This window comes from Mchenga conophoros, linkage group LG20, assembly GCF_057382185.1.
Source record: "Mchenga conophoros isolate Kocher_MC1m ecotype Shallow Benthic linkage group LG20, M_conophoros_male_GT1.1, whole genome shotgun sequence".
In the NCBI taxonomy this organism is placed as follows: domain Eukaryota; kingdom Metazoa; phylum Chordata; class Actinopteri; order Cichliformes; family Cichlidae; genus Mchenga; species Mchenga conophoros.
Window position 1 is genome coordinate 19,493,981 of NC_140545.1, and position 56,566 is coordinate 19,550,546.

At 39.3% G+C, this 56,566-nt stretch overlaps 5 protein-coding genes across 5 annotated transcripts in view; all 5 read right to left on the minus strand.

Moving 5' to 3' along the window:
* Positions 1–3,584: 3,584 nt before the first annotated feature.
* Positions 3,585–8,562, minus strand: LOC146550641 (thyrotropin-releasing hormone receptor). The gene is made up of 3 exons (XM_085258987.1): positions 8,490–8,562; positions 6,601–7,433; positions 3,585–5,738 (listed from the first exon to the last, which is right to left on the minus strand). Exons 2-3 carry the CDS (start codon positions 7,375–7,377, stop codon positions 5,349–5,351), a joined length of 1,167 nt encoding a protein of 388 aa, XP_085115113.1. The 5' UTR covers positions 7,378–7,433; positions 8,490–8,562; the 3' UTR covers positions 3,585–5,348.
* Positions 8,563–9,498: 936 nt separating this feature from the next.
* On the minus strand, positions 9,499–12,960 carry ocstamp (osteoclast stimulatory transmembrane protein). Its single transcript, XM_085259693.1, has 3 exons — positions 12,834–12,960; positions 11,099–12,107; positions 9,499–11,015 (listed from the first exon to the last, which is right to left on the minus strand). Exons 1-3 carry the CDS (start codon positions 12,869–12,871, stop codon positions 10,665–10,667), a joined length of 1,398 nt encoding a protein of 465 aa, XP_085115819.1. The 5' UTR covers positions 12,872–12,960; the 3' UTR covers positions 9,499–10,664.
* A 1,949-nt stretch (positions 12,961–14,909) lies between these two features.
* On the minus strand, positions 14,910–27,137 carry slc13a3 (solute carrier family 13 member 3). Its single transcript, XM_085259564.1, has 13 exons — positions 26,999–27,137; positions 26,129–26,394; positions 25,605–25,783; positions 24,912–24,981; positions 20,972–21,151; positions 20,746–20,871; positions 20,519–20,611; positions 20,310–20,414; positions 20,101–20,198; positions 18,739–18,851; positions 18,206–18,367; positions 16,612–16,749; positions 14,910–16,533 (listed from the first exon to the last, which is right to left on the minus strand). Exons 1-13 carry the CDS (start codon positions 27,104–27,106, stop codon positions 16,351–16,353), a joined length of 1,821 nt encoding a protein of 606 aa, XP_085115690.1. The 5' UTR covers positions 27,107–27,137; the 3' UTR covers positions 14,910–16,350.
* A 12,668-nt stretch (positions 27,138–39,805) lies between these two features.
* Positions 39,806–44,832, minus strand: LOC146550644 (uncharacterized). The gene is made up of 5 exons (XM_085259565.1): positions 44,728–44,832; positions 44,500–44,619; positions 44,195–44,405; positions 43,183–43,355; positions 39,806–40,061 (listed from the first exon to the last, which is right to left on the minus strand). The coding sequence occupies exons 1-5, from the start codon at positions 44,752–44,754 to the stop codon at positions 40,011–40,013; spliced, it is 582 nt and encodes a 193-aa protein (XP_085115691.1). The 5' UTR covers positions 44,755–44,832; the 3' UTR covers positions 39,806–40,010.
* Positions 44,833–55,833: 11,001 nt separating this feature from the next.
* Positions 55,834–56,566, minus strand: part of tcf15 (transcription factor 15) — a 1,378-nt gene continuing 645 nt past the window's right edge. The window contains exons 1-2 of the mRNA XM_085259733.1: positions 56,543–56,566; positions 55,834–56,150 (exon numbers count right to left, since the gene is read on the minus strand). The exon at positions 56,543–56,566 is cut by the window's right edge and continues 645 nt beyond it. Coding sequence (XP_085115859.1) covers positions 56,088–56,150; positions 56,543–56,566 — 87 coding nt within the window. The 3' untranslated portion in view covers positions 55,834–56,087. The remainder of the gene's footprint in view (positions 56,151–56,542) is intronic.

The following is a 56,566-nucleotide window of genomic DNA, read 5'->3' on the forward strand; positions in this document are numbered from 1 at the left end:
CCTGTCACACCTGGAGAAGAGAGACACGTATGTGAGGATGCTGTTTGTAGATTACAGTTCAGCATTCAATACCATCGTTCCCTCGAAGCTGGACAGGAAACTGCAGGATCTAGGACTGAGCAGCTCCCTCTGCAGCTGGATCCTTAGCTTCCTGTCTGACAGACGCCAGGTGGTCAGACTGGGCAGCATCACCTCATCCCCCATCACACTGAACACTGGTGCTCCACAGGGGTGTGTACTGAGCCCTCTCCTGTACTCACTCTACACCTACGACTGCACAGCCACTAACAGCTCCAACATCATTGTGAAGTTTGCGGACGACACTACAGTGGTGGGTCTTATCACCAACGGTGATGAGACGGCTTACAGGGAGGAGGTCAGCGCCCTGACCCACTGGTGTCAAGACAACCATCTCACCCTCAACGTCGCAAAGACAAAGGAGTTGATAGTGGACTTCCGGAGGTGCAGAGAAGTACACACCCCCATCACCATCAACGGCGCTGCTGTGGAGAGAGTGAGCAGCTTCCGGTTCCTTGGCGTACACCTGGCTGAGGATCTTACGTGGTCAGTACACACAAACAAAACAGTGAAGAAGGCCCAGCAGCGCCTCTTCTTTCTCAGGAGACTGAAAAGATTCGGCATGAGCCCCCGCATCCTCAGGACCTTCTATCACTGTACCATTGAGAGCATCCTCACTGGATGCATCACCACCTGGTATGGCAACAGCACCGCCTACAACTGCAAAGCTCTCCAGCGAGTAGTGCGGTGCTCTGAACGGATAATTGGAGGTGAGCTTCCCTCCCTCCAAGACATCTACAGGAAGCGGTGCCTGAGGAAAGCGGGGAGGATCATCAAGGACTCCAGTCACCCCAGCCATAAACTGTTCAGACTGCTTCCATCAGGAAGGAGGTTCTGCAGCATCCGGTCCCGTACCAGCAGACTGAGAGACAGCTTTTTCCATCAGGCCATCAGACTGCTGAACACGTCATAGACACCTCAGCTTCACTACTGGAACTTCAACATTATGCACTCCACACTGTATATAAATGCCACTTGTTTTGCACATATTCAACTCTGTATATTTTATATATTTTATTATTATTATTATTATTATTATTTTATTTTATTTTTTTACTATTTAATTTGTAAAAATGTGTATACACACACACACACACACACACACACACACACACACACACACACACACACACACACACACGTAGGAAAATATTTAGTATACACATCCAGAAATGCATACACTATTATATATTGTACATATATTTATTAGTTTCAGGTTGGCCATTCTTGTATTTTGCTCGTTTGTGTTGTTGTGTTTGCACATCTCTGTTGCTTGTGGGGCTCGCACACAAGAATTTCACTCGCATGTGCTGTGCCAGTGTGCCTGCACATGTGATGTGACAATAAAAAGTGATTTGATTTGATTTGATTTTGATCGAGTATGTTACACATTTTTATGTGTATTTACTCTACAGTTTAAAGAAAGTGTAATTTTCACAGAATTGTACACAGTTTAATGTCTACACCCTTACGTCACCCATACAGTACTCTTGTCTTTGTAAAAACAATTTTGGCAGGTTTCTGGTCTGGTCTGCTACAATTTTCTCAGGAGTGTGATGTCCCAGTAAATTCATGCCAATGTCAGACTGTGAAAGGCTCTGAGAAACAAAACCAAGCACGGCTTGTGTAGAACTGAAAGCCTCTTCTCTTTAAAAACTACATGTCAACAGTTTGCAAAGCTGCACCTAAACAGCCCAGTCACTGGGTGGTTTGTTCAGAGGGCTTTTTGAACAGTATCCTTTGGGCAGACAAGATCAAAATGGACATGTCTGGCCATAATACAGAGCACCATGTTTGGTGGAGACCTATCACAGTATATCCTGTCATGGAACAGGACAAGCTGCTTGCTCTCAAGCCCACCAGCAAATCTGTTTTAGGATGTCTGAAAAAGAAATCATCAAGTTCTTTTAATGACTATGTCAAAGTTCAGATCTCAACCTGATTGAAATGCTGTGGCAGGAACTTAAGAGCCCTGTGTATAAACAAATCCCTGTAAACCTCAATGAACTGAAGCAACGTTGTGAAGAAGAGTGGGTCAGAAGTCCTCCACAACAATGTGAGAGAATTATAAATCATGTGGTATTATTATTATACCTACACACACAGTATTGCTCCTTTTTTCACACCCTAGAGTTCAGTCAACAGCTTCTGCTGCTTCTCTTTGGCTCTGTGCTGTAGGTTTCCGTCCTCATTCTCTTTGTCAGGCTCTTGTGGTGCTTCACTATGAAACTCTGCATATGGAATTAATTCATATTGTGAGCAGATATAGGTTATTAAGAGTGATGAAAACGGACAATAGCTATGTGCTGCTTGAAATATCCTGTAGAACAATAGTAGGGGAAATTGTTATTTGATCCTGTTACAATCAGTAAGCCAGTGAATTACAGATTCTCCAACTCATTATGTGGCTACACAGTCTTGCAGTGCTGCTAGATCCTCCTACTGAAGAAGGCACAGATATGGCCTGTCAAGTTTGCCAATGAACACCTAAATGATTTACAGAAATCGTGGGAGGAAATACTGTGCTCAAACACAAATCAAACTCTCTGGGATCAACTCGATCTGCTGTGTTTGGAGAAAGAGAAATGGTGTTTATGACCCAAAGAACACCACCCCCACAGCCGAGCATGGACGTGTAATCGTTATGCTTTTTGGCTGTTTTCTTCTAAGGGTAGCGAACAACATCAGCTCTCACACTTAGGCCCAATGGATGGTGCCATGTAACATAAAATCTTGGCTGAGACCCTCTTTCTCTCTGCCAGAACACTGAAGGTGGGGCATGGATGTGTCTTTCCAGGATGATAATGACCCAAAACATACCACCAAGGTAACAAAGAAGTGGCTAAAGAAGAAGAAATTCTAAAACCTTTTGAAAATCAGTGGATAGGACTGAAGCTTTGCCATTTAGCAAATGGCAGCCAAGAAACATAAAGGATTTAGAGAGTTTCTGTGAAGAATAGTGGGTCAAAATCCCCCCTGTGATGTGTGAAAACCAGGTGACCGACTACTAGAAGTATCTTTCCGCCGTGCTTGCCAATGCAGGTTTCCCCATCAAGTAGGGTTTTGCTTGGGGATCAAATACTTATTTCACTTTTAGTTCATAAATTTTTTTGTAATGCATTTTTTCTTGATTTTTGGTTGATATTCTGTCTCTCTCCATTAACCCTCTCAGGCTCAAATTGAACTTTTTGTTGCTAATGCACAACCAAGTCCTGCAGTGGTACTTCTGAGTAAAAAAAACCTCATAAAATATGTATGTGGGGTAATCAGGTTGTTAGTTTTTAACTGTTGCAAATCTGCAACGCCTGCCTTGAGAGGGTTAAAATGAAACTACTGAAACTACTGCATTTCTGGGACTGTTCATTTCTTTGTGAGCAAACCAGAACAAATTCAGCAGGGGATCAAATAATTAATTCCCCACTGTACTTGTGAATCAACTTCACAAAAGCAAATCTACATTAAATCCCTATTTTCTAAAAGAAATGCCTGAATAATATGGTAGGGATTTATTTTAATTCAACACACAAAACTGTCATAAAGATAATGAATACATTTAGATGTGTAAAGGGGATTTGTTAATCCCAGTTCACAGGGCAACACAAGCTTGTTTACAAAATTCCATAGTCAAGTACAGAATAGATAACCTGCAATATATGCAAAACATTTGTAAATGTTTAATACATGGGCCTCACACTGGTTCTTTACATACTAAGTGACAAATGGACCTGCATATATTTAGGTGCAAAGACACGCATTGATACAGCTGGCAGCACACCACAACAATAAGAAGATAAGGGAGAGTGCAAACTTGTTGATGCCAATTAGCATCACAATATTTATTTAATACTGTTGCTTGTTGTTAGATCTCCTTTGGCTGTATTTTAATGTTTCGAATCAAAACGGATGTGTTTGCCATCAGGCTTTCTGTGATCATTACCTCTTTCCTGCAGGACTGAAAATGTAATGATACAAACATGTCCTGCATAAAAAAAATCCTTTGTAGTCTGGAATAATTTTGGTGGATGGATGAGGGGATAAGATTTGCTTAGTTTTTAGCATTATACGTTAGTCTAAATTCAGGGAAGAGACGATGAGGGTTAATGGGATATAAAGAAAAAAGAATTTGCTACTATGTACTTGAAACACTGAAAGTTGTCGATATTTGTGCAGGAATTCAAATATTCTCGCTTCATGGACCTCTAGTCATGTTGAAATTAGGATGCAATGGAAGATATACTTGCACAGTCTGAAATGCTCAGTGCCCACAGATAAAGTAAATTTTAAGCTGTTTATATTATCTTGTTTCCATGTAGTAAATGTAGTCCTTTGTGGGGAAAAAAAGAGAAAAATAATGGACTGTGGTGTGTGTGGATCATTGGTGTTGGTAAAAAGTGTGATTTATCGCAAAGTATAGGCCACTTCAGACTGTTCAGCACACTAAGAGCAGAAGTTCAGTTGTTATTAACATTTGTAGAGCCATGTATTGCAGAGGCTTAGCTGTAGAGAACGAGCTCTTGACACAACTAGTTACAAAGGCTGGACAATGTCTTGAGGCAAGCTACGCACACAAAGCATGCATTACATAAAATCCCCAGTGTGTCTTAAAACAAAGCATTTGGAAGAACGAATACATTTTGTTTAGCGCACATTGTAACAAGAGCAGCTGGAGACTTCATAGCTCCACCAAGACTAAAAACTTCCTCCACGTTATGCGTAAAACGAATCACTGAAGGATATGTGGCTGCAAAATGTTTTGTGATATTTTCTTGATAACATCAAGACAGTGTCTCCCATTTTTTTCTTAACTCAATTCGATATGTATTTATGAAGATATGATCCAAAGTGCTGCGATAAAGAATCCTTCCAAAAAGTCCTGGATCTTGAGCATTTCCAAAAGTTAATAACTTCTCATTTGGGCCTTGCCCCCCTCTGGTAAAATGCAAATCCATTTATAACATTTTGAGTAATCATGCAATCAAACAAACTGAATCAATCACATAACCTCCTTTGGCGAGGTAACTGAGATCATGAACGCATGGACTAACAGACTCTACTGATATTTACAACATAGGTGTTACAATACTGTTTCACAAAGTACCACAACTATTAAACCACACGTAAAATGATTTCACAGTAGTTATTTTTTAACAGGTGCAAATAACAGAAAACCTAAACATTGTCATAATTAATTTATCATGCACCCACAGCCAGTAACAATGGACCGATAAAACACGCACAATCACTGAAACGCTTCATTTCTTCAGGAAAATTCATGAAGAAATGCTGAGAGCTTCATCATCTGTCATGTTGGACCTGTGGGTGATGTGATAACTGACTTCTTCTTGCTCTGTGACCGGTTCATTGCACTCATGGGTCGAATTCTTCATCACACTGTAATACATCGGCACATTGTACTCGGCCTCCCTGTGGCCCCAGTGGCACTTGCAGAGCTTTTTAAAAGCAACACGAAACTTCTGCGACATGAGGTTATAAATGATGGGGTTGATGGCACTATTGGTGTAGATGCACATCCGGCAGAAGAGCAGGAACCAGGTGTTGTGGTACGGCGGGTCAATGAAGGAGTTGACCACTACTAGCGTTCGGTAAGGCATCCAGAGCAGAGCGAACAGGATGACCACAACAGCCAGCATCTTTGTTATCTATTGAGACAGCAGAGGAAGGAAATAAGGAATAACAATGAGGAAGAATACAATTATGTGAATTATCTCAGCAGACATACTGCATGCCGTGACTCAGAGTTTACTGTCAAGTGAGTGTTGTAGAGGATGCCCAATATGAATCCATGACGCACATAAATAGCTCTAAGGCTGTACATAAGGACAGGATAGTTTGCAAACATGCTTGCAGTGAGAATAAAAGACCCTGTCAACCACAGTGAGAAAGTCTGCTATCACAGAGAGCCAAATGATAAATAATACGTTGATATGAAGATCATAGCACTCAGTTTAAGTCCTTGAAGACATTCATAGTGCTTACTTTTGCTAGTTAGCCCTGAAGACATTTGTTAATTAGTCTCATCAGTGAAAGCTGACGGGAATTGTTGGTACCTTTTGGCTATGAACAAATAATTTGGACAAATGAAAATTTTGATCAATTGTTTCCTTAGGCTAGATGAAAACATAATTGAAGAACAAAACAATTACAGCCCACCTTGAGGGGGATGTGAGTGGCCAATCCAAATGTCATGGCAAACACTCTAATAGTTTTCTATTAGTTCACTCAAAACTACAAAGGTCAGGTTAGCGGGGATGGCAGAGACTGGTTTCCTCCTCTGGGAATACTCAGCGTGTTTATGAACTATCTTGTCAGGCTGTTGAGTTATTTAGCTGTGGTATAGTCAAACCCATCCACAAAGCCACTTTGAACCCAAACAAGCACCCTATTAGGACTGAACCTAAATCTGTTTATGGATTTTTATTCAGAACCACTCAGAAAAAACCCTTTTATTACTTTTATTTCCTTTTTGCTCTAAGCTTCTTGTCTTTATAACCTTAGCAGTACCTGTTTTCTTGCAGAGACTGCACCCTTGTTGGCCTTGTTGGTGGTACTGGAGTGCCCCTGGTGAACTGACCCGCCTCCGGCTCGGTCGTTAAGATGCGAAGGCAGAGGGCTCATGAACAAAATTCTGGCAATGAGCCCATACAGCACAGTGGCCACAATGAGAGGGATCACGTAAAACAGAGTGAAATCTAGGAAATAAATTGGCATGTAGAGGCTTCTGGAGACACGGTAGCCACAGGTGACGACCACCCCGTTGGTATAGACGGTCTCATCTGTGTCCACTAAAAAGAACCACATCGTGCAGTAGAGCGAGGTAAAAATCCACACTCCAGCTATGATTCTCTTGGCTCGGGAAACAGTGCATATGAACTGTGCCTTTATGGAGTGACAAATAGCAATGTATCGTTCAATAGTGAACGCTGTGATGGAGCAGGATGACACGTTGATGCCCAGGTACTGAAGATAAGTTATACACAAGCATCCCGTGTAGCCATATATCCAGAAGGCTACAACATCAGAGATATTAGGCAGGCCTGCAGCCAGGAGCACAATGAGGTCTGCGACAGCCAAGCTGACAAGGTAACAGTTAGTCGGGGTCACCATGTGTTTAGTGCGCAGAACAACCAGCACCACCATGATATTCCCAGCAATCCCAACTCCACAAATGAGCATGGTCAAAAATATCGTTATGACTTGTTCTTCAAGAGGGTTCAGAGGCATTTCTGTCAGATTTAGAACCCGACTGACATCCTGAAAGGTGGTTGTGTTGTTCTCCATCTTGCTCAAGTCCAGCTGCCAAAATTCAGTTAATCTTCAGGGGCAAAATGGGAATCCTCAAGGCAAAAATGTGGAGAAACAAAATTATTAGACAGCAGTTTTGCTTGCAGGGTGTTCAATATTACAATTCTTTTCGTAAAAGCCTTTAATTCTTGTCTAGATTTTAAAAAAGTGTAATACTCCCTCTCCCAGCTACAGTTTAAAACCAGTGTACGGATGCGCCTTGATTAAAAGGGGCATATCATAAGAATAATTTAAAATTAGTAAATAAATAAGCAAGAAGTCAAATTGAAACAACAGAGACCGCCTGAAGGTTTTCTGGTGTGACAGCCTAAATGCAACAAAATATAATAATACATTATAAGATGAACAAACATGAGCATTGACAAATTGCTTTTGTTAAACAATGACCCACACAATAACCTTAGCCAATTAAGTTCAAGCTAGTTTGGGTTAAATGAGGCATTTTGTTAAGGTTACACTTTTTAAATAAGAATACTGTGTGAAATGTTTAGTCTAGCGCTTTGTTGATCCATTCACTCACTTTAATCTCCTCCCTATATGGACTCCTGTTGCAATTATTCTGGCACAAGGCTTGAAAACATCACTTTGTCACACTTCATGAAATAACTGTAGCAAGCTCTGTAAATGATAATAGATTTTAAGAAATAGTCCTAACAGCCATCAATGCACACATTAATAGCAGCAACTTGATTTAAAAAGGTGCTACAATTATGCTTCTAAAAAGCTAAACTCCCATCTTCATAAATGCTAATGTTGTCTTCATTCAGTTCATTATTAAACACTGGTTTTATTCAATGCTTGGATGTGATAAAAAAAAATGTAACCCTCAAAATTGAAATGATTGTTCTCCTCTGCATTAAAAGCCATCATGCAGACTAAATCTATAATTTCCAGCAATGTAACCATTTAAAATCATCTCACAAGGTAATGCTGCAATATACATTTAGGGTGATCAAAAATGTGAGACTTTCCCAGTTCTCCTACAAATGCCAGACTCTTCGGGAAGGAACAAAAATGCACGTTCGGATTTGATTTAGTTCAGGGAAATAAAATAATGAGATGATAAAGGGAAAAAATTGGCAGCTTACCATCATTTGTGAAAGGCAGTACCCAGGTGCAGTATCCCAGGAAATATAAGTGACTGCTTAATCCTCTTTCAGAGTTGCTCCAGTCGCCCACATCTGTCTCACTCGCTCTCTCCCTCTCTCTCCTTTCCCAATATACTCCTCCCTCCATCTCACACCATTATATCCAAACCCACCTCCTACAGTCACCACGTACAAATCAATTTTATCTTACCATCCAAGCCCTGAACATCATGTCAGCTTCTGTGGCTATAACCCTGTAATTACTGAAAGAACAGCGCAGGCACCATGCAATTCAACACACCATCCACTGGAATGATTGAACATGCAATTAAAATAGCACTAATTGCTGTATTAAGTACAGCCTTTGTGGACACCAGATGTAATTTAGTTAACTCTTCTCCTTGTATAATTTACATTAAATTCTCCAGTTTTCTAAAGTGTGTAGAATTAGAATAATTCTTCTCCCCAGAGGGACAAACAGACACAGACATCCTAAGATTAAGAGTCTTGCTATTCCCATGATGCACATTTGGGAACGCTTTTACAGCTTCTGGCATTATACATGTGAGGGTAGAGCTGATACTGTTAAATAGTTGCGCTCCCCATAGCAGAAAAAATGATAACACTGGTCATCCACAAAATCAGAAGTGATTGAAAACAGATTAAAAAGCTTTTTGACCCTCTGTCTTTGGACAAGGCTGTCACTGAGAATACTAATGCACGCAGATTCTTGGATTTTCAGTCTGCAGACTGCGTGTAATGAATATGTAACAGTGTCAAAGAAGAAAAAAACTTACAGAACAGGTAATTTTCTGATTGAACTGCTTCATGTTATGAAAGCTTAATGAGGATTATAGTTAGTGTGTTTAGAAGGCCACATTATTTGTCAAGTCAAAGGTATCAGTCAGAGTTTATGAAAAATATACATAAAAAGGATGATAAAGTGATTTCTTTTATTTTGTTTTATTTATTATACGGTAACACAGGAGCAATAACTCATAATATCAGACAAAACATGAATAATTTATTATTATCATCTCTACACTGCTGAGACAATTGTGAAGTGGCCAAAAGTCAGGAGTAAAAATAGACAATGAAGAAGTCTATTAATATTCTGGGATGAGGTCTTAAAATAAACCCTCACAGCCTCATGGGAATTTTAAGCAGGAGCATACTGATATGCAAAAGAGAAAGGAAATAGGGGCACTGTGATTAAAATAAGCTGACGAATCATTGAACATGTGGATGAAACAGATTCATTTAATCTATTAAAGGTATTCGGGTCAGTATAGTGTTCCAAAAACTGTAAGATCCGACCTGTTACTGTTCATTTCCTGACAGGAACTACCACCTCTTATTAGTCTTTGTCCCCAGCTGTCCAAAGCACCATGGTGGCATCTAGTGGGGCTGGATGGTAAAACAACAACAAAACAAAAAAAGGCTAACTTGCAGAGAAATAAAAGAAATAAAAGAGAACACGGAAAACATTGCTCTGTGATGATATCATGGGGGGGAAAAGTTACCAGGCGAGTCTCTGTCCAAAACAAGATGCAGATTCAGCAGAAGTGTTGGTGCATCGCTTTGAACCACAGGGTTTGAAGAGGCGTATGTTGAGTGTTGACTCGCTTACAGAGGAAAGGTGTTATAACTGTGACTCATACACAGGATGCACTGTATTCAGTTTACATTTTGCAAAACAGAAACAACGAAGACCACCGAATGAAACAAGAAACATTGTGAGCCCTGTGAGCCAAAAGGTCAGGATTGAGACAGCTCTGTTATTTCTACTCTTGTATGAAGTCGTTGAACAGCCTTAATACGACACAAATACACAGCTCTGTGGGCATGAACCTTTTGTTTGCAAAAAGCCTCAAATAAAAAAAAAACAACTAAAGTTGGCTTTGATGGGTGTGAGTAGGGATAGAGAATAAAGAGAGGGGCTGCACCAAAGCCCAGTATAAGATAACTTTTTGAACTGTGAATCAAGCAAAGCTGTTCTATTAGAGTTCGGAATTAAAAGGCTAACAGGACAGATCATACCAATATACAAAATTACACATCCACACGACTTTGGTTACATCACAAAGTGAAAGTACCACTAGATAAGTTGATCCAAATGGGCTAAACATGCAACCCATTGCCATAGCAGTCTATTCATTAGCTGTTACATGTCATTCAAACTTGCACATGAACAGAAATGTGCCCTTTTCTGTGTTTTTTATTTTGCTTCACATGCATTTTCCTCATCAAGTAAGCTATTCTCTTCTCCTCCTGCTTTCTGAAGAAGGATGCAGAGATTTTTCTGCGTAACCGCCTTGCGTAAACCTCGAGGAAAACCAGAAAGTAGCTCATCAGCCAGAGACATCCCAGCAGGAGTGTGACTCCCAGGTTTGGAGCTGAAGTTGTCACATCACAGAGAGATGGCCCAGGGCTGAAATTCCACTTGTAATCCCTGTGGAAGTTTACCAGCTCCCATTTGATGCAGGATTGTGGGATAATACAAGACGCAGGGGGGAACCACTGAACCTAAAAGGAAAAACAAATTTATAAAAGACTCCAAAAAGCCAAAAAGAAAATAAAAAGATTAAATTGAGCGAGTGCTGTCTTACCTTATAATTGACACTTATAACAGCAGATGTAGGTGGAAAATCCAGCAACCATGGCACAATCATCTGAACTATGTAGTACACAACATGATCCAAAACTACTATTAGGGTTATTGCAATGAAATATAAAGTTACCACAATCAGTGATACGAAACAAGAGGAACATTCCTGACTTATTACTTTACAGTTTTCAAGATTGATTTTATTTTTAGCTGGCCTTTCATTAACTGGCATTTTTTGCAAGAGCTCTTTGGAGATGTACCCATTATCAAAATGAACTGATGTCAGATAAGATTTCAAGTAGCGTGCAGACTCAGCGATCAGCAGTGCAACAAAGACGGCAGCAAGAATCCGGTTTGACAGCAGTTTGTATTCTCTGAGGAGGTTCCTGGCATGTGAGAAGTTGACCTCTATCTTCCCAATTATCTTAGTAAACATGCTTTTGACATCTGACACATCAATATGTGTGTAATGATCCAAAGTCCTTAAGTTGGTAACAATGCTCAAGTCCTCCCACTTTACTTTGATGGCTTCTTCAACAAGGTCTGTCTTGGCTTTGTTCAAAGGTTCAGATGAGTTTAATAAAGTCTTTGCAAAACCCTCAGCAGTGCATTTCAGGATGCGTGCCACTGCTCCCACATTTACTGTGATATTAGGGATGACATTCAGCACCAAAATCATGACAGAGGCCGTGATGAGGAGTTTCCGTCCTTGTTTGGTGCAGACTGTAGGAAGAATCATTGTTAGCACACAGCGCAGGGGATGACACAGGAAGGAGACCAGAAACATGCTCACGCTGTAGATACTGACAGTTTGAACCGACGCTTCGTAATCATATCTCAGACTCTTTGACAGCCAGTGGTGAAGCAAGCCACCAGTAACACAGGCAAGTGTGAAACAGAGAGACAGCAGAGTGAGGATGTCCCTGCCTGCAGGAGAAGGTGCTGAGTAAACTTCCCAGAGGTATGACAGCAGAGACGTTAAGGCCTGTCTGCAAGATCCTGCTCTCTTTCTGAGGAGAAAACAATACAACACTTTATATTTAGAATATTTAAAGATTCAACAGAGAAGTGGCTCTAAGCATTTCTTATTAACACTAAACAGTACAGAAGTATTTGTCCCTTTCTATTTTTTTTTTTTTTTTTTGCATATTTGTCTCATGTTTCAGATCGTCTAACAAATCTGAATATTGGATAAAAACAACACAAACAAATACAAAATACAAGTTTAAATGATAATTTCATTTATTAAAGGAAAAAAGGCTATTCAAACCTGGCTCTATGTAAAAAAAAGTAATTTCCCCCTAAATCACAAATTAACTCTTTTGGAAAGCTTAATTCCTCCCACCAGCCCTGAATTGTTAGTCCAGTTGAATCAAGAAATCACTAAAGTAGAACTTGTCTGACAAAGGAAAGGAAACATCTAAAAAAGCAACACGTTATGCTCAATCTATAGAAACTCAAGATCAGAGGAGAAACAACAACATCTATAAGGCTAAAGTATTGAAACATATGCTAAACTAAAACATTATTTTTTTCTTCCCTCTGCATGTTACAAAAAACCATGCAACTATTTTCTCCCTATCGTGTTATTTTACAAATAATGCATTTTCAATGCCTGGGTTTGTAAAAGACACAGTGGAAAACAAAAGTTTTTTAATAATAATAATAATAATAATAATAATAATAACAGTTAAATATAAATAATTTAAATAACAAAAAAATAGATCAACTCCTACCTGACAAGCAAAACAAAATTTTCTGTGATCATCTTCATCCTCTCTAAGAAATTAGGAGCCTGAGAAAATAAGTGTTGGTGGACTGTAAAGGCTAAAAAGGGGAACTTTGCGCAACAGTCACTGTCATGTTGGTTGCCTACAAGTTCCACGTGGGAAAATAAAAAAGATAGTCCCTCTGCATCTAAACCACACATGACACAAAATCATATGGAGAGCATGACACACTCATAAGCCCTATGTGGCAGGTCACACTAACCAAAGTGCGCTTTCAGAATGATTTGATGATGGTGACACTGACAATACAAGTAACAGAGCACTTTGCTTATAACTCCTCTTCTAAACTGAAAATAGTTTAGATGACATAACACTTTTGTGTGTCATCTTTCCTCTGGTTTGTCATTGTTACGTTCCCCACTGAAATTTACTTTCTGTCTTGTGTCAACTGAGCTTGGGTGCTAAGAATTAAGAATATAATTGAGAATAAGCTATATTAGGCAATTATATCTAGCAACAACATGTTTTTTTTTTTAGCTCTTGAATGGAGGCAAGAAATCCATGAAGGTGGGTTTGTTTTCTCTTTTCTGTCCAATTGAACATCAGAAAACATCAGAATTGCTTCAAGTTTAAACAAATAAAAGCTGACATTCAGTAACCACCTTGTGTTTTACGTTTTGTCCACTGTGTCCTTAGTTACTCGGTTTGGTGGAAGCAATGCCAAAAAAAATCACAAGGTTCCTTGGAGGACCCTAAAACTGCAGACAAGCTAATGTTACATCTTCAATCCGAAAGCCTTGTTTATTTACCTACCAAATGGATTATAATTTTCACACAGGTCTTGAATACGTAGGAAGTTTATTGGCACTGTGTCTTGGGATTGTTAATTTGTTACATAACAGCTTGGACATCCTGGCTTACTTTTGTTACACCAGCTCCAGGAAAGCACACCCTGTTTTAGTTCCCTTTTGGACTCTAATAGGAACTGTGATGTTCACTCTATTATAGTCAATAAGAGTTTAAACTAGTGTTGAGACCACAAACACGTACGGAAATAATTTAATGAGGTCAAACATTCGAAGGAGATCGAAGCTATTTTTCCTTAGACTTCTGTTGGAACCAAGTGAGTCAGGTGAACATCAGAAAGAATTCAGGTTTAAGGGGCTGTCATATTTAAATGGGCAAAGGGACCTAAAATCCAAAAATCCAAAGAAGAATAACAAATCCATGAGACACCACAATAAAGGACACCTGACGCTATTTATACTGAAAGATACACAGGGGTAATCGGCAGAAAACAATTGAGTAGGCAGGAATAAACTAACACAAATGAATTCAATTCTAATCAATAAACCCAAAGGCAGACAGACACCCTAAAAACAATAAAAGTTTAAAAAGATCATAAGAAGTCAAAACTGAGTCAGGACTCAGGACTATGATGGATACTCGGTGCTGGCATATCTGTTTGTAATGAAAGCTGTACCCATGGCTCCTAAAAGCCTTCCTCAAAGCCTACTTTAACTTATTCAAGTAAGCTAACCTGTCGGCTGTGAACACAGTGTGAGTTGTTAGAGAAGATACACAAAATACTTAATTACTTATTGTGGTAAAAAGGTAGGCCTATTTATTTTGAGTCTTAAATACTAATTGGTTTTTGTTTCAAATTTTATGAATAACAAACACACAAAATAAATAAAAGCATCAAGTCACAGTTATGAATCTGCTTTGGGTCAAAGGTTATTTGCCTGTAACCTTTGTATTTGTTGTACAAATTAGTACATTTGGTTACAGTCTGTTAGCTTTGGATAACTTTTCTGATTTCACATTTAAACACTACAGACCTTTTGCTGTGGCAACGCTTACACTGAATAACCAGCACATTACTGCACAAGTTAACAATTGTTGGGGCATGTGAGAACACCAAGAGAACATTATAAGGAATTTTGTGCTTTGTACTGTGTGTCTATGTGTGTGTGCAGGGGCCGCAATGTTCCAGCAAGAGTTTAAAAAACTTTCCTGATACAAACAGGGGAACTCACTTAAAACAAAACAAAACTGTGCATAACAAATACATAAACAACATCAAGTTACAAACTGGCTTTATTTATGACAGCACAATATATGAGTGCAGATCACCATGTAACAAAAGTTACACATTCATTAGTCAAGATTCATAATATAATAAAGAAAATGATTTAAAATGTTGTTTATGTGGTATGGCTTTAGCAGTGTGCCATGTGAAACATAAACAAGTAACAATCTTTTAGTGATTTTAACCATAATATATACTTTAAAAAGTGTTATTCACAGTCTCATTCCTTCTTCCAGCAGAGGTCAGCCTGTAGTAACGATACAAACAGCACACTCCGCAGTCTGACTGATTATTTAAAAAATATAAAACACTCTTCAGTGCTCAAAGCATGTGTTTGAGGTTAGATGTTGCTCTAATTCAGTTTTAAGAAAGCAGAGAGTAAAATACTTCAGCAGTTTTTAAACTTAGCAATACATCAACTCTCATTAACTGAGTTCATGTATTGCTTCATTGTCTTTAAAACTTAACATTTTTGTACCAAATCTGTTCACAGCTTAAAATCTAGACCTTTGAGACCCTAAAAAGGCAGTCAAATATATATATGATAACCTTTTCAAAGCATCATTAACAGCTGGAAAAATGTGTTTTCTGACTGTGACAGTACAGAAACAATTGTAGTGAAGAACTATATACACTCATCATAGGCATGAATGTCATGGTAATTTTGAGCTTTTAATGATTTCTTTGAACTAGACTTTTTAATGGGTGGAATGACTTTTACAGCGTCTTTTATGACTTAAAAAAATATTTAGGTGCACAAGGGACTAATAAAGGTTATCTCATCTTAAGTTTGAATTTACTTTGGATTTTCTCTAATCCACAAGTCAAAAGTATATGTACAGGCTCAAATATATAGACAGACAGATGTACAATCCCCCTCCTCCCCTCCAAATGCCTCCGATGCCCGTCCTTTCTGTTGTATGGTGTGTTCATGTGCTCTCAGTGTTGCTGTGTTTTTTCTGTTCTCAAACTGCCTGTAGGAGCTCAGTCTGGGTGGAGTTCTTTTTTCTCCCTGTCTTCCCAATGTGATGTATGTGAAATATATGTACAGTTGGAAGGGGTCAATTTTCACGGCATATATTGCTTTAAAGTTGCCACCTAGTCACTTGTGGACATTTCAGGTCCTGGTTGCCTAGGTGACCCACTACTTTATTTATGTCAATCAACAGTATTCTTCACTGTCATTGGTAGATGTCTAATGACCAAAAATCCCAAATATTCCAATGAAACATGTATGCTGTGTAATCATCCCACCCATTAAAATCTCGAATTCAAAGAAATCATTAAAGGCCCTAAATTACAGAGACACACATGCCCACGATGAGTACATGTAAACCTCTGATCACAACTGTATCTACTTCAGTTTTTCCTCCCTGCTCACTCTTCTGGTACTTCTTCTATAATAACTTCTTGCTAAAATCTGGTGTGTGATCACAACGTGGCATTAAGCGACTGAGCCACAGATAAGTGCGCATTGGTCACAAGAGCAGACTTGTTAAATGGGAGAGCCCATTCAGGGTAAGTATTCAAATTAAACATGGCAATGCCCCACGTATTCATTGCCAGAGTGACTGACAGGATACCCAGGATGTTCATCACAAAGCCAGTTTTCACCTGAGGAACCAGAAATGGAAAACATAAGCTGTAATTTTGTGTAATATTTTCAACGTCAAGAGCCAATGAGGATCTTACCATGTCTTTCACCATAAGGTGTCCAGATGCAAAGGCAATTGAGTTGGGTGGTGTGGACACTGGCAGCATGAAGGCGTATGAACATCCTACTGTGGCAGGTATCATGAAGTACAGAGGGTTCACTGAGACATTAATAGCCTGTGGAGGGAAAAGATGTTTATGACAGGATGTATAAAAAGGCCCATTATGCTTATTCAGAGTGAAAATCCAGAATCTTAAATTTAAAGTACAGTAAGGGGACAAAGGTGAAAAGAACATTCATTATCATTTGGCAAAGGCAGCAAAATACAGAAGCATAAAAGTTTTATATACTTCATTTTGGAGCAATACATTGCAAAAACAGATAATACAGGAGTTGGGTTTGCATGGCTCTCTGGAGTCCAATTAACATTTAATATACAAAATTAATTTAAAAAAATTAAGAAACTAATTAAGAAACGAATATGGGCTGTAAATGCAATAACGGTCAATCAGTCAATTCTTTTATTGTGTGCTTTAGGACCCTAGCCTACAAATTGTTTAAATCCTAAAGCCTTAATCATCACTGACTACATTTCTGAAAAATCATGTTACAGTACTTATATGAACTAACTATGTACAGAATAGTTATTTTTATTTTTTTTATTAAATGCTAGTGTTAACGTGATCACATGTTCACTCTATATAATTATAGACTGTATACCAAGATGGAGGCAACTTTGCTAGTTACAAAACAATTGTATTGGGATCTGTGTGAAAATGGATGTTTGTCTCCCTCGATCTATAAACTATTTTAACACTTTGTTGATGGGTTTGTGGTCTTAATCACTAGTTTTAAGTCTTATTGTCAGCGCCACCCATTGTTTGTAACTTCCAGTTTCAAAACAAGATGATGATGGCCAAAATACTCAGCTCAAGGATGGGAATTCAGTAACCAGTTAAATAACAAATAATAACACCACTAATGAAGGTACTGCAGAATGGGAGAAAAATAAAAATATAGGAAATGCCATTCACTTGTTAGCTCCAGAAGATAAACTAAATTATTATTTTAGCGCGTGTACAACTTCAAATACAGTAAAAGCAAAATGTGTGTTGTGCCTGTTTGTGTTTGTAATAACAGCTTAGTATCCTAAAGTTTAAACCTAGCCTATATACATGCTATTAAGTGGTTATTCTTCCTGTGTAGCCATTGTCTTGGAGTACTTAAGCTCCAGATAATAATTGTCTAACAACAGTTAATGTCCAACAGTCTACAAACATAAGAACATCTATTGCAAAAGTTTAACAAGACCACTAAACCTCTGAGTGACATAAAGGACAAGGTCGACAGCAAAACGTGTTCACCCTTCACTTTGACTTCTTTATCTTGTAAGACAGTCGTCCAGTTTGTTTCCCTGATGGTCATCTGTGTCAGTTTGATTGCACTGACATGGTGCAATGAGTTTGTACCTCACACAGGTAAACTGATATGTGAAGATATTTTTCTCAGCTAAAATATAACACAGGAATAAAAAAAATAATCTGATGATATACTGTACTTTCACTTTAATTTCGCATACAGTCTAAAACTGTATGCAAAATTTTATATATTTAGGTTGAAGACCAGCCTTACCAGTTCAGCAATGACAGGTAAAAATATGATAATGGTGGCAGTGTTACTGGCAAACTCAGTGAAACAAGCCAGGAAAGCAGTGATCAACATCACAGCTGCAGCAGGAGGGACTTGAGCCAAAGGCTGGAGGTGGCCTCCCATCCAGGACGCGAGTCCAGACTCCTGCAGAATGCCACGTGACAGAGGTGAAAGGTTGAAGATCAAATAACAACATAAGAAACCAAAACAGAGAACTTGAATCAAACAAAGCACTGACAACCGAAGGAGAGCAGAGACACGTTTTAATAAACAGACTTAGTAGACTTTAATTTCCTCCATTTCCACTCTAAACTATAGAGGTTTAAAGAAACATTAGTAAGCAAACTGAAAATAACAGCTTCCTTTGGTATTTTGGGGGAAATGGTCCCAAAATATTTGCTAAAAAGTTGGCTGCCACCATAGGCACCACATAGCAGTTTTAACTTAGCACAGAGACAGGAAACATTGTTGATGTATTATATGTATTACATACATATTATATGTAACATCTTTACCTCACAAGCTTTGGCCATGGCAAAGCCGCCTCCAAGCAGCATAATGATATTCCAAGGAACCGATTCCTGGGCTTTTTTCCAGGAAAGGAGAGGCACATAAGGAGTGTTTAGAGCTGAGGAAAAATGTGAGATAAAACAATTAGAAAATGTTTATCATGTGTAGAAAAATGTAAAGGCTGTTGTGCACCGATACAATGTGAGATTAAAATCCTTAAACTTAATTGTTAACCTTATAATGAGTAGTAAAAGATTCTGCCTCAGTATAACATCTCCATTCCTTACTTTATTTCTATTTTCCTTTTTTAGTTGCTTTGTCTTTATCTTGTAAAAAGTTTGACTTGACCCGGAGAGCTCTGCACAAGAATTCCAGTGTGCATGGACTGTTGGTCCTGTGCTCAAATGGCAAATAAAAATCTTGAATCTTAAAGAGGCGGAAGAAGTATCTCTGGGTTTAGGGTTGTGGTGAAGAACACGTTAACATATGGATGAGTTGAAAATCAAACTACTACCAAACTGCTTAGCAGCAAACCATATAGTCTACCATATAATATATTTGGCATGTTAACATACACATTTTAGTGCTTTCTACCAAATATTCTTTTGTAGTTTTACCATATTTTTGTATTTATTTGCTCTATTTTTAGTTTAATGAGCTAAAAGTCCTACTCTGTTTGACATAGAGTGAACCCACTCTATTCGAATAATGTGACCCTCAGTGACAGATGAACCACATGGCTTGCTTTCTTTTCCAGCATCAAGTTGTTTATTTGACCAGCTGAACATAACATAAGCATTCACTCACACACACGCACACATACACACACGCTTCTCCGTTTTAGTGGATGCTGATTCGCATTTGTATTCACATTTTGGAGTTAACCAAATCAATAAAATGATTTCCATAAGACATTTTTTTTGTCCACCAAGACAAAAAGATTCACCAGAATTTGATTATTAAATGGACGTTTCAGGCATGTAGCTACAACACGAGTAATCCAAAATACAAGTACACAAACACACAAAGAAAAAAACCCAAAGTGTGTCCACATAGCTTTAAGAGATTATTCTAATCACAGAAACAGAGAAACTACAGTCTCACTTTCAGACGGGAACTTTCCTCAGACTCTCTAATCTATATTATTAACATTCCTCAGCTTAATTTCTGTGTTTTGCAAAAGCTGTTCTAGAAACAGAGACACAGAATCTTTGAATTTTCCACAAATATCTGGTCTTAGATATTAACTTTTGACTTATCAAAGTTGTAATATTGCGACAGAAAATCCTATATATGGTAACAAATAGAACTGAAATGAGACAATGATGCCTCATAAATGGCATTTTAGCAGATATGCTATCACTAACCTTGAGGGTCGGACCACCATCTCAGGGAAGGCTTTTGTGAAGGAAAAAAGAACAGTATAGACACAATGATGACACCGGTGACTGCATCCGAAACGTACCTGAAGGACAGCAAGACGAGCACAAAATTGAAATGGACACCTAATAGAGCACAGAACCAGAATACAATGTGCTAGCTTTCATACAAGGTTTTAAAAGTCAGCTTCTCTTACCCTTTTTTAAAAAACACAGACCAGCCGGTCACAAACTTTGGATCCCTTGTGAAGAGGAGAACGGCAAACAGTACAAAAAAGAAAGAGATGGCTCCCTCTGCAAAGCTGAAAGCATGAATGCAGAATAAGAGTAAGTCAAAGACTATGTCCTAGAAAGTTTACATCCAGCATCTATTGCATGAGATTTCAAGACATACACGAGTCCTCACTTTATGGGCCCTAATTTTCTGTAATCTTCCTTTATCAGTGCCTTGGCTCTGGCTTCTGCCTGGGTTCTCCTGTCTTGTTTTGTGATGCACAATCTGCAAAAAATTGAACACATAATGTAAACATTGGCTTTCATAAAATAAAGACCTTACTCATGGAATGGTCCAGTTTTTGTATCCTGTAATGCTGATGGTGTTATTGAAAAATTTAGCAAGAAAAGATACACAACCTTGTATTCAATCCTCCGTAGAGAAATGCAATCCATAGCCATCCCAAAAACAGGAAGAGGAGCATGAGTGGGAAAGCAAATGCAAACCAAGAGCCAAAATTGATAAGATCACAGTCTGGAAAGTAGCTGTGAAAGACAAAATTATAACTGTTAAACACACTGAAACATATCACTTCTGTGTCTGAATCAGCATTGTTTAAATGCTACACAAAAACAAAAGAGTTACCTTTTCAGCTGTCCAATCAGAATGAGGTTAGGTGCCGTGCCCGTCAGTGTGGCGGTTCCTCCGATACTGGCAGCATAAGGGATACAAATCAAAAACCCCTTCCAGACTTTGAGCTGATACTGCGCCTCTGCTCGGCTCTCCTCAGCTGTCCTCGGGTCCGTCAGTTCTGGTGTATCAGTCCTTTCAGAAGCATTATTTTACATAAAATGTGAATTATTACACAAACTTCAGAGTTTGCACAGCTGGATATTACTCTTTAGTTTGTATGGCAAAATGAATCCGCAAACTTCATATGTGTTGGCTTAGTTTTGTATTTCACAGTCTGTAAAATGTAAAGCTCAGTAATTAAAAAAATAAATTTAACACAGACGAAGGGAATGATGCCTGCACTATGAAGCAGGATTTGGGGCTTAGAAGGGTTAGAAGGGTTACTTAAGGGTTAACCTTGTTGTGAAAGCCTGATTGAAAGCAGGTCATGTTCACAATCAGAGATCATCATGTACAAAATCACTGCCTCCATTCCTGAAAAATGCACAGGCTTCAGTGCTTCGGTAACAGCATGTTCTAGGACTAGAACATCTAAAGTTCTTTTCTTTCTATGATGAGCCTCAGTCAAGACAGGTCCTTTTTACCTGTTTGCTATAAGCAATTTAAAGCAACCGTATTGTTCTGTAAACCTAAACTATAGTACTACAACACTGAAACAGGGCACCTAAGCATAAGGCCAAGAAAATTTATCAATCTGAAATCTGTTTTTTGGTTTTCATCTGTTCATTACGGGTCAGTTAACACTGCCTGGGCTGAAGATGAAAAACTAAGGCAAAAACTCTTAGATGCACATGAAACAGCATCGCCTGCTAATTTAACAGAACATATTTATAGTTACAGTCAGGTCCTCATATTTTAATGACAGAATTATGTTACTTATAAGTCTGTTGACTTGCAAGGTCTGCATTTATATGACACTTTTTCAGTTTTGCATTCCACAGCACCGTCATATTCATGCAACACTTTTTAATACTACACTACTGTACAGAGCTTTTCTAATATTATAGTTTGTCTTTGCAGTTCTGCTGTAAGTAGACCTGTCCACATGTCTTCTGTCTGGCTGTGTATATGCCACTTCTGTCATATAACACCACAAAAACGTGAACATCACACCACTCTCTCATCTAACGTGATATCAGGGTAAATGATGCTAGAGAGGAAAATATATCCTGGGTATTTTAAACTTGCCTTATATTCATAGCACTAGCACCTGGATAGTTTCTTGGATTTTGTTGCCATTAGAACTACATCTACCTCATTTCCAGTCTTCGCAGTAAGCTGTCACAGTCCTGGGTCATTTTGACCCAGCATTTTCAGTTCTTATATTCCTTTGTATTATGGTTTGTATTCTGATCCTTTTGTCATGCTTTGTTTATTAGTATTATTCTATGTTTCAGTTATTCTTTGTGAGCGATTAGTTCTTAGGTTGAGTCTCTCGTTCAGTATAAGTTCAGTTCAGTGTCAAGTCTGTGTCTGTTTCTTGTTTTCCATTTTATTGTGAAAGGTTGATCCTCATCTCAGTGTGTCTAGCTTTGCTCCTCGTGTCTCGTTACCCCAAACCCTCCCAGCTGTGTCTCCCTCCTGTTTTCCATTCCCTGATTACTCCCCTGTGTATATAAGCCCTGTGTTTTCCTGTGTTCCCTATCGTGTTGTACCCTCAACTGGCTGTGTGATCTGTTTCTAGTGTTTCGTCTCCATTTTCCAGTGTTTCAGTCCTCGGTTCCTCTGTTCAGACTTTTGTCTTTTGGTGATTTTAGTTAGTACGAGGTTTTTCCCAGCAATAAAGCTGCGCTTTAAGTTTCACTTCCGTGTCTGAGTTCTGCATTTTGGGTCCACCACTCCTGCTTGCTCGCCTGCCACACAGCCAACCATGACAGAACGACGCGACCACAAAATGGACCCAGTGGACTCACCTTTAGGCTGGGAGGAGGAGTTGCTAGAGCAGCTGTTGGATTATTGCCGGGCTGTAATTCATGCTGTGGACACTCCCAAGAGACTGATTCAGGTAGTGTTTTTTGATGATTTCCTGTCAACTACAAGTTTTCCCCCGAGTTTTCCAGACATCAGTGAGCTGTCTCGAATCATAACAGAACTAAGAGCGAGGCTCTGTTTTGGATTATTTGGCATTGGTGGCCCCGGCAAAGTAGACTCAGCCACCCTCTTAGAAACCCTCGCTGCTTGGTATTCTCAGTCTTTAACCCTGCCATCAATTCAGTCATCTTTCCAGTCCATAGCTCAGTCACTAGCTCAAGCCCCTGTAGCTCAGCTAGCCGCCCGGCCTGCTAAACCTCCATCACAATCATTACTGCTGCCTGCAGCTCAGTAACCAGTGTCATCTGCTCTCTTGCTCTCAGCTCAGTTACCTGCCCAGCAGCCACCTTCTGCTCAGTTAGCTGCTCAGTCGCCACCTTCGGCTCAGTTTCCAGTGTCCCCGTTGCCTGTAGCCCAGTTACCCGCCTGGCCGCCAGTGCAGTCATCTACTCCATCACCTACTCCACTCTCACCACAACCGTTTCAACGGCCACCAGTTCAGACTTCAATTCAGTCCCCTAGCCTGCTGTACTCTCACCCACCTGGTCAACCAGTGGTCTTAATGACCTCTGGCCCTGCATCTACCTCATACGCTGGGGCTTCTGGAGAGCCTGCCCAGCTGTCACCCTCTGCTAAAGGGTCCAAGGGATCCGTCCAGCCTGTTGTGCCGCCGCCTGCAGCGCCTTCGTCTCCGGCTTCCACGCCGCCGCCTGCAGCGCCATTCTCATCTGGTCCTGCCTCAGAGCCTTCAGCTTCGCCCGGTCCAATGTACGTCCAGCCCCTCAACATCGCCGGCCGCCTTCCAGGCCACTGGCTGGGCGTCGTCGCCATCGTGGGCGGCCTCCGGACCAGCTCTGTCGTCGCCGCCGCCGCTGCCTTCCGCTACCTGTCGCCTCTGTCAGTGCACCCCAGGGTGGCTGTGGCTACAATGTAGCTTGCCATCACCAGTGTGTAAATGTGAATGGGTGGATGACTGGATATGTAAAGCGCTTTGGGGTCCTTAGGGACTAGTAATGCGCTTTTTTTTTTTGGGTTGTATGGAAGCCCCAAACGCAATTTCATTGTTCTTGACAATGACAATAAATAAATAAATACTAAATACTATAAATATAGGCCATTTACCTTCCGCGGGGCCGTCCCCCTGAGTACCCTTTGTTTGACTTTTGTGCTGTCGGCTTCCTGAACCTTTTGATTAGTGGACTCATGGTAGACCCAGTGGGATTTGTTTTGAGTAATTCCTGTTCTTGGGCTCCTTGTGTTTTGTTTCTCCCTTGTTTTCTCGCTCTTGTTTCGTTTTTTTGTTTAGGGCTGTCAGAAGCCAGACCCTTTGGGGGGGGGGGGGTACTGTACTGTCACAGTCCTGGGTCACTTTGACCCAGCATTTTCAGTTCTTATATTCCTTTGTAGTCTGATCCTTTTGTCATGCTTTGTTTATTAGTATTATTCTATGTTTCAGTTATTCTTTGTGAGCGATTAGTTCTTAGGTTGTGTCTCTCGTTCAGTGTCAAGTCTGTCTGTTTCTTTCTGTTTTATGGAGTCTCCTGCTCCAGTTTAGTATTTCTTTTCCAGTGTTTCAGTCCTCAGTTCCTCTGTTCAGACTTTTGTTTGTCTTTTGGTGAGTTTAGTTAGTACGAGGTTTTTCAATTTTCAGCAATAAAGCTGCGCTTTAAGTTTCACTTCAGTGTCTGAGTTCTGCATTTTGGGTCCACCACTCCTGCTTGCTTGCCTGCCACACAGCCAACCATGACATAAGCTAAGCAAAGCTCAACATCTATTGTTTGTGTAATGATTTAGCAAAGACATCAGAGGAGTGAAATGTCTTTAAAATAAAAATATAAAACAAAACACAAATGCTTCTTACCCTTCTGTTGCCATTATTTGTTTTTCTGTTGGCACTGAGGGCAGTGAATGCAGCTTTACAGTAGACTGACCTGCAAGAAAATAAATCAAATAGATTTTGACAGGGTTCAGGGTTACATGTGAAACTAACTTACTCAATCTTCAAAGTGTCCAAACATGAGTTAAATTGTGAGTTTCAGCTCTTTTACAGTGGTGTACTTTTGTTTTATTTAATAGCTGACTTTGAGTCAACAAAGCCCCCTTAATCCATTACTACTTCAGGATTCACTAACTTGTTGTCAGACAGTGCATTGGAAACGCTGCACAAAGTTCACATATTAGATTATATATTAAAGGCTCTTGGGAACAAGGTTAAAACAATGCAACAATCATCTTTCAAGAATGAAACATATTTTGTGAAGAGACACAGTTGGATGATAAACGTTCAACCTGTCTTCATTCACTATTCATTCGAAGATGAAGTGTTTAATGTTCATTCGCCCCTGTCACAGCAATGCCCTTTGCTGCTTGAATGACTATGAAGACAATAAGACTGAATTAAACAATGTTTTAGTTCAGCCAAAAAAAGATTTAAAATTGGCCAAACGTTTTCTCTCACTCAAAGGATAATCACTTTCATTCAGTATATTAAGATGTAAATTTCAGAGAAAACCTTGATTTGTCATCAGTATAAGTTTGAAAACTGACAGCGTACCATTTATTATGGCACTCTCGTGATCCTCGACAGACTTGCACTTTTGTTTTAGGGTTTCCAGATCACCAAACAGGCTCTCCAGGATGGCATTTGCGATAGGGAGCATCATGGCTGTTGTGGCGGTGTTACTGAGCCACATGGACAGGAAGGATGAGGTCAGCATCATTCCCAGAATGAGCCTGGAAAAACAATTCAGTCCACAATCTTAAACTCGGTAAACAACCCTAAGTATGAAAATAAAAATATAATTAAATGTAGTTCTGTGCAAAAGATTCAGACATTTATGTTTTATTATTATATCCCTCCCTGTTGCAGAATTTTCTGAATTAACTAGCTACCATATTTTGTGACAATGTTATTTAAACAGACGTGAAAAGGACATGTAGGGTGACTTAGGTATTTCTGGACAGCACAGAGGTTCACAACACAGGGAAATAAAATAAGTTCCAGGTATTACTTAAAATGGGATAAATACAGAATCCTCATCAGCTTTAAACTGCCTTCTGATAAAGTTATTTTCTCACCAGGCTGGTTTTACTCCAACAATACTGAGGACCTTTAGGGCTATTCTGCGATGCAGGCCCCACTCCTCAATCGATGATGCCAACACAAGGCCGCTGAGGAAGAGAAAATTGGTCTCGATGAAGTACTGAGGGCAGATTTTTTTGGCTGGAAGAATTCCCAGTGTTGGGAAGAGGCAGACTGGAAGCATGGCTGTGACAGCAAGAGGGAGAGCCTCCGTGCACCAAAACATAGCCATGAGCACCACCACGTAAAGACATTTTCCCTCCTAAAAAGATCAGTAACATGTCAATAATATTTGTGCAATAATACAAAAAAACAGCTAAAAAACAAAGCAAAGACTTAACAAGAAAAAAGAAAGCAGATTACACGTTATGTTTTCAGTAACTTGTGTATCCTTCACATTATATGTGTTTCAGACAGACAACATTATTTTTTTACATCGTTAACATGAAAGCATTAACATAATAATCACTTTTTAGTTTTAGGTTTGCATTATTGACTCTTTGGCTGAATCAGATGATTCACGGAGTATGCACAGTGAAAATACTCCCAGCAAAAGCTTTATTGTGCTTAACCAAGAGTAAAAAGCATTGAGGTTGTAGTGACAGTAGAAGATGAGTGTTTTTAGCATTATTGACTAAATTTATTACTTAAAAAATCTCAGTTTATATAAGCATGTCTGTAAGTTTCTGATTAATCAAAACAAGTATAAAGATGGACCAAACCCTTTGCGAACTAGTCTGATTTTAAACATAAATCTCCTGCTTGCACCTGTGTTATGCATTTATAATAGGACAACCGTGCTTTCTGTGTGTAAGTTTTTTGGAAAACAGTGGGTGCATAACTGTGGCACAAAGAAATTCACTCACCTTCTCCGGTAGAGTAAAAAGTAAAGGCAGAAACACGAGCGGAGTGAGCACAAGGATTAGCTGTTTGTGGACGCACCACAGCTTCTTGGACAGTACAGATATTCTCATCCCTGGCTTGAAGTTGTGCTCAGTTTAGGAAACGTCCAGACTGGCTGAGAGCAACCTGTGAGGCAGCACTTTGAAGCCCGTGGCTGAGCACAGAGAAGATTAACCACACGCTTTGCTACAGGTTAACTCCTCCTGTGATGGTGTGTTAAATGGGATAGTCGACTTACTGCCAAATTTCCCAATTGAATGGACTCTTGCATGACAGGAGTGAGGTATCTTCAGGGGCAGCGATGGAAATGTCACCGCTCATACGTTCATTTTAAAAAGTACACTGGAAACTGCCGGACTGCAAAAATAATAACCGCAGTAAAGTGAGCCGTCATTTGTGAGCCGCGGTCAAGCCAGCCGCTTCTTCTCCGCCGCATAAATTTCCTTGCGCTTTTACACAAGTCTTTACGGTAGCGCCTTTTCGCTTTATATCCCGATTGAAAGCCTAGACCCGCGCACCCGTGCACGCGCGCGAACAGTCGCACGCGCACACACACAAATTACAATGGAGATTTATGTCTGTTTATGGTTTTGTCTGTGTCAAGCTCGTGTGTCTTAGTCTGTGTTTTAGTTTGGTGGCCTCTTGTCTCTTTCTTGTGTTGAGTCTTACTTCCACTGTCTTCTTATTCCCAATGTATCCCTGCTGTGTTACACAGCTGTCTCCAATTCCCCTAATCGCCATCCTATTTATACATTTTGCCAATCTCCCGGTCTGAAGTACAGTATTCTATTCAATTCTATTCTATTCTATTTATACAGCACCAAATCACAACAACAGTCACCTAAAGACACTTTATGTAAAAACACAACAATAATACAAAGAAAACCCCAACAATTTAAGTACCCCATATGTGCTAACATTTAGTGTGAGTGGGAAGGGAAAACTCCATTTGAAGAGGTAGAAACACCTGGCAGAAACAGGCTCAAGGAGAGACAGCCATCTACTGTGACTGGCTGAGGTTGATGAAAAGGAGACAGGACAACATATACACTGTGCAAGAGATACATACTAACTAATGATTAAATGCAGAGAGGTGTATAAACACAGAACGAGCAAAGAAGGAAAAAATTCATACATGATGGGAAGCCCGCAAGAGCCTAGGCTTATTGCAGCACAAATAAGGGAAGATTCAGGGTCACCTGATCCACTATAACTGTATTAATTGTCAAAACTGAGGGTTTTAATGCTAATCTCAAAAGCAGAGACGGGTGTTTGTCTTCTGAATTAATATAGAATAGAATAGAATAGAATAGAATAGAATAGAATAGAATAGAATAGAATTCAACTTTATTGTCACTGCACATTTCACAGGTACAAGGCAACGAAATGCAGTTTGCATCCATCAAGAAGTGCTTTAGCCATGATATAGATATATTACAATATATATTAGCAATAATATAGGTATGTAAGTATATTACAGAAATGGGTCTATTATGGTATGTTACAATGTACACGGTATGAAGTATGTTATGAATATGCTATAACTATAAGTATGTACAGGCTGTAGTGAGTACAAGCTATGTACAGGCTATGAACAGGATATAAATATGAAAAACTATACAGAATATGAAAAAAAAACTATACAGAAATATGAGATATACAGCTATACAGAAATGTGAACTATGCAGGTTATAAACAGTTGTAGAATTAAAAATTATCGTATTGTACAGAATGATGTAAGCTGCATCCACAGAAGAGAGGCCTGAGAGATGAAGACTGATTCCTGTTCAACCTTAAAATTCTATAGGAACCACAAGTACACCTAATATTCCAAAATTAAAATCTGGATTTCAAAGCGAGTCAGTGAAGACAAGCAAATATGCTGTCTCTTTATAGTCCCTGTTATGACTCTCTCAGCAGCACTTTTGATCCATCAATATTAAACAATTATTGATGCAGCGGATTGAGATGAAACCTGGCCCAGAGGTACAGTAGGTGTCCCAGAGAAGGAATGTGTTGAAAGTTGGACCTCAACTACTAAGGATGATTTTTAATGAATTTCTGAAATTGACATAATTGTATTGACTGTATTGAATTGAATACAAGTTTCTTGTCGTTTCTGAGTAATATTACAGTAGATCTGGATGAAACTTGGTAAAGAGGTACAGTAGGTGTCCCAGAAGAGAAATGTGTTGAAAGTTGGACCTCAAGTGTTCAGGATGATTTTTAATGAATTTCTGAAATAGACATAATTGTAGTGTATTAACTGTATTGCATTGAATACAAATTTCCTGTAATTTCTGACTAATATTACAGTAAATCTGGGTAAAACCTGGCCCAGAGGTAAAGTAGGTGTTCCAGAAGAGGATTGTGTTGAAAGCTTGGCATCAACTGTTAAGAATGATTTTTAATGAATTTTTGAATATGCAACCAGACTGTCACGATGGCTGTATTTCCATTGTTCCATTGTAATTTGTGTGCGCGCGGATCTAGGCTTTCAATCAGGATATAAAGCGAAAAGGCGCTACTGTAAAGACTTGTGTAAAAGCGCAAGGAAATTTATGTGGCGGATAAGAGGCCAGCCGCCTCTTATCCGCCGCATAAATTTCCTTGGCTTGACCGCGGCTCACAAATGACGGCTCACTTTCCCGCAGTCAAAAAACAACTGAATGCCTACAACAGACCACATTTTTTGTTTCACACAGCATTTGACATTTTTCTATTATTATTTTATCCCTGTAATACAAAAGTGAAATCTGAATAAACTGTGCAGTTGACATGGTGGATCACTACTGGCCTGATTTTGCGTTTTTGAAAAATAAAATGGGCGCTGTTCAGAAATAGCTCAAGTGCAACAAGGAGACCAAAGGTGAATTTGGACCCAAATGCAGGACGAAATTCAAAACCGACCTTAAATAAAGTTATTAAAGCAGTGTAAATAAATACAAAGTCCACAACACAAACAGAAAGGTGACCTAAAATAAAACAAAACAAGAGGGAGGGCTAACAGATGCCCAACGACTGAGGGCAAGGCTATTTATACTGTTTCACACATTACCCGTTATCAGGATTTGTTTTTTTAAGTTAAAATAGGTAAGTCAAAAACAGTGAAACCAGAGCGACAGGAAGAAAAGTAGAAGCAAGAAAGGCACGAGACTACCAAATAGTGACGTGTAGGAAATGGCTCTTAGAGCCGGATCTTTGACATGAATGAGGCAAGCCGTGGTTTTTTTTTTCTTTTTCTTTCTCTCACCCTCTCTTGCACTTTTTTCCACTTCACTCCGCATGCGAGTCTTGTGCTTTGCGCTGGGAAGAGGGGGGAGGGGTGGTAGTTACTCGCAGTAGCACAGGAACCGAGCAGGAGGGAGAGAGAGAGAAAGAGAGCCAGGGACAACAACGTCACATTAGAAAGGTACAGTAATCATCCACAACTATTTTCAGTTGCAGATGATAAAGGATTCAGAAAGTTTATTCATGACAGAGAATGTGCATCTTCTTTTTGTTTTCATATTTTAATTTATATTTAATTGTGTTGTGGTTTGTAGTGTTTAATATTGTTTCATTTTAAATTTGTTTAAAAGGAAAAAGCTGAAAATTTAAATAGTTAAAAGCTAAACTGTGACTAGTTGGTTTTTGTAATATATAATTTATTTATTACATTTTATGTGGAGTGAATAAATAAAAGTATATTTACGGTGGCCCCTACAGAGACAAAACACGTACAAACTCCAAAACACGTAAAAACTCCAAAACACGTACAAAACACAACAGACGTGTTCCAGGATGCTGGGCGCAGTGTTGAGCTTTTGTTACCTAGTGGCTACACAAGCCAGCAAGTACCAACGACCGGATTTGGTGTGTGGTAGTAACAGGTAAATGAACTTTTTTTTTTAAATTATTTGAATATATATGAGTGCTTGTGTATAAATGCACAAACCATACACATATGCTTTCAATTGTGTAATTTAAGTGATCTAGGTAGCTCTGTTTTGGAAGTTCAGTTAACTCTAGGAATGTGTTTTGGAGTTTGTACGTGCTTTTTGGAATTTGTACGTGCTTTGTCTCTAGGGGCCAGCACATATATTTATACATAAACATATATAAATAAAACCACTTTTTTTTTTACATTAGTAATTTCTTTTGTGCATAATTTTATATTATTGTTAATAATAAATTAATTAAAGCAACAAAACCACCTGAAGAGCCAGTTCAGAGCCGAAAGAGCTGGCTCTTTTTAGTGATCCGAGCCGAAAGAGCCGGTGTTGTGCCAAAAAGTGATTGTCTGCCAAAAACTGATTGCTCGTATTTAAACTGCTATAAGTAACTTGCTGGGCTATAATATGTGAAACATATGTCAAATGCATCCCTTATGGATGATAGAAAGTCATCTTGAGCCACAAACAACATTCATGTAACAAGGTAGAAGCTGCAATCAGTTTTTGGCATTGACTTTTATATAACCTTTATTTATGCAGTTAAAAAATATCATTAACATTAAAAATGTCTTTTGTAAGAGTAAGCTGGCCAAGAGGACAGCAGAAATGGCAGCAATTATTACAATAGTTTTGTAAAAATATTTTAAGTGGGGATAAAGGACCGAATTGGTTATAATGTAAGTACAATGACACAGAGTTGTAAAGATACTTGAAAAACAGATATTTTTTTAATTCTATGTCTAACCCCTTTGTAAACCCTGTTCACCGAATTCTGTTTACAAACATACATAAAGATATTACACATAAAAAATACACAGAAACATTGGAAATCACTTTTTGGCAGACAATCACTTTTTGGCACAACACCGGTTCTCTAAAAAGAGCCGGAAATCCCATCACTACTACCAAAATAAAACAGGAAGTAACTTACTAAACACAAATAAAATACCAAAATCCACTTAAACTTCACACAGATGAAAGGAACAAGGCTATTGAAGAATTATTATATTATTATTATATATATTATATGAAATAAGCCCTAAGCAAAAATACAAGTATCAATAAAGAGGAGCAAAAGTTTGAGATATAAAATAATCTGAAAATCTAATATAACAATAAGCAACCATAAAACCAAAGAGAAGACCCAATAATAAGCAAGAAGGTCAAGGACACAGGACAAGACAAGACGCCAAACTCCAGCCAAGGAAGCAGCTACAGTGTGCCTTTCCCAGCCCAACCCCGGGTAATGTGAGCTTTATTTTTCAGACGTGTACAAGTTAAAGAACAGGTTATGCTGCTGGTGAACTTAAATAACTAAATGATGTGTGTGTTCCAGCTGTGTGCCATGGCTCTTTTATACTTCAAGAGTAAAAGGATACACCTGTGCATTCTCCACTCTCCTCCTGCAAGTTTCCTCTGTGCTCCAGATGGACAGAGAGACACAAACTAGTCACACAAGACTACCTCAGAGTTGCTTGTTAAGCTTGTAAAAGTATCTAAACATGAATACACTATACCAAGAAATGTCATACTAAGAAGTCATAAAGATGGTGTGCTTTAAGGTCCTTCTATTCCACTGTAGAAATTTTCAACACTTAGTTTTCAAATACAGTACATCAAAAAAATAAAAAAAATAAAGAAATTAAACCTAACAAAGACAGAAAGACATTAAATGCATTCTTACTTCATTTTTTAGTTTTTAAATATAAAGTATTTAAATTTGCTGTTTTTCTTAGAATGTAACTTTTATTTTTTTATTTCAGGTAACTACACTACCCCTCTGTGAATCGCTACCTTATCGTAGAGCAGTTTGTGTGTCCCAGGGATCCTAGGGGCTATGTTGTCTGGGGGCTTTTGCCCCCTGGTATGGTCTCCCATGGCAAATTGGTTCTGGGTGAGGTACCAGACAAAGAGCGACTCAGAAGAGCCCTATGAGTGCAAGATCAAGGGAACAGTTCACCCGGCCCGGGATAGGGTTACCGAGGCCCTGGCCTAGAGCCAGGCCCAGGGAGGGTGCCTGAGAGCAAGTGTCTGGTGGCCGTACCAGGAGTGAAGGCCCTGGCAGACTGATCCCCGGCTACCAAGACTAGAAATTGGGACATGGAACATCACCTCTCTGGTGGGTTGAGTTACTGCATGAGGCTAAGGGGTACCAACTAGATATAGTGAGGCTCACCTCAACGCATGGCTTGGGCTATGGAACCATTCTCCTGGAAAGGGGCTGGACTCTGTCTCAGTCTGAAGTTGCCCTTGGTGAGAGGCTTGGGTGGGTATCGTAGTATCCCCCAGCTCCCACCCTGGTTTTGACCTGTTCAACTTGCTTCCCTCAGGGGAAGTGTTCAGGTGTACAGACTCGAGAACAGTTTCTTTTCAAGTACCGTAACCACCCTGAACTCATACATGCACTGATACACAGTTCCACCCCCCATTCCAAGGACTTCCCTCTATAAACCACCACTGTGCAATACTTAATTTTACCTGCAATAACCCACACTGTAAATACATAACACTATTTTATTTACTTGTTTATTTAATGTTTTTTTCTAACTACTGTTCATATGTATATAGTGCTGAAACTGTGCACCTCACCTCCCTTTCTCCTCCCACATGTTTGCACTGAGTAGGAGATGCTCTGTAACTCATTGTACGTCTGTATTGTGACTATAAAGGCATTCTATTCTATTCTATTCTATTCTATTCTCTAAATCCATAAAACATATGTAAAAAGAAAAACATCAAACATTATTTGCAAAGTGCAGAAAAGCTTTTTATTCTCAGAAACTGTTGACAGTAATTTCAAAGAAGACTTGAAAAAGATCAAATAAAACTTATTTTGCTGCTATGTATTTGCTGCAAAAATCATCCACTTGTGTTGTATTTAGTGTTTACTGTGTCAGCATCCATGGGTAAGTTTGTTTTCCCTAGAACTTTGTGACTACTTCATGATGCTGCCACACAAAGAATACCATTAGAGTATAAATATGAGGAAACATAAAGGACATAACCCTTTCTTCCATTGCCTGAGAGATTTGTGGTTTTAAACTAAGTAAACACCTTTTGAAGGTCGTCTGAGTCCTCTATGCATTAACCCTATTATAAAAATGAGAGGTTTTAAAGGTCAAAATGGGCTGAAATGTGCAGAAGTTGTCAAAGGTTGCCCGGCTTTTAAAGGGTAGAAGACAGAAACATTGTTAACCGTTTCCTTCTTCGCCCTGCAGACTCTTGAAATGTTTTCTAACCACTACATGTGATGACAACATAAAAATAGAAATCATTTTATTCCATTAAGACACAAAACTTAAAACCCACCTACTTGTGCCTGCATTCACATAATTCCCTAATTAGCTCTCCACATTTATAACACTGGTTCACTGTTTGCTCTCTGGCTGGCCTTCCCTAGCTTCTTGTGCCCCGTGTGTGAATTTCTGTTTTATTTACTCACCTGTTGGAATTTGTATCTTTGGTTTTTCCATTGGCCATCAAAGGCTTGCCTTTTTTGTTTGTGTATTTAACTGGCTTCAGTGTCCTACATTTGAACCCTCTTTCCAGTGCTATTTTTTGTGAGTCAGCATGTGCTGTTGGGGTCTGTTTTAGAAGATTCATTGAAGTTTATTTTTTTTAAGTTACTTTCTTGACTAAGCACCCAACTGGTTGACTAAAGTAATTTCATTATCATTGCTTTGTAAAATGTTCTGCTCCGTTTAACCTAATTTGGAGCTGGAAAAATGTACTTACTTATATACTGAACACCCTGTTCAGTATATAACTTTTGTTAATGGTAGTGTAATGGTAGCATTGCACTAGTGGCCCCTGACTCTATTTTCATGTTGAATGCTCTTCAGGTGCATTAAACACAGCACATATGCACAATTTGAAAGTGCATCCAAACATTTTGTAATCATAGGCCATTATGCCATTGTATTATTAGACCACATCATACATTATTTAAAAGCTCGGTCCTCTCTGGCACAGCTGGTTGCCGGCAGAGCCCGCAGGCACGCCACTGCAACCCCCTCTGGCCTCTGCTCCGTAGCTGCGGGGTGACCTCTCCCTTGGGGCTCTACTCAGCTCTTCCCAGGAGGGTGGCACGGTCCCCCCCCCCCCCCCCCCCCCCTTTGGTGGGTTAGGGTTAGGTGGTCCTCCTCGGGTCCTTGTACTCTGGGGCCTCTGGATATCTGGGGCCTGGATCTCCTCCATACCTGCTTCATACCCTGGTGGACGGGGCTGTGGCTCCCCACACTCCCTAGCAGATCGTTACATGGAGAAACCTTTGGAATACAAGCGTGCTGATCCACACAGGTATGCACACAGGTGTACACACGGGTGTTCACAGACGCGGACTACACCTTTCTTGGCTGCTGCTTCAAAGCACATTGTGCGCTGTCTATCTTGCGTGCTGCACAATATCGTTTATTATTTAGTATCTACTGATATCTACTGCTAGCTAGTTTATTGTGATGGTGCCGTTTTTTTTATTATGTTGCTCTTTGTTGTTTGCTTTCTCTTCTGTTTTTTCTCCATACAGGTGACCCAGGTGTTTTTTTTTTCTTTCTTCCCCCCCTTCTCACCGTCTCTTCTCCCCTTTGGTTTTCTTTCTCTCCCTCTCTTTCTTTCATTCTTTCTCCCTGTCCTATCCCCCAGTCATGTCTGTCCCGTTTGTAGCAACTGAAAATAAAATAAATTCACAATTGTAATAAAGGTCAATCAAATGGACCAATATGGCAAGGCCATGATGATCCACTTAGTAAAATAAATCCGCTTGGCATCTTTCTTGTCCTTAAGACAACAATTCTGATGGCTAAAGATCCAAACGGGACACAAAAAAAAAGTCAGCTGATGTGCCGGTTTGCCAGACTGTGATGTTTTCTGAGGATTTGCCAGTAGATGGTGGCCTCTGCACATTATTTTCCACACTGTACATGCTGCTCCCAGTGAGACACCTCACCTCTTGTAAAATCTCTAATCCGTATTTACAAACACAATGACGTGTATCCTGTGTCTGACTTTGTAAAGCAGGAGGAGAACTCAGAGGTAGGTATTTACTCCACTCTACCGAGTGAACCATTTATTCTAGCTGCTAGAATCCTGCACCAACAATAGTCCAAGTCTGTGCAGACTGTAGAGCACAAGCTTATGCTACACTTTCACTTCTTAAACAGGAATTAAAGGTGGTACACACAGGAAGAGCTCGGTGTTGTGAAATGCCAGTAAATCTGTTTAGTTCCTCTTAACACAGAAGTCTCATTTCTGTTTTTGTAAAAATATATATTTTGTGCTACTGATCCAGAAAATGGATGAGTTAATCATAATGATACAGGCAGACATGATGGGTATTGATCTTCAGCAAGAAAGCAGTTAAGCATGTTTTTAAAATGTGAATCTGTAGTGGAGCAGTAGAGCTTTTTATCAGAGTTTATGATAAAAATAATGTAAGGAGAAAGCATTCAGTCTGTGTCTAAGTTTAAAATATTTATTATCTGCAACTTAAACTGCAGTCATAACACCGAAAAGAAGCTGCTCTGTGGGGGTGAAAATGAATGCTATTAATTTTGAAATTTTAATTTTGAAAACTTTAAAGTAAGGAAATTTCTATTTGGCTGATTTATTTCTTTGATGTAATAATGTTTCTTGGCAATAAATATTACATGTTGGAAATCCTGTTTATTTCCCCCCTTAACCAATTCCATGTTCGTAAGGAAAGTACATTTGTGGCTTGAGCAGCAGAGTTGAGTATGTGGGTTAAACCATGAAAAACTTGACAAATGTTTTCTGCCAATGCCAAACTGGTTATTCTGCTATTGACTCTTGTTTTGACCCCCTGGTACCTGAGGTGCTGACAGCCAAGTGCCTGATTAGCAGCACCCATGAGCATGGACCTGCTACGGTGGTCAATTGGTGTCTTCACCTAGCAGCCCACATTTGACTGATCTGGATAGGGTCAATGCCATAGGGCAACTTCACCACCCTGTCAAGATTTGGAAACTGTAGGCTGTCCTGCAGATTTTCAGTCAAAGTTTGTAGGATGATATGGCTGGCAGCTCTCTACCCAGACAGTCTGGAATAGACTGAAGACAGCTAATCTCTGGTCTCATAGGTCTCATTCCAGTAGACCTGCCACGACTGCCCTTCACAGCCAGGCCTGTTTTCCACGTTATGACTGGAGGCAATCTCTTTGTAGAGCAATATCGAGATGGAATTCTGCAACCAGAGGAAATTCCATATCGCCACAGTCTAGGAACAAGCTCTGTCCTCCAAGATGACAACGCTCACCCCCACAGGGTGGGGTTTATCAGAGACTACCTCTGGAATTTGGGAGTCCATGTAATGGCTTACCTGCAGTTCTGACCTGAACCCCACTGAACACTTGTGGGATTTGCTTGGATGTGCTGTTCTTGCCAGACTGACCAATGAAACCACGCTGGCTGAGTTGAGACAAATACTGGCACAGTCAGCAATCACTTGCAAGTTTCTCATTTTATTGAATAATGAGCAAAAGAAAAGACACACATGGACTGCTGTTTCTGAAAAGACATAAAGTGTGATTTAAGTAACTCAAAATAATACATGAACTCAGCAGTATAAGGTGCAGTCCTTTTATAACGGGTGACAGGTGAATGCAATTAAGGGCAAGCACCACACCCAATCAAAGGTGAGGAAAAGAAACAAGGTGCATCTGGTGAAGTGAGTGTGCTGAAAGGTGAGCCTTTACAACAGGGGTGTCGAACTCCAGGCCTCGAGGGCCCGTGTCCTGCAGGTTTTAGATCTCACCCTGGGTCAACACACCTGAATCAAATGATTAGTTAATTACCAGACCTCTGTAGAACTTCAAGACATATTAAGGAGGTAATTTAACCATTTAAATCAAGGACACATCTAAAACCTGCAGGGCACCGGCCCTCGAGGCCTGGAGTTCGACGCCTGTGCTTTACAACAAGGCTGTTGTGGCTGTGTATGGCTTTCCACATGCTACATGCTTTCATTAAATTAATACATTGTGAAATTATGATATATCTTGTTTCTTCAGACTTCAGTCATGTCAATAAATGACACCAAACAAGAGTTAATTACAGCATAACCTGTTTGGCATTGGCAGAAAAGATCTGGGAAGCTTTTCATGGGTGCAGCCCACATACTCAACTCAACCTACTTGATGGGAAATAAACAAGCTTTCCAAAAGTATAAGATTTTTTGCCAAGAAGCATTGTTACAACAAAGAACAAGTTTCCTTACCTTTTGTGCTAAGTTTAGTTATAGGTGTTACATCCTCATAAAAGAGCACCAGCTTGTTTTCTGGTCTTTCTCTCTCTTCAAACAAAACTGTATAATGATCGATCAATATGCACAAAACTCCACTCAGGGGAAGGTTGTAGCATTGTGTTAACACACACCTGAATGCTCCAGACCAGAAAACTGCCAAATGTTTTGCATTTATAAAGGTGGTTACACCTACTGATGATCAGTTAATCATGTGAATGTGATTAGCACCCCTCAATGTTACTTGGCCTCTTAATTCCTATGGAAGCAGTAAGGGTGTGTTTAACTTTTTATAAACAAGACTTAAAAAATAGAGAAAATGGTTTCCTCTTGTACGTTACTGAAACTGAAACTATAAAACTACTGACTATAGCAGTAGTTTTATATGTCCAGCTAATTTTATGTATAGTGCCACATTTTCAGGAGGAATTGAACAACGGAGGTCTGTTCTCTCGCTATTTCGCGACAAACTAAGAGAAACTGGAACATCAGGAGTTGATTCCAAGTGTTAAACATGCATTTGGAACTCTAACATTGACGTCCTAAAAGATGTTGATGCAAGTGAAAGACGCCATGATTAGGTTGAAAAGCAGAAAAAAACTATTAGATAATTTGTCAGGAGTGGCCAAATCAACAGTCTGGTACATACTTAAAAAGAATGAATGCAATTGCAAGCTCAGCAACCACAAAAGCCCCAAGACCACTGTGCATGCTGACAGAGTTATTTCCATGGTTAAGAAAAACAAATCTAATGAAGTCAAGAACTCTCCAGTTTTATCATCATCAAAGTTTAAAATCAAGAGACATCTTCGTGCAGAGGGTTTAGAACAAGGAACAAACCACTGGTCACACACAAGAACAGGAAGGCTAAATCACACTTCACCACAAAGCATCTAAAAGAACCTCAAGAGTTCTAGGAAAAAAAACATTTGGTCAGATGTAACCAAGATTAACTTGTAGCAGAAGGACAGGAAGAAATCAGTATGAAGAAGGAGAGAAACAGCACCCCAAGCCAAACAACATTATTGAACACAGAGGAGGCAGTGTCATAGTGTGGGCATGTAAGGCTACCAGAAGTACTGTGTCACTAGTGTTTATTGAGGATAGATTGTTGATGGAAGCAGCAAGTGGAATTCTGAAGTGCACAGGGCTTTGCTCAGATCATCAGAGAGTGCTTCACAGTGCAAATCGATAATGATTCAAAGCATACTGCAAAAGCAACCCTAGAAGTCTGTAGGTCTTAGATTTCAGGCAGGCTGCAAAGGTTTTCATCTGAAGATGAAAAACATATACTAGTTTAGAATATACTAGGCTAGAAATACTTCTGAGCTTTTGTAAAATAAAGGACTATGCATAAAAATGATTATACTTCTTAAAGAGTTGATACAATACTTTTGCTTTCTGTGGACGTTTGATTTCTGAAACTAATTGTGGTGGACGAAAAGAACTAGGACACAGGAAACAAAACGAATCGTGTACCTTTGCCTGTTAACGTTGACCTCCTTGTTACCAATAAAAAGACGAGGCGTGTTTTTAAACCTGTAACGCCCGAAACATGAAATAACTGCCAGAAAATACGAATTTGTTAAAACCGGAGTGTTTATTATTTATTACATTTGAAAATTTACATTCATTATGTAGAGGTCTCAAAAACTGTGTTACAATTTACATGTAAAAAAAATAATACATGAGTCTTACAAAACTCATTTAGAAATAGAATAAATTAAAAAGAAAAAAATTCCCCGCTCGCGTGGAAGGCTGTGTGTAGAGGGTCTGTATTGTTGGTTCAGTTATGCCACTTATTATATCGTTGCCTTGAAGATCTGAGACGAATAACCTGGATTTTCAAAGAAACACACACAAAAAATATATATATGTACGTACAAGATACATTGAGGGAATTATGCTGGAAACAAGACTGTCAGCTTTGATTGTAGGAAGAAATACCATCAGAGTTAAACAGGAAATGCAGTGCAGAGAAAGAGGGTGTTTGCCTACATTTTCTCAACAACATGAACCACATCAACCAAACTGTTGCATGGGTGCACATTATTAACTGGAGGAAGGCAGTGACATTTTTGACTAACAGGAAATGGGGTTTTCACACTAACTGGGTTATTTACATAGTATTTAGAATATTAGAGGTAACGTCAACAGTGACGTTAAGCCATTACTCTAATTATCTCTGTAATGTCTGTCCTCTACTAAAAGATATGCTCCTGGACTTCTTCATTAGTTAGTTTGATTTTTGTACTAAATGAAATTAGGCATTATTAGTTTCTTCTTCACTCACCTCTTTTCACTCTCATGTTTATACACCACTCCACATTTAATCATTAGTCATTATCAAACTTCCCTGGCTTTGTGAGCCTGGTTTTGTGGTTTTGTGGTTTCTTCCTGTTAAAGGGGAATTTTTCCTTCTGATTCTCATGAAGTACTTGCTCTTTACCTTGCAATAAAGTTGCAAGGTAAAGACCATTTTTATTTGGCCCGGCTGCAGCTCACAAGCTGCCAGCCGCACATGCAACACACCACAATACCCAACAACCCCTTCTTCCCTGTGTTTTTAACACGGCGGGCGTGATCATACCATACACAGTCGTTTCTTCTGTTGCGGTGTTTACATTGTTGTGTTCACGTAATCACAAACATAAATATATTCTTGAAAATGTCTGTTTAGGCTCTCTTGACTTGTATACAAATTCTTTATTTTTACTTCTACAAAGTCTGGGAAATATACTCTAAATCTGTATACTACCATGCTTTTAAATCAAACAGTCAAGATTGAAGTGGCGCCTTCTATGTTAAATTCAAGGGGTTTAACAAAAGCATTGTATTAACTGATTAGGGATTAATTATTTTTATAGATAATCTCCCATTTTCAGAGGCTCAAAATTAATTGCACAACTGGCACAAGTTTCATGTACAGGTGAGCTCTGTTCCCCTGATATTTCATTGCAAAATGAAGCAGACCTATCATCTAAAGCAGATTTAAAGTGTTGAATTTATGTTTATAGAGTTTTTCACTGTAATTTAAAATCTGAGTTCCAAAGAGATGTCAGAGCAGGGAGGCCATCATTAGGCCTCTGAATAAATTAAAATAAAAAAGACAGCAAAAAAAGTAAGAAAAGGACAAAACGGAAAAATCTGGTACATTCTTAAGAAGAATGACAATGAAGACAACTAAAGTAAAAAATCGCAGAATCGTTTTCTAGGTAAGATGAGCAACTTCACATGAACTAAGTGAATAACACTCTTGAGAATGTAGGCGTATTATTGTTAAAGTCTACAGCTGCCAGTGGAGCCAGGGTGTTTATTGATGATGTAACTGGTAAGTGTACGTAGCTACACTCTCCCCTCAGAATCAGCCAAATGCTGCAAAACTGATTCACTGTGGTCCACAGTGCAAATGGATTAAAACCCAACATATACAAAAAAATACCCCCAAGAGTTTTTTAATTTGAAATTGGATATTACTCAAGAGCCGAGTCAGTCACCTGATTAAATACACCTGTCATTTAATACAAAACCAAACCCCAAAAGACTCGCAGAGAGCAGCAACTGAAGGCGGCTTGAGTAAAGGCCACGCAGAGCATTTAATGCAGATGATGGCGAGTGGAAAGACAAGGATTTAGTGATGTGGCTTCTATACTTCTGTCAGTCGTTGACTACAAAAAATTGTTCATCCAATAATTAGAGGAATTCCTTATATTTGACATTGTTATTTTGCATCATGATTTGTGAGCCTCTGGAAATGGGGTATTAGGAAACAGCTAAACCCTTTGAATTGAACCTGAAAGCCTTCACTTTAACCACATCTTGAACTTTTCTAGGGCTGGTAAATAAAAGTAAGGACACTTAAAAACATATCTGAGTTTCAAAGTTAAAAAGTTGAATTTCTTCTTTACTTGTCTCTGTGTTTTTTCCACACAGTTCTAGTTTCAGCCTTATCTGTTTTTACCTACATATGTTTCCACCAGATGTGTTTCTAGGTCCCTAAAACCACAACGTTTTCAGACAGAATGCGTGAATGTTTCTTGATAAAAACTGATAAGACATAGATGTTTTAATTGTTTTGCTCCCTCAGCTCAGGCTACACATCCTACTTTAAATATCAGTTTACATGGAAGAAATTTTAGCTTCACCGCTGATTCTGTTTTGAAACCAGAAAAGACCGTGATGTTTGATTTTTGCAAGTGCGTTGAAAATCAAGTCTTATCCCTTTTCTATCTGTTTTGATTAAACTTAGCTAACTTAACCAATAGTTCCTTTCTAAACTGTCTATGATGATTTTTTGAAAGGCAACAATTTATGGTAGCAATCATGAGCCTGTAAATTACAGTTGGAGTCCTGTGTAATTCTCTGTTTGCTTTCGTTTCAATTTGTTTACTTTACATTTGGAAACTGTCTTCTCAATAAAAAAGACAGTACTAGTCATTCTGGTAGGCACTGCAAGACCAAAATGTGGTCAATTTTAGGGGCAAGGGGTCAAGTTGCTGACTGTGACCTAGGAAATGGGGGGAAATTAACAACTTTATTTTTATTATTTATGAAGGAGCAGGGATGTATGCACCAACAAAACACTGTTTGTTTGTTTTTTAAACTACCAACAACGGTTGTTCTTTTCCCCAAAAATCAAAAGCCACATTACTGGAAACACTGAGGAAAATTCCCCAAATGAACAATGTGAAAAGGTTTAATGTGTCATTAAGAGGTCATGAACAAATGTTTTTGGTTCAGCTGTTACTTAGAAGACTTAGCAACTGTCAAATTATTAAGTGGCTGTGACTTTAGAAGTCATCTTTGAATCTATTTACCCCATGGTGTCTGTGATCAGGCGCTAGTGAAATAGGCTTAGAACTATTTAAGTATCTGAAGTGCTGCATGTACCAAAATATCCCCTAAATGTTTTGATTAATTTCTCCTCTGTGTGCAGAAAAATAAAAGACTATATTTACCCAGATGACGATTAGAGACAGAACTATTTTGGCCAGGGCCACTGCTGCATAGCCAGCTATGCTCCACGTGACCGGCAGGTCCACGAGTTGTGTTGGGCATGGCGGACTGGTCGGAGTTGTCATTGTTGTGTTCAAATAATTCAGTGTTGTCAGTGGAGCTGTGGGCACGCACTCTGTATTTAGACGACATAAAATAAAAAATCACTATAGCACAAAGTGAGGTTATTTACATATCAGTTTGAATTGATTTCAAATTACTTCCTGAAAAACTGTGATATCAGTTATGCAGAATTTCTGCATTTGGGTTACAAATGTGGTTTAATTAAACATTTTCCCATTAGAAATTTGTTTGCTTGAATTAATAAAAGAGCCTGGATGGAAAATATGCTCTTTAAATGTCACAGTGGAAATGGAAAAAATGTGATTTCTGGAAATGCTTTTCGTGCCTTTTGATGTGGCATCATGACAGTTTGCAGAGGTAAGGCGGGGGTTAAATTATGTAAGACTGTTAGATAGATTTAACTTCCTGATACTTGTGTGAGAATTATATGATGCACTGGCTTTGATGCCACTTACACTTACAGGTCTGCTCAGTGGTGTTTTATACTTTGTTAAGCAATGATGGCTTTATTGTGTTATAAAATCATTGTCCCATATGAGGACATATTTGTATATATATTTTACAGTATATTTAGGTTTATCATATACAGTTTCATTAACACCTCACTGTACATTTATCAATAAATAAATTTAAATTAGCAAACATTTGTTCAATATTCACATTTCCTGATAAACCTTTAACATTCTGTATATCCTACAGAGCTTTAATTGCCCTGTACGAAGACGATGCTTTGCCATAATAAACTCGTTAATCATAAAGTCTGACTCTGTCTCTCAGGATCAACAAATATGTCAATACATTGTCTAGGCTCATATGTAGCTCAGTTCCAGTGCGCTACCTGAGGTAGCGAAAACTCATATTTCTGCCAGCGATATTTAATTGAAAGCTTACCATTAACGATCAGGCTGACTTTGTGATTCCGGTTTTGACCCCCTACATTTGCGCTGATGGTACACTCGTAATCGCCTGAATCGGCAGGTGAAACCTTACGCAGAAGTAGATTCTGCTTCTCCCCAAATGTGACCTCACGAGAAAAGTTGTAGTACACTGGATCCTCACCATTACTCCTCCTGATAATGCCATGTTTATTCCCATTGTTTACCTGTTAAATAACAAACACAAGCAGTTTTGATGTTTACAAAATTTGCATCTACAAAATACAATCTACACTTTTAAGCCTGAAGTAAATGACTAACCTTGTACCATGTCACAGAGAGGAAACTGCTGTCCTTTTCAGAAAGTGGACACTCAAGTGAGACATCTTCATTGCAGCTTCTATCGATTTTACTCTGGCTCGCATAATGCAACAGCAACAGCTGAGATAAACAAACCACGGCGTTCAGAGAGAAGAGAGCTACAGTTTGAATATTTGGAAGCACCTGCAAAAAGTTTTGATGATGCTCTAAAATTCAGATTTAACTCACCTTGATGACCAATGTCAGCCTGCACATCTTTTACAAGTCAGTCAACACTTAAGTTCACTGTAACAAGTGTTTCTCATTTTCCTTGAAAGTGAGTCATAGTTTACCAGTTTCCTGTAAAAGGGGCTTTTTAAGCCGAGCATGTTGATGGGAGGTATTTACTGAGTGGAAAAGCATGCCCCCATGTGGTGCAGTGTGTGTGTGTACCACAGTCTTTGCTGCCTTCCTGATTTCTTATTTTTTGCACATTTGTCACACTAACATGTTTTAGATCATAAAACAAAATTAATATCAGACAGAGATAACCTCAGTAAATACAGTTCATTTATTGAAGAAAAGAGGCTGTCCAAAAATTTTGCCCTTTATGAAAAAGCACACATGGTTTTTTCCACTCTCGTTAAATCGTAGATTAACTGTTTTTTAGAAAAGCTGAGTTCAGTTTCAGTAGCCATGTCCAGGTATGATTAATGAGAGAACTTCTGACTCAAGGAAAAGGAAAAAGCTGCACATCACGCCACCATCTGAAGAAACTCAAGAACATATATGAAACAAAGTCATTGATGTCTATCAGTCTCAATGCCACTTATAAGGCTTTGAGACTTCAGTGAACCATGCAGAGAGCCATGACTAATAGATGGAGAAAACTTTGATAAGTGGTAAGCCTTCCTATGAGTGGCCAGAACTAAAGAACTGATTGAAGCCTGAATTCTGCTCTCTACCAGGAAAAACGTGTCCAGCTGACTGTTTGCACCCTGAAACTCACGCACACCTGGATCATGCAGTAGGACAATGATCCAACACACACCAGCACAAAAATAATAATAAATGAATAAATAAAACGAAGGTTCTGAAGTGGCCCAAGTCTGGACTTAAAACCTATTAAGTTGTTTTGGCATAACCTTAAACAGGCCGTTCATGCTCAAAAACCTCCCAGGTGGATAATTTAAAGCAATTCTTTAAAGTGTGGGTCAAAATGTCTCCACAGTGATGTGAAAGACTCATTGCCAATTATCACAAAAGCTTGATTGGAGTTCTCTGCTGCCAAGAGTGGCACAACCAGCTAGGGGGCAATTACTTTTTCAGATAGGGCCAGGCCAGTTCAAAACCTGCATTTTGTACTTAATTGTTTTATCTCTGTGTAACATTAAAATGTGTTTGACTGATTTTATGGTCACTGAAAGCGACTGCATTTATGAAGGCAGAGTCCAAAGCATGTCCTGCAAGGTGAATGGAGCCAAGCACATTCACACTCGGTATCGCTGTCTGTTAAAGTCCAGACAATGATAATGCTGCCTCACTTAATAGTCAAAGATAAAAAGTCCTGAAAGTCTAAGATAAAAAGTGCAGCAGACACAAGTGGATGATATGTTAAAATACCATACAAAGGGTTAAGTCATCCAATTTTGGTTTTCACCATCTGAATGGAGTTTAAAGAGATCATCTGAGATAAAAATGAATTTTTAAAAATAGCAGCAGCACCACCTCCTCGGCCAGAAATCTGAACAGTACCGAAAAAAGAGCAGCGTCGGGGACAAGGTTGTAAAAATTGTGAGACTTTGTTCTCACGCTGTCCTGCGTCAGAGATAAATATAAAGTCCAGCTTCTCATGTCAGATCAAGTCATTTTAGAATAAAATACATTTTTGATGATGCAATTTTTAAGAAAATACCAGGTGTATAATTTGAGGCAATGTGGGGCATTTTTATGTCAAGTTTAGCAGATTTATTGATCTCCCCCTACCACCACTTCCCCTGCCAGTGGCGGACTCCCTCAGACATCGGTGCGTTGGTGGTTCTTTGTGTCCGGGGATGGGCGTCCAGGTACACACCGGCTCACTCCTTGGCGGCCGCATATCGGGGCCTGGAGCCTGGGGCTCGCTCGGGCCACTTCGGAGGTGGGGTGCCCCCGGCCGAGAGGCCGGGGGCCGAGAGCTGAGGAGAGCCCTCATCTGGGACTCTCCTCAGCTCTCTCTGGGACAGTGGCGCGGCTGCCCCTCTGTTAGTCTTCCTTGGTCTCTTGTGTTCTGGGGGCCTCTGGATGTCTGGAGTTTTGATCTCTTCCATACCTGCTTCATGCCCTGGAGGACGGGGTTGTGCCCCCCCCCCCCCCCCCCCCCCCCCACACACACACACACACACCCTCTAGCAGATCATTACATGAAGGAACCTTTTAAAAAAAACAAGCGCGTCCATGCTCACAGGTGTACACACGGGTGATCACACCCACAAACTACACCCTTTTTGGCTCCTACCTCAAAGCACACTGTGTTCTGTTGATCTTATGTGCTGCACAATAATGTTTAATATTTAGTATTTACTGTCATATTCCCATATATCATTGTGATGTTGTTTATTCTATTACTCTTGTTCTCGTCTGCTTGTTTTCTTTTTTCTTTCTCAGCAGGTGATCCAGGTGATTGATATATGCATTTTTTTTTCTTTTCTTTTTTTTCTGCTCATTCTGTTGGTTTTTGGTTTTTGCCCTTCTCCCCCGTCCCTCTTCTCAGCTGTTTCTCTTTCCCTCTTTCTTTCTCCCCTTCTTTCCCCCAGTCAAGTCTGTCCCGTATTCAACAAGTGAAAATAAAATAAACAATAAAAGGTGAATCAAATGGACCATTATGGCAAGGCTGGGATGGTCAAGTTGGTAAAGTAAATCCGTTGGGCATCTTTCTTTGCCTTTAGACAATAATTCTGATGGCAAAAGAGCCAAACGGGACAGGCAAAAAAACAAAACAAAACAAAACAAAAAGATTTATTGATCTCTATTTATCTAGTAGACGTAAAACGACAGGAGTTGCTCCAAAGTGTTTTCTAGTTAAGCCAGATGTGTTCATCCATGTCTCAGAAAACTGACATGAAAAATATTAGGTCCAGGTCGGAAAAATTAGGACAATGCAGGAGTGCATAAAAACAAGCACTCTATATGAAGGTACCAGATGGCAATAATTCTGGCTGGAAAAAGATGTTCAGTCATAAAGCAGTGGTAAAATGTCTGATTTGACTACTGTTAACACTTTCCTGTTGAGTTTATGAGTTGTCAAACACAAGTAATTAGCCAAAGACTTTATTCATTTTGTTTTGTTTCATTTTAGTAAGAAATCTAGCTGCTGCAGGCCAGGTGTCTCCCCTGCTGGTTGTTTAAAAAAAGAGAGATTTAGGGTACTCCTGCTCGGCTTCATGTTTCAGACGCAGAAGCCATGATAATCTTTTATACTTTCCATGATTCACACTTTGCTGCAGCTAACTACCATGTAAGACCCTTTCTTGTTTCCTTTCACTGTTTGTCTTTAAACACTTTGAAACGCGGACACAAGGATTTGTGGTTGACCAGCTTTCCCACCTGAAAACACAGCAAACAATAATACAATAAGACAAAGGAAACCAATTTATGAGCATTATATGTGTAATTACAACATTCACAGTACAAAACATAAAAAGGTTTGGTGCATAACTTGTTGGACAAAGGGACAGTTTTTGTCAATTTGCCTTTAGACACCACTAAAGGTGATCTTAAATCAGCTTTGATTCATAAAGTTTTTATTTTAAAAAATGTATTAAAGCATTAAAGTATTAGAATTAAGGTAAGTAAAAAAGGCTGTCACATGAAAAAAATGAGATAAACCTGTCAGAGAGACAGAGAGCAAGAACTAGGACTACTAGGAGTAGCCAAAATAAATGAATGGGCCGGTCAGCTCAGCAACCCCAAAAAACCTGAAAGACCACAGAATCAAGAGACGCCTTCATGAATGGAATTACTGAGTATTTACGATGAGGTCCAAACCAGTTGTTAAACTCAAGAACTGGAAGGCCAAATTACATAAGAGTCTGCACAGTTCAGAAATAAAACGAAACAACAACAAAAACTTTGGACAAATGAAAAAAAAGAGAATCTTTATCAGAATGATGGAGATAAAAAAGTACAGTATGAAGAAGAAGAAAAAAAGCTCATGATCTGAAACATGCCACATATAGGCAATGTTATGGCATAGGCATATAAGGCTGCCAGTAGAACCAGGTCACTAGTGTTTTACTGGTGATGCAACTGCTGATAGGAGTAGCAGAATGAATTCACAGGGCTGTACTGCTCAGATCCAGCCAAATGCTACAAAACTGACCAGACAGCTCTGCACAATGCAAATGGGGAAAGACCTAAAGTATACTCCAAAAACAACCCAGGAATCAAGGTAACATATCTCAACCCAACTGAGCATGCTTTTTAGTTATTAAATACAGATTAAATCCACAAAGAACTACAAACAAGCAGCAGCTGAAGGTTACTGCAGTAAAAGCTGAGCAGAGCATCTCAACGAACAGAGCATTTTATCATGTCAGTGGTTCTAGACTTCAGACTTCTGACTGCAGCGTTCAAAACAATGCTCATATGTAAAATGTTGTCTGTCCAGTTAACCTTGAGCCTCTGAAAATGGGGGAACTATATATAAAAATGGGTGTGATACTTAAACAGGTAATGCAAGATTTTTTATATAAAATGTTTTAATGTTGAAAATCTGCACTTCAATCACATATTGGTTGTTCGCTTTAAAATCCACTGTGGTGGTGCACAGAGGCAAAATTACAAAAATTGTCTTTGTCTAACAATTGTGGCCGTAACTGTAAAAGATGTGTGCAGGACCTAATGTCTTGTTGGTCAGTACAGCTGCACCTTGAGAAAAATGTATCACTGACCAGAGGGAAGAATGCAAAACATGTTAGATATGAAACAGATCTTAAGTCTGTCAGTAAGATCTTTCTCCCACAGACAGATTGTCTCACATTAATCACACACACACACACTCTTATGAGTCTGGCTCATCCTGTTGTTTTTAACACAGGGAACTCCCCATTGTCTTCCTTGAAGCATATTATTTGTACGCGTCGCTCTTGTTGACAAAGGAGGTCGATATATGGTTATTAATAGCAGGCTCGCTTTATGGAAAAGGGAAGCGTGAGGTCTTTGGATTCCACCATCTGCATTAAACAATACCTCATTCAGCAGCAGCTGGCAAAGGGACATAGACATTTACTGATGTTAAGGCAGAACATTGGTGGAAATGAGGATTTTCTCTTTTTTTTCTTTCTTTTTTTTTGGCCACTTCCTATTGGACACCATTAAGTGCAGCTGCGAGCGGTTTCAGATCTGTGACAGGGAATAATCCCAGCATGAGAAATAAATAGCTTATACAAAAACATGCTACTCCACATTTCTTAAATATCTCTGCGCTGCAGATGTGCTGATATTCCTGTGCTGGATTAAGAAAAGCGTCATAACCAAGCTCAAGGGAGTCTTAAAGTTCATGCAAACTATGTGTTATAAGGAAATAGTGCAGTCATAAAAGTCAGTGACAAAAACTTGTAAGATTCATCGAAGTTGTGATTCTCTGAAGGTTTAATTGCTGGTGTAAATGTGAGTGAGTGAATGTATGGTGTGTGTGTGTGTGTCTGATTCTGCCTCTTAGTCCTGTTGTTAAAGGGTGTTGCACGCCACAGTAAATCCCAGAGGTTGTTAGCACGCCCAGCTGCTTGTGCAGGTCTCCATGTTTCTGTCAGCGAGGTTGTTCACTGCAAACTCTTTCGCCTCTGATTGAGGAAATCCTCTGACTGTTTGCTCTGTTTGCTGAAATGAAACATCCCAATGGTTCCGCCATCTCTCCCACAGGCCCTGTACACAGAGACTTTCCCATGAAGACCATGCATGTTTACTAGGGTTTGACAGATATATAGCTCTTTGATGGGCCATAACAGTACCGGTGATCCTGTGCTAGCAGGGGGTCACGTTATAGACTGATCTAATACCCTGTTTTAATTTATTCCACGATAACATTGTTCCTGAAACAGTAATTAAGAAAGAGAAAGACACTTAAAACCAATCATATTATTCTTAGTTCAATTCATTTTATTGTCCAACAGGAGGGAAAACACTGAAACATAAACACAATAAAACACAGCAGGACAACCGAATACATATTACAAAACAAGGTTTATATGTAAAAACAACAAAAATTATTAAATACATTGTATTTTGAAAACTTGCACCTAAAAAACAGCCATTAATTTATGCAGTTATGAGGTTATTTAGTGATTTTAAATGGTCTGCCTCACTGTTTTAGCCATGTGACAGGCTGGCAAATTGTCCAGGGTGTACTCTGCCTCTTGCCTTATGGTTGTCTCTAGCATGAAAATATGCAACAAATATTTCACAATTCTAGGTCCTAAAATCAAGAAAATAATCATTATATTAATTCTACATGAATTGTGTTTTAAACACAGTTTTTAGAACCAAATGTGACTGCTTCATTGTCTTTTATGACTGTAATTTTGACCACAATTTATGAAATTAGCCCTATGTTGTGCTCAGTAGGACTTGAAACTAGCAAATGAGACCATAAACTCATCAGAAAGGTATTCACTGAGGTCAAAGATGAAGAGAGCTAAAGGTCCATTTTCCTGTAGATGTCTGTACAGTTACATTATTTCCAGTTATTGCCCCCCCCCCCCCCCCCCCCCCCCCCCCCCCCGCTTGACATTAGTAAGAATGAAGTTCCTACAGCCATTCTAGTGTAGCTCAGGTTGTCTGCTCCAAAGTGATTAACAGAGGTAAAATTTGAAACTAAAAACTCTGCAGTTTGTCATGTTTTCAGCTACCTTTTGCAGCCTCTAAATAGGAAAAAAAAATCATTCTGTACAATTCTTTCATTTAGTCAAGTTGCCTTTATTTATATAAAGTTTCATAGGTGCAACATGACAGAAGTTGATCCTCTGTCCTTTCCATGTGAAGAAAATCATCAGGGATCATATGACAAAAAGAACAAATTAAAATCAGTGATAAAATTAAACATATGTCATGATAACCACAAATTTAACAGCAAGTATGGGATAATAAAAACAGGATAAACTAGGAAAACATACCAACAAGAAAAAATCACAAGGAAAAAGCAATAAAACCAAACTTAAAAGGGAAGATAGTGAAATAGTGGGACAGAATTTATTGCGGGAAACTGAGAAAATGTATCTACATGAACACAAACACTTCCTCTAAACATCCAATAATGAACGCTTCCACATGGTGGGGAAGATTTTTTTTCCCCTCCCATTTGATCTGGATAATGTCTTGTTTTGTTTTGGTCAGTTCATTTGAAACTGACTGAAATAAATCCTGTCTTTGTGAGGCACAACACGCTGCAGAGATGCATCATGCTGCCTGTTCAATTGTTTATTTAAGGAAGAAAAAACCCCTCAAGTCTGTGCTGCTGGATTCTCACCTCAAGCCCTGGGCTTTGGCAGCCTGCTGACTCCTAAAGCTTGATTGTCCGAGCCTGAAACAGAACAGAGCAGTGTTAAGACGGTGTGCATTGTTCCCTAATTTCTTCTCTGGGATTTCCTTTTACCAGCTCTCCCCGCCCACCCTTCACTCTCCATCATCCTCCCTCTCCTTCTGAAGGCCTTGCCAAGTTGTCTGGCACATGAAAACAATTGTTCTTGCATGTTTGAGGAGACACAACTGTCTCCTTGCATTGGCGAGCTTCTCCCCCGCCGAAGCTCAGCTGACGGTCAAACAGACAGACTTCCTCTACCTCCTCTTCCTCCTTTTTGGGAAAGCGTTCATGTTCAGTAAAATCAGAAGAAAGGCATCTCAGCCTGGAACCACTAAGTGACTCACAACTATCAATATCTTTGACATGCAGGTGGAGCCAGGGGCCATCTCTCCAGCCAGCGAGTGTTTGAAACATGCTGAAGCAGACTCTGAGAGCAAAAGCCATTAAAATATTACCATGTGCAGGTTTATGTCTAACAACAGCTCTCTGGCAAGACTACAAAATGATGAAGCTAAGCACCCATGTGGGAATCAGTCCTGGGCTCCCAGATGATGCTAAAAAATGCTTTACATCCTTCCTGTTTCTGGATCATCTATTTTAACTTTTTTCTATTTTATGTTAGTGAGGCAAGGACAGGAACACTTTGAGCTGCCGGAACCGTGATTTGTGTCTCATTTGCAAAGGTGTTTTCATAGACCGAGCTCAGTTGTACTCATTAAATTGTGCTTCCAAAATGTGCCACTTCCTCTTCTTAAGTAACTGTCAATCACCAAGAAGAACAACGAGATCTAAAATGACACCAGTTTTTCTCTACTTTTATTCATGAATAACTCTGTACCATAAATCTGTAGTGTACAATAAAGCGCTGAGCTTCTCAATGAGAATTACAAAGAAACACATTGTACACACACAGTGCAGTTGGAGCTTTGCATTTTATTGCACAATTAAACATTATTGTAGCATCTCATACCCAAGTCATGCAACACTTATTTGGGGAAGTCCAAAACGCTTTTGCTTGAAAGTTTGGAAAAATAAGCAATGAGCAATATGTGAAAAATCCAGTATCCAGTTGGCTATACATACAAAAAAAAAGAGAAGAAAAATATAAAACCTTCCTTTGATGAAGATACATGATACAGCAGAAATAATTTACCTAATTTAGTAGAAAATGCTCTGTTTCTAGTAGTTTTAGGTAAGACAGCAGAGCTCCATCTATTATCGTCATGTCACAGAACATAAAACTGGCAGGAGGAGGTGGAACTGCCGTCTGGCTTCATTTAAGCTCCGCTAAAATTCTCTGCTGGGACTGGGATGTCCGAGGAGGAGGAAAAACTTACCAAAGTGAAGCGGTAAACCTTTGCAGTGATCTCCAGGTGGATCCTCTGGACGCTCGCCTGTCAGACATGTTAAACAGATCCAGACTGATTTTTACTGACTTTACTTGGGTTCTTTGTTCCCGCCCTTTCCTTCTGATCATCTCCGTCATGTTTTTTTTAATCTTTCATCTTAGTAAAAACTAAAAAATTGTTGATTTGATTGAACACTCAGTATTTTGTTCGCTCACTCTGAAAAGCATCACTAGAGATCCGTACATCTGGGTCCCAGTGCCGGATGATGTCAAGACTGGCGATGACCCAAAGCCCCGCCGCACAGAGAGTTCCTCAGAGAGGTCGGCTGCGTGTTGTTTTCCCTTCCTCTGCCTACGTGACATCTTCCTGCCGGGGGGAGCCTCAGGGAGCCATCTGAGGAGGCCCAGTCCCTGGGTGAGGAGGACAAATTCGACTTATCCTGACACAGCAGGTGGGGGAGGGACAGCAAAGGAAACTCAGACCCCCAGCATGCACCTTTAGCTGCCTTAAAATTAACTTTCCATACAGCCTCCTGTTTCACCAGGGAGCTTTCTTCTGTCATTCAGAGGACTGAGTTTGCAGTCTTATTCAAAGAGATGCCAGAAGGGAACTTGGGCTCAGCTGTGTGTCGCTGAGCTGCAATCTGCCTGTTACAGCTTTCATTACAGACTGGAGAAGAAGCCCACAGAGACTGGGCGGCTTTTGCTTTGCAGCATTATGAAATACAGACACATGGCAAATTAAAGGAAAAAGTTGAACCCTTGACCCCTACAGGTAGGGGATCTTTTTTGTGCTGTGGGGAGCATTTTACAGCCACTATTTGAGTCTGGTTGTATTTTGATTTATTTATTTATTTATTTATTTATTTATTTATTTATTTAGTTAGTTAGTTAGTTAGTTAGTTAGTTATCTTTCAGGGGATCATACTGGTTTAGATAAAGTTATTGAAGGCCACGCATTGGAAAAATTAATCCAAAAGTGTTTATAGGTAATAAAAGCACTGCAAACATAAATCAAACTAAATACTTAATAAGCATTTGAACTACTCTTCATCTTGCCAGTTATCTGATGTGCATGTATGTGTCTTAGAGAAAAGCTGCACTACAAATCAAGTTACAGTTCTGAATTATCACCTTTATCCATTTAAAGCTTGTTTATCCTCATGGAAAGGTGTCCTTTGGGAGGATAATGCCCCCTCCACTGGAGTATTATGATATCTACTGGAATGCTTGAAAAGGGATAATGTGATAGATATGTGATTGATATTGGCATAGCTATGGAGATTGTGGACGAACATGTTAGACAGTGGTCTCCAACATCATCACCATCATCATAATCATCATTATCATCATCATCCTCAAAATGTCAAATGAGGGAAAATCTTTTGGAAGACTGGTCTTCCTTCCCTCCAGTAGATTTTCAGGGGCTCAGAGAACAAGTGCCAAGGGACACTGGAGCTTTTCTGACAGCATGTGGTGCCTGAACACTTTACTGGGACATTTTATGATAGCATTTACTTTATCTGCATTTGTCAGTGAAAGCTATCTGAATTTGCTATGTGCTACAGAAACCAGAGTGCACGAAAAGATGGCAAGCACAAGAGAAAGTTCTCTTTTGCAGCTGAAAATAAATAAAACAGTAATCATTTGTCATGCTGATAGCGATGTGAGAACCTGAATATCAAATACAGCGATGTTTCCTACTAATAAGAAATGACATGATAAAAAGATACATATCTTGAAAATCTGCTCTGAGATTAAATTTGCATCATTTGCAGTCACTAAGTGTCACTTAGCTTTCACTTCAATACTACACTGTGACCTCTGACCTCTCACCCCATCTCCCTGTCTTTTGGGCCCACAGCAGTGATTTATCCCTCTGACATACCAACAGCTGTGTTGGGGGCTCTGAACAGAGTGTGGGCTACTATTTGCCGTGACTAATCGATAACAGACTTCAAAAAAACACCAATCATGAGTTTTGGGAAAAACACACCACTCAGTGACACTGGAAACCCCGAACCTTTTGCCGTGGGTCTGCAAGGCTTCATAAACAACACACTGGCACCATCACTGTAAACAGTGGAAATGTTTGTATGTCTGACATCTTTCAGCAAAGACATAAAAAAACATTTATACCTCCAAATTTGCTATTAGAGTCAATGTTTTCAAATGTTTATTAGAAAAGAGCAGCAATTTTGCAAACTGCAGCTGCTTATTGTATATTGGAAGTACTCTTTTTTTTTTTTAAAGTGGGTGGTGAAATAGAAGACCTCAACAGATTGTTGGTCTCAGATATATACACTCCATTAATCTCCTCTTTAGTGCAGGAAATCTGAACTACATTATGATATGATTCAAATCATTTTGTTTGAGTCAAATGTGTTGTTGTTGTTGTTGTTTTTCTTTTAAAGACGGGAATTGTTTTTGTTTTATAAAATATATTTTATTTAAAATGTTGCCAACAAAAAAGACACCAAACAAAAAATAATCCACAACTTTTTTTTTTTTTAAAAATGCACTGCATCTTTGAAAGGCTTATGCGTAAATTTCCAGTCAAGTATAAATATTCCTTTCTTTGGTTCCATTATTTGATCCAGCATGTGTACATGTAGATGAGCACGCTCTCCAAAACCAGCTTCGACTCTTCCCTGAGAAAGTCTTTGAGGGTTTTCAGGCTGTCAGTCATTCACTGGTCTTCAGTCAGCGCGTCATTCGCAGCGGACCAAGCCCTCGCATTTTCAAACAGTCTTTTCCATCTTTGATCTGGAAAGAAAGACATTCTTGGGTCATATATAAGCACTCCAAAAAAACAAAAACAAAAAATCTGCGCCATAAAGGCTTACAAAAGCGATGTCACGTGAATAAATGTAGTTCCTATCAACAACTAAGTGTTTTGCGTAGCTCTGGTTTTCTTGCAGAATTAAAAAGACACTATGTGTGAGGAATTTAAAGTGATGGTTAAGAAATACACTGTGTTATACTGCGAACAAACATCAGCATAAAAAATACATAGGTTAAAAAATGAGCTGCACTGCTAAGTAATAGGCATGGTGCATTTCATTGCGCACGATTATTGACATAAAATTGTTGGCATTTTTAACCCAGCAGTTAAATCTAAGCCTTTTAAATCGAGCTCTGACATATAAAACATTTACCCCTTTTCTCTGGTTGCTCAAACA

Bases quoted from the DNA above. Each gene is read 5' to 3' on its own strand.
- LOC146550641 (XM_085258987.1), bottom strand. From the start codon at position 7,377: ATGGAGAACAACACAACCACCTTTCAGGATGTCAGTCGGGTTCTAAAT. The intron at 5,739-6,600 runs GTACTGCTAAGG...CTGTCTCAATAG, and splicing joins CAGTCTCTGCAAGAAAACAG to ATAACAAAGATGCTGGCTGT.
- ocstamp (XM_085259693.1), bottom strand. From the start codon at position 12,871: ATGAAGATGATCACAGAAAATTTTGTTTTGCTTGTCAG. The intron at 12,108-12,833 runs GTAGGAGTTGAT...TTTTCTCCTCAG, and splicing joins AATTTTGTTTTGCTTGTCAG to AAAGAGAGCAGGATCTTGCA. The intron at 11,016-11,098 runs GTAAGACAGCAC...TTTTCCTTTTAG, and splicing joins TTATAAGTGTCAATTATAAG to GTTCAGTGGTTCCCCCCTGC.
- slc13a3 (XM_085259564.1), bottom strand. From the start codon at position 27,106: ATGAGAATATCTGTACTGTCCAAGAAGCTGTGGTGCGTCCACAAACAG. The intron at 21,152-24,911 runs GTAAGAAGCATT...TGCTTCTGAAAG, and splicing joins CAAATAATGGCAACAGAAGG to GACTGATACACCAGAACTGA. The intron at 20,199-20,309 runs GTAAGAGAAGCT...GCTGTCCTTCAG, and splicing joins TCTGTGTTTTTTAAAAAAGG to GTACGTTTCGGATGCAGTCA.
- LOC146550644 (XM_085259565.1), bottom strand. From the start codon at position 44,754: ATGTGCAGGCTGACATTGGTCATCAAG. The intron at 44,620-44,727 runs GTGAGTTAAATC...TGTTTATCTCAG, and splicing joins GGCTGACATTGGTCATCAAG to CTGTTGCTGTTGCATTATGC. The intron at 40,062-43,182 runs GTAAATATAGTC...TTGAAAATCCAG, and splicing joins TGTCTCTAATCGTCATCTGG to GTTATTCGTCTCAGATCTTC.